The sequence below is a fragment of the Zingiber officinale genome, chromosome 4A (assembly GCF_018446385.1).
Source record: "Zingiber officinale cultivar Zhangliang chromosome 4A, Zo_v1.1, whole genome shotgun sequence".
NCBI lineage: Eukaryota > Viridiplantae > Streptophyta > Magnoliopsida > Zingiberales > Zingiberaceae > Zingiber > Zingiber officinale.
In genome coordinates this window covers 161,717,952-161,789,484 of record NC_055992.1, presented here as the reverse complement: position 1 = coordinate 161,789,484, position 71,533 = coordinate 161,717,952, and the positions used below count along the sequence as shown (strand labels likewise).

The 71,533-nt window shown below is 37.2% G+C and overlaps 5 protein-coding genes and 1 pseudogene across 7 annotated transcripts in view; 3 read left to right on the top strand and 3 right to left on the bottom strand.

The window, feature by feature from the left end:
- Positions 1–6,626, bottom strand: part of LOC121972072 (retinoblastoma-related protein-like) — a 7,368-nt gene extending 742 nt beyond the window's left edge. Inside the window, exons 1-16 of the mRNA XM_042523679.1 lie at positions 6,169–6,626; positions 5,955–6,059; positions 5,740–5,873; positions 5,561–5,657; positions 5,382–5,428; positions 3,854–4,055; positions 3,703–3,769; positions 3,417–3,596; positions 3,147–3,337; positions 2,200–3,073; positions 1,319–1,466; positions 1,161–1,233; positions 870–1,046; positions 665–784; positions 450–594; positions 257–369 (exon numbers count right to left, since the gene is read on the bottom strand). Of these exons, the coding sequence (XP_042379613.1) occupies positions 257–369; positions 450–594; positions 665–784; positions 870–1,046; positions 1,161–1,233; positions 1,319–1,466; positions 2,200–3,073; positions 3,147–3,337; positions 3,417–3,596; positions 3,703–3,769; positions 3,854–4,055; positions 5,382–5,428; positions 5,561–5,657; positions 5,740–5,873; positions 5,955–6,059; positions 6,169–6,249 (2,754 nt within the window). The 5' untranslated portion in view covers positions 6,250–6,626. The remainder of the gene's footprint in view (positions 1–256; positions 370–449; positions 595–664; positions 785–869; positions 1,047–1,160; positions 1,234–1,318; positions 1,467–2,199; positions 3,074–3,146; positions 3,338–3,416; positions 3,597–3,702; positions 3,770–3,853; positions 4,056–5,381; positions 5,429–5,560; positions 5,658–5,739; positions 5,874–5,954; positions 6,060–6,168) is intronic.
- Positions 6,627–15,561: 8,935 nt separating this feature from the next.
- Positions 15,562–22,765, top strand: LOC121972071 (protein RETICULATA-RELATED 4, chloroplastic-like). The gene is made up of 8 exons (XM_042523678.1): positions 15,562–16,177; positions 17,144–17,212; positions 19,746–19,877; positions 19,970–20,023; positions 20,146–20,190; positions 20,572–20,711; positions 21,859–21,984; positions 22,420–22,765. Exons 1-8 carry the CDS (start codon positions 15,650–15,652, stop codon positions 22,484–22,486), a joined length of 1,161 nt encoding a protein of 386 aa, XP_042379612.1. The 5' UTR covers positions 15,562–15,649; the 3' UTR covers positions 22,487–22,765.
- A 1,688-nt stretch (positions 22,766–24,453) lies between these two features.
- LOC121973009 lies at positions 24,454–28,647 on the top strand (annotated as a pseudogene).
- Positions 28,648–29,160: 513 nt separating this feature from the next.
- Positions 29,161–35,112, bottom strand: LOC121972070. 3 transcript variants are annotated; one of them, XM_042523674.1, is made up of 10 exons: positions 34,406–35,112; positions 34,239–34,295; positions 32,913–33,101; positions 32,750–32,815; positions 31,312–31,674; positions 31,174–31,242; positions 30,877–31,038; positions 30,289–30,499; positions 29,823–30,161; positions 29,161–29,739 (listed from the first exon to the last, which is right to left on the bottom strand). In XM_042523674.1, exons 1-10 carry the CDS (start codon positions 34,988–34,990, stop codon positions 29,627–29,629), a joined length of 2,154 nt encoding a protein of 717 aa, XP_042379608.1. In that variant the 5' UTR covers positions 34,991–35,112; the 3' UTR covers positions 29,161–29,626. The 3 variants fall into 3 exon arrangements, with proteins under 3 accessions (XP_042379608.1, XP_042379609.1, XP_042379610.1); XM_042523675.1 differs by lacking the exon at positions 32,750–32,815 and having other exon boundaries at positions 34,406–35,111; XM_042523676.1 differs by lacking the exons at positions 32,750–32,815; positions 32,913–33,101 and having other exon boundaries at positions 34,406–35,111.
- Positions 35,113–35,438: 326 nt separating this feature from the next.
- On the bottom strand, positions 35,439–44,452 carry LOC121972069. The gene is made up of 7 exons (XM_042523673.1): positions 44,118–44,452; positions 43,629–44,016; positions 43,352–43,508; positions 42,056–42,100; positions 41,491–41,656; positions 38,055–38,416; positions 35,439–36,266 (listed from the first exon to the last, which is right to left on the bottom strand). The coding sequence occupies exons 1-7, from the start codon at positions 44,358–44,360 to the stop codon at positions 35,948–35,950; spliced, it is 1,680 nt and encodes a 559-aa protein (XP_042379607.1). The 5' UTR covers positions 44,361–44,452; the 3' UTR covers positions 35,439–35,947.
- A 13,816-nt stretch (positions 44,453–58,268) lies between these two features.
- On the top strand, positions 58,269–61,234 carry LOC121972067 (protein SCARECROW-like). Its single transcript, XM_042523672.1, has 2 exons — positions 58,269–60,104; positions 60,396–61,234. The coding sequence occupies exons 1-2, from the start codon at positions 58,723–58,725 to the stop codon at positions 60,883–60,885; spliced, it is 1,872 nt and encodes a 623-aa protein (XP_042379606.1). The 5' UTR covers positions 58,269–58,722; the 3' UTR covers positions 60,886–61,234.
- The last annotated feature ends 10,299 nt before the right edge of the window (positions 61,235–71,533 follow it).

Sequence of the window (71,533 nt, the reverse complement as noted above, 5' to 3'; positions counted from 1 at the left end):
AAGGTTAGATTTTGGTCTAAACCTTCTTGAATCAAATAAGATCGTAAATGATTTCTTTTTTTTTTTCTACATGCACAAGCATTGAATCCATTTCTCTTAATTTTTATTCCAACTGTTGTGCTTTAGATTCAGAAATCAATTATCAGTTGAAAACATAATGGAGACCAATTCCTATTAAACATGCTTAGACACTAGATCTACATGGATAAACAAGAAACTGATGAAATTGACATGAAAATTGCAGAAAATTGCACACCTTAGATGATCGCAGAGGCGAAACATATACATTATGACCAGCGGAGACTTTCTTTGGAGACATGTCAGGAAGATGTGGAAACGAGGATATCCTAGGCGATCCTGGAATTTGGCCTGTTTTACATGTTCTTAGCAATGCTTCATAGCCCATGCAACATAGTGTAACATTTTGAAACAAAATAAAACAAACTTACCATCAGAACTAATTTTGTCTTCAATGGTTTTGTTGCTAGTGTTACTCACACCGGCGTGCCCTAGTTCAACCAACAGAGGCTTCACTGAAGGAACAAATACCTCATTGTAAAATGTAATGATATCAACATGCTCCTGCCCTGTTTTCTGTTCACATATATGTCAGAATGGATTCATAAATCTTCCATTTAAATGGAACAGAGTAAAGATGTATTACTCCATTTCGGCTGTTCGATGGCCAGTGAACAAAAACACTGCGAAAAACTTGAGGTTTACATTGTGATTGCTTTCTGTAGTTGTATATGATCTCCTTAAAGGTTAGGCTGAGTTGAGAAATCTGTGGAAAGAATGCAAGATTCACATGCCTTTCACAGCTTACAAGAAATGGAAAAGGAACTCACTCCTGGTCATCAGAGTTGTACCTTGGCAACCCCATAGAAGCTACAAAGAATTAATTGATCAATATGCCGATTAAAAAAAAGAAGAGTTCGGTGAACAAGAATCTGCTGAATGAGAGAATAGATGCGCTCTAGAATTTGCTGGGACAACTGAAGCCTTTCACTCAAGCTTTTGATTCTGATAGCTGCCAGCTTTGTAATCTATGAAGCACCAAAAGAAAGGGAATAATTGGAAGAACAAATAAGTCACCACAACTCTGTAGCAAGGGCAGCATTTATACGTGCATCTATATTAATTCAAGGTTCATATTTAACCTTACTAAAGAAGACATTGATCCCTGTTTCTGCACAAGTTTCCCCTCCTCCAGTTGGATTTGGTCGTGTTGGGCTGAATACAAATTTACTTTTTAGATTCAGAAACAGAAAGATTTGGGTAAATGGAATAAAACATATATCTAAGCAAAGTTATTAACCTTGCAAAAGCAGACTGAAGAGGTAGTTTAGATTTGGGACTACAGAAGGCACGATCCTTCACAGGTGATTTTAGGAAGTTTCGTTCTATTAACACATTTCTGTATTCATTGCATGCTTTCTTTGGAGATCTAGGGTCTTCATTTTGTTCTGTAACACCAGTCGGAGAATAACCATTTAGTTCAGTACTTCAGGAATGAATAAACATATAATGATATAATCTGAGTCAGGAAACATGTTAATATAAGATGGTGCACAAGATGCAACGTCTGTGTAACCGTTAATTACAAGGTCAGAAAAACTAGGTATTTGAACAGGAATGGTTTCAGTAGCTCAAAATGCTTGCTGCAATAGCATAGTCACTATGCAATCACCACAATAGTTACATGAAAACAGAGAGCAAACTTCAGCATTGAATCTTGTCAAAGGACAGATTTGTTAACAAGTACACAACTACCATCTCTTTTCTTGAATACAATAGGTGAACTATGGTTGGCTTTGGTTATTGGAAAAAAAAAAACCTAAATTAAGTTTCTTGCGACACTGACCATTAGAAACACAGATTGCAGAAATCAGATACTCCTGCAGGATTCACCAACTAAACTTTGTGAATCCTAAATGGGAAATGATCAAACCAAGAGACAGAAGCTAATTTAATGCGGCTTAGGTTGCTTAAAAACACTGTATAGTTTTACAAGAACTAGCTACACCATGTGCTTATCCTCCTAAGAATATGGTTTTTTGCATGTCTAAGATAAACTTGCATGATTAACAAGCAATCAACTTCCAAACAAACAAACACACACAATTATAGTTCCAAAAATAACTTCGTATGCCACTGAAAAGAGACAAATTGCAAGCTTCACAGAATGAAGCTACAAACCTGGGGAATGTTCAGATTTTGGGAAAGGTAGAATCAGGCCTCCAGAAGAAACATTATAATTCCCAGCGATTGTATCGAGAGATGGCATTGGTTCTGCTAATAATCCTAAACGATTTATTTCTGTAGAAAGAACTGGTCTGGCTACTATCAAAGAATTATACATCGAGGAACCTTTTTCCCATGCCATGCTTTCTAAGAGCCTCTCTTCCAGGGAATTTAAATGTCTTTTCAACTCACGTGGAAGACTTTCCTCATGCCTGACATAACTCTCTATGACCTTGCTCAAATCAAAGGCTGTAATGCCTGTTTTCTCCAAAACAGCAGGAAACATCAAAGTAACAGTCTTATGCGCAGTCAAAACTAGTTCAGATGAACAAGCGAGCATGCAGCGATGAAATCGTTCATTTGATAACAATGAAGTAAGATTGCTTCCATTTAATATATGTGATTCTGCTCTACACATTGCCTCCAAAACCCTGTAGTACAACTTAAGCGCCTCCAACTTTCTCTGCTCAGCCCATATACTATCCATCCGAGCAGAACTCTGCATGCTACCTGAAATATGCCTATCTCCAAAAGCAGAGGAAAGAAAAATAGCTCCAAGAATAATGTTGGCTCTTTGTGTTACTTCACTGGTTATATCCTTGTCACAAGTTGAAAGAAAACGGAGAAGCTCCGGCGAGGGCCTTGAAGGAAGAGGAGATATAATGTTTCGAAGCCACTTTGCCATAGTCATGGCGGAGCTCACTGGCGTAACAGGAGCCAACTTAGCACTCCCTATAAGACTTCCCTTCAAAGGAGAACCAGGAGAACATGGTGGAGACAATGGACTTGTGATAGACTTTCCTGGTGAAGCAATTAACTCATACCTTCTCTACGATTGAACAACATCAAACAATCAGACAGATTGCGATAAATTAAAAGAAGCATATGCTGCAGAACCATACCTTTGTTCCGCACATGTTAATAATGCCTCCAGATAAGCTTCCACTGCCAATTAGACTGTCGCTGTCGTTAACAAACATTCGCTCATCTAGCTCACCTTTAAGGATTGCATCTTCGTAATCTTTCTCTAAGATAAGTATACTTGACTGTAATGACTTTTCCTCCAAGAGGTCATCAAAATAGGTCAAGCCATCTATAACATAGAAATAACTATTATGACACAAATATAAGAAAGTGTATGAAGTAAAAGGGCAGTAAAGGTGGCTTAGGACCTGTGTCGATGTAAGCCAGACATTCATTCTTTGCATTTGAAGCTTCTTGTGGTTTTTTCTTCAATATGCCCACTATCAAGTCATTTGCCATTTCCATTACTCCCCGCAGTTCGTCCTCTGAGGCATCATATTTCTCACATAGAGAAGCTAAAAGGTTGACTCCCTTATCTGACCGTTTAGCTGAAAATGGAATGCCATATTAGCCATCACAACTAAGATGAGAAACAGTATACAAATGATTGACTCACAATCCTGGAAATGAAAAAAAGGTACAAGATGTAATTACCAAAAATTGGTGAGTCTTGAATACTAAATTTCCTGATATGTTTGGGCGCGTGGAGAATAAGTATAGCCTACATGGGAAAAAAACAGTAATAAGGAACTTTGGAAGTGTTACACTGGCATAGAAGTTTGAAATATATGTTCCACAGACTAACCAGTATGGAAACTAGTCCATTAGTACATGTCACAAGATCCTTGAAGCGTCCAAATGCATGTATGCGGAGAGCTAAAAATAATAGCCATCCAAATCGATGGTAGTCAGAAATATAACCCTTTTCACAAGTAGAAATTGTTGAATCATGACCGTTGCTTGTATCAGTTTGCACGAATAACTCTTGGTATGCTCGTTTATAGTACCTGATCCGTTTCATCATGATAAGCTTATTTGAGATTATATAGTTAACATACAATAATTACAACTATGACAATTTCAATCTAGAATTAGATTATATAAGAAACAAGCTGTATATTGGACATCAGAAATACATCCACTTCAACTGCAAATTGGAAACGGTATTTTAAAATCTGAACAGCTAGCAAATGCCAACCATTTTTAGAAATCTAAAGTTTTACAGCCATGCAGGTATATGTAAAAGGGAGTCAGTCACACTAATTCTAGGTTCAGAGGTTACCAACAAATGCATCATAGTGTCATTCAATGCACCATGAAATGCAAATCCATTTCTAATTTTTGATTTTGAAATTCATAAGACAAGTAGCTCCTCTAACTAGAAGTTGCAAAGGAAAAAATTCAACAAAAGGGAAATCAAATTCTGAAAACAATGTTAAAATCATTTCCAATGACAATAACAAAGGAATTGTCAGAATTATAATCCCTTCCAGCTCATCCAATTATACAATTTGTTGATGACCGCCACCTTGTAGCTAAATATGTGAAATGTCAATCCATTTCTACCATTTAATTTTAAAATTTGAAAGACAAGTAGGTCTCCAACTAAAAGTTGCAAAGGAAAAAATCCAACAAAAGGGAAAAAAATCAAATTCTGAAATAAAATCCTTTACAGTTCATCCAATTTTACCAACATCATCCAATAACAAAGGAAATACCAGAGTTATAATCCCTTCCAGATCATCCAATTTTGCCAACATCGCAGAGATATCATTACGACTTATTTATGCATACTCCATCACTCATAGTAAAATATGTGAAAATGCTAAAATTAATCTGGACTGGAATGCAAAAAGGAACATATGATGATCATAAAAATGAAACCATTAATTCTTTTGCTAGATACAAATACCACAAGAATTTGAGATATAATTATTTTCCAACCTCCCTTATAAAAGTAACCATTTATTTCCAACCAAAAACTATTAAAAAGTTATTGCACAGAAAATCAGGGCAAACAAGCCAAGCGATCTAGGTTATAATGATGGTAGAGGAAAGAACCAATCTCAACAAGCACAAAGAACTAAGTGATGATTCTTGACATGATGTGATACTTGGATTTTTTTTTCTCTTTTCTGATCCAATTGATGGTTGTTTAGAATTAATAAAAATAACTACGAAAAGCATTGCAAGTTTTATTGATAGGCAATATGTCACCGGTAATCAGACAAATAAGTTCAATAATCATTAGTTACAATGCAAATGTTGTGGTATACACATAAGCACTTGAAAGGTCAGCCAAAAGTACAAGTATCAGTAGATTGAAAGAATACCTGCTAAGAAGACATAAGTGGACAATGTTCGCCTGTAGCTCCTTCACCTAACCAACAAGAAAACATGAGCTCTAACTATCTGGGGTAGACAACATGGAACTATATGCGAGGGAAGAGAAGAATCTGAAATCAGTGAACAGTTGCTCAGTCAAGATAACAGAAAGGAATGCTTTTTATACCTCAAGCCTCTTCTCCCAGTCTGAACCATATAAACCACTTAATATGTAACCTGCCTTCAGACAAAATTGTGGCATCTCTTTGAAGAAATCCACAACACTACAAGTAGAAAACAAAGGTTCAGCCTCACAAACACAAAAACCCAACAGCGAAAAGGGATTAAACAAGAAAAGTAACTCACTTCAGCTTAAATATTCTCAGTATCTGACAGAGCGTGATGCCATTTTCTTCCTTGTCTTGCTTAAGTCTCCCCTTGCCAAGCTTTGTCACACAATACAAAGTAATTGCAGACCAAAACCTCTCGATCTCTTCAGGCTACAAAATGAGTAATTTTGATAACGAAACGACTAAACTTAACCCCCTTAACCCCCCAAACGACAGCCCAAATTCCCTTACCGATCCACTTCCGATAGCGGACATATTTGCCAAGAGGAAGTGTTTCGTTTCCTTGAATAAAAAGATAGCTTGTCTAAGCATGCCCTCGTCAAGAGTCAGCTTACTCTGCATAACAAATCAGCAAACCACCCAAAAGAGGAAAATAGTTAGATCGGATAGACCAGATCAAAAGAATCACATGTGATAATTAATTAGACGACAAATTCCAGCAAACCTTGCACACATCAATAAAACGAGCTTCCATGGCGCCTCCGTCACCCTCAAGCGATGCAATCGACGGTTTCACGTCCTCCATGTGACCAGCAGCACCTATCTGCTATCTACTAAAAATTTATCCTCAGAAACCCTAGCCGACCAACCTTCTTGGCTCCGAAACTCGCCGAAGGGTAGATCCAACCAAAGACGGCGCCGAGGAGCCAGCAACCTCCAAGGCAAAGTTGGTAACTTCTCTCTGCCCCGACCAAAAGCTGCTGGAGATCACCGGAATTGACGGATCCAGCAGGAAACGAAACCGGCGGCGGCGGCGGATCGAGGCCGAAATCGACGACTGTAGGGTTTGGGGATCGATGCCGCACAAAACCCTGCTCCCTCTCTCTCTCCTCCGCCTCCTTGTTTCCCTCCCTTTTCTCCCGCCGTCTTTTATACCGGCGATGGATCTCCCTCTGTTTTCGCGCGGGAAAACGCATATGCATGTTATGTGAAAGCGGCATACATGTCATGGCCGACCATACATACATGTGACAGCCAATCACCGAAAGACGCGTGTTCAGCCCTAGTAAATTTCATCTTATTGATTCTTTTTTGCCACGGAAAATTACGTGCTGTGGAGAACGACAGACAAGGGTGGGATCGCAATTGTGCAAGGAAATAGTCGGACCGACCCTTCTTGACAACCTTCACTTGCCTACTCTTTTGTTGATTGGGAGACTGGATGCGGGTCCCAAGTTGCTCTGTCAGCTTTAGACTGGTTGGACCTCAGGGGTCGCCTCGTCGAAGCAGGAGAGAAGGCTAATGGGTACCTGACAATAATCTACACAAATTCATACCTTTCGGTTGGTTGGATGAGACGCGCGGGGCCGCTAAGTACGATGATCCATCCATGCAATTTTAAAATTCTAGATATATTAAAATATGATTTTAAGGATTTTGTTATTAAATTAAAATTTTTCATTGCAAGATTTAAAAGGGCGTTAAAAAATCAATCCGATCCGATTTTTTTTTTAAAAAAAAGAATGTCATAAATGAATCCAATGAATTTGAAAAAAATAAAATCATGGTCAGATTAAGGATTTTTAAATTTGGGTCCGAGAATTTTTGAGTTAGGGATTTTCGAATCAAATTGGATAAAAAATTTAAATTTTAATTATTTTTTATATTAAATTAAATTTTATTTTAAAAATTAAGATGTTCATATATTTAATATTAATTTTGATATGATAATGATGATGTATTGAGATAAAAGTAAGGAATTATAAGAAAAATAGTAAAAAAGTTATTTTTAATCGGATTATTCACAGTGGTGCTCGAATTTTAGTTTGGGGATTTTGAATTGTATTCAGGTTTGGGCTTAGAAATTTTTATAATTTTTTTTAGTCCGATTAGAACCCAATCTAATCCACCCGAATTGGCACACCTATATTTCATTGTTTAATGCTCGACAACTATATAATGATTAGTCCTTTAAATGAATAATAAAGGATCTAATGTTCGAGTTTTAGTTGCAATACACTGTAAATGATTTATTCTTCCGTTGAAAAATGGTCGTAAAAGAATTGATCATTTGTATGAACTTTCATGAGCGTTTTTCGATGTGCTAGTGATCAATGAAAAATTTTCATAGGGACATATCGATCACTCAGAATTAGTTGATTAAAAAAATTAAATATTTAATATAAACTAAAAAATTATAAATAATAATAATAACAACAAATTTCTTTGTATAAGCCCTAGACTATAGTGTAGTAGGATGCCATACATTTTTCTAAGTATTCAGATATGATATATTGTAGAATATTTTTCTTATAATAAAATGATAAATCTGACATGTTAAATTATTGAGGCATTTGAACTCCTGAATTTACCAAGTGAAAAAAAACATTTATAGAACCAAATTGACTTTAAAATTAATCGGTCAGGAGGGAATACCTAGCGGTAGATAAAAAGAAAAAAAATTCCATCCTACAAAATATATAATATTTAAATTGTAGTTGACAAACTGTGATACCTAAATTAATATAATTATCTACTTATTTATAACGATAATTTATCAAAAACATACGTAGAATTACATATTTATTAAAAAATGTATCATAGTGTTGTTTATATCAAATGGTGCATAATAAAAACATAAAGTTCTCTTTTTATCTCTCCCGTCAATTTCCTCTTATCAATCATCATTTTCCAAGCTTTTAAATCACATTTTTAATTGAAAATCATTTTATAGTTTGGATATACGTCCTCACACCCCCTCTCTCCCTCCATCCCTCTTACTGGTCTTATAAACACGAAGCGATCATGAACCTCCTCCACTTGTTATACCTTCTCGCGATGTTTGGCGGCATTGTAAAATAAGAGTTTCAAGAGAAGAGTTAATAGAACAACAGTAGTTAAGAACCGCAACGTTGAAGTTCACCCCTACTCTCAATCTGAAATAGAAGTTGAGACATGAGTGTTTCATTCATTGTTGATTTAGAAATAAATTATTGTAACTGCGGGGAGTTTCAAATCTCAGGATTGTTGTGCTCACATGCTATTGTTGTCATCATTCATCGGAACATGAATATACTTCCATATTGTGAGCATTTTTTCATTCACAGAATTGGAATGCGACATACATGGATCGTATTTACCCATGTCGAAGTAAGGAATTTTGGCTTAGAGGCATAAACAACATTATAGTTCTATGTTCTCGTATCCTTGTGCAGTCGGGTAAGTGAAAGAAGACAAGGATCGAGTCGAAATATAATGGGAAAGTAAAAATCAAATGCAGCCGGTGCAAACAACTGGGTCATAATCGAAGGACTTGTAGAATGCCGCTAGCCTCTGGTTCTTGACTTACCTGTATATGTATACAGGAATATTATGCTTGATTTAAATATTTTGTAAGCATATATTTTGTATGTAGTGCATCTATAGTGTTGTAAAAAAAAAATAATTGTGCAAAAATTATTATTGTTATATCGTTGTTTGTAGTATTCAGTTTTTAATATAGTGATATATATGATATGAGAAGTATAAACAAATATCAGGAAGGTAGAATTAATACTTCACACTATATATCAATTTTGTAAAAAAAAAAACTCGCTAGCAGTTGTGAATATTTAGAAATATAATAGGCTCAGTTTAACTGTGCATTTAAAATCAATAGGTTGGGGTTGAAAATTTTAAAGTCTTATAAATCTGTTTTCAACTATAAATAAATTATGACCTAAACAAAATAAGTGTTGTTATGCTTGAAAATAATAGGACAGTGGTTACTGCTGATAGAATACAATTCAGGTGCACATGTTTTGTGCTAATTGGCGCAGAGCATGAGCTTTATTTGTAAAGGTTAAAACTAAGTTTTGACACTATATATAGATTCTACAAACTCAAATCTTGATGGGGAAGGTGATTTTAGAGAAATCCAAGTATCGTAGGGTTATCAGTAGGTTTTGACCAAAATCTATTGATGGACCTACACATCTCTGATCGCGCTCATTTCAAGTCTTATAAATTTATAGTATTCTAAGGACTACAACAGTGCTATCAATTATTAATTTAAAGATCCTTAAAGGCAATCGAACGTTACAGAATATCTCAGTCTTATTTTGGGCTTGATAGGTTGAGACCTTGGCCGCTTTGTTCAGCCGATCACTTCCAAATTCTTACTCCACAAATTTAAAACTTGAGATCATCTCTCCCTTCTATAAATTATAAACTCACTACGGATTGCAAAAAAATATAGAAATTCCAGTAGGTCATGCCCAACAATGGATTTTAAGGCTACAACGTGTGATTAGAAATTACTAATAGTAGCGCAATATTTCTTTAACCTCTAACTAAGTTGTCACTAAAAAATAAAATGGCGGTACTTGGTGTTGTTGTAAATTTAATGATGTTCATTTAAAGAAATCCAATAGGTGCACATGTTCCGTGCCAATTGGCATGGAGCAAGAGCTTCATTTTTATTGGTTAAAACTAAGTTTTGACATCATATATAGATTTTACAAACTCAAACTTTGATAGGGAAGATAATTTTAGAGAAATCTAAGTATCGTAGGGCCATTAATGAGTTTTGACCAAAATCCACTGATGAACCTATACATTTCTGATTGCACTCATTTCAAGTCTTGTGAGTTTCTAGTATTCTAAGGACTCCAACGCTGCTATCTATTACTAATTTAAAGATCCCTAGAGGTGATCGAACTTTACGAAACATCTCAGCCTTATTTTGGGCCTGATATACTAAAATATTAGACCCACGTTGGGCCTGATATGCTAACATATCAGGCCCAACGTTGGGCCTGATATGTTAGTTGGGCCTGATAGGTTGGGACCTTGCCCGCTTTGTTTAGCCGATCACTTCTAAATTCTTGCTCCATAAATCTAAAACTTGACACCATCTCTCCCTTCTATAAACTATAAACTCACTATGGATTGCGAAAAAGTATAGAAATTCCAGTAGGCCAGGTCCAACGGTGGGTTTTAAGGCTACAGTGTGTGATTGGAAATTGCTAATAGTAGTGCAATATCACTTTAACCTCTAACTAAGTTGTTAATAAAATGGTGGTGTTTGATGTTGTTGTAAATTTAATGATGTTTATTTAAAGAAATCCAATAGGTACACATGTTCTGTGCAACTGGCACTGAGCAAGAGTTTCATTTTTATTAGTTAAAACTAAGTTTTGACATCATATATAGATTTTATAAACTCAAACCATGATAGGGAAGGTGATTTTAGATAAATCCAAGTGCTGTAGGGTCATTAATGAGTTTTGACAAAAATCTACTGATGGACCTACACATCTCTAATCACGCCCATTTCAAGTCTTGTGAGTTTCTAGTATTCTAAGGACTCCAACGGTGCTATCCATATATTACTAATTTAAAGATCCCTAGAGGTGATCAAACGTTATGAAACATCTCAGCCTTATTTTGGGCCTGATATGCTAGAATATTAGGCTCACGTTGGACTTGATATGCTAGAATATCAGGTCCAACATGATCCTTGTAAGATTCGTTCTTGGTCACTTTGTTCATTAATCAAAACCAAAATTTGATCCTGAGATCTAAAATGTCACATCATATTTTACGTCTCTAAATAAAAAAAAAAAATTGCTAAGAGTTAAGATTTTTTTTTTTTTGAAAAATAGCCTAACACCAACAGTTAGTTCGTGTTATTATTCTAAAATAAACTTCAATATATAAAAAGAGTAATATATAGAATAAAAATTACAAATTAAATAGCAAATAAAAAATTTAAACATAAACAAAATATTAAAAATAAATTACTAATAAATATATTAATATTATAAATACATTTAAAGAAAACAAAATATAGTATATAGATTCAAATAAATACAATAAGCGTTGAATATGCATTAATTACTAATGTCATTTATGTATAGGTAACATTTTTTAAGGAGCTAAACTGGTCATCCTATCACATATGACATTGTGGTTTAACATCTATCTCCGGGAGAGAGTTTAAATATATTCAAGTAAATGGATCAACACAAAGCAAATTATAAATTTTTGTTTATGTTACATCATCTTTACTGCAAAAATAGACTCTTACAATTTTAATATTGTTTTCTTGTATGTTAGATTGTATTTTTTTATGATGCACTATGCAGAGAGTTTGATGTTTCAGCGATCAATGGACTTTATACAAACTGAAATTAGAGCTTATAGATTTAAGCTTGACCATAAAATAATGACTGTCAAAAACTTTAAATTGTAAATCGTATATTTGTAATTTCAAATAAGTGTAATATTCTGTTATTATAATGACTGACAACTTGTCATATTTTAATTTACAAAAATAGCTACCACCAATTTAAATTATCCCATATCTATTGTTCGACCTATCCTATTTGAAATTCTAGATGAATTCACAAATCACAATTCGTATCAAGTTTTTAGTTTATAGAATGGAGATATAGTCTCAGGTTTTAGATATCAGGATCAAAAAATTGGTTTGTTATCAGTTGAACAAAACGGGCGAGGGGCTAACCAATTAGGCCCACGTTGGGCCTAATATAAGAGAATATTAGGCCCATATTAGGCCTGATTATCCCATATCAGGTCCATAATCAGGCTAAACATTTTTGTAACGATCGATCACCTATAGAGAGCTTTAAATACGTAATACAAAACACCGTTGAAGTTCTTGCAAGACTAGAAACTCATACCACTTGAAATGGGTTCAATCTGAGAAGTCTAAGTCCATCAGCGGGTTTTAACCGAAACCCACTAATGGACCTACGACACCTGGATTTCTTTAATTTTACATTTTCTAGAAAGGTTTGAGAGGGGAGAAGCAAGATATGGTGCTTAATCTTGGTTCTAGCCACCATAAATGAAGTTCTTGCTCTGTGCCAATTGGCACGGAACATTTTAATTTTATGGATTTCTATTCAATGAACAACACATACCCTGTCAAATTTTGATATATGAGGATAACACCTACCACCAATTTATTTTTAAGTCAAAAATTAATTAGATATTTAAGCCAAATTATAATACAATTAGATATTTCCAATGTTCTTGTTGTAGACTTCAAATCAAGTGTTCAACCTAGCCTATTTGAAATTCTAAACTAATTCACAAATCATAATCCGTAAAAAGTTTTTAGTTTATAGAATGGAGATATAGTCTTAGGTTTTAGATATCTTGATCAAAAAATTGGATTGTGATCGATTGAACAAAGCGGGCGAGGTGTCAACCAATCAGCCCATGTTGGACCTAATATAATACCATATCAGGCCCAACGTGGGCCTGATATAAGAGAATATTAGACCCAACTTGGGTTTTATATCAGATAATATCAAGCCCACAATCAGGCTGAAAATTTTCGTAACGGTCGATCACCTATAGAAAGCTTTAAATAAGTAATGCATAGTACCGTTGGAGTCCTTGCTACAAGACTAGAAACTCATACCACTTGAAATGAGTTCAATCGGAGGAGTCTATGACCATCAATGAGTTTTGACCAAAATCCACTGATGGACCTGTGACACTTGGATTTCTTTAATTTCACGTTCCTTAGGAAGGTTTGAGAGGGGAGAAGCAAGATATGGTGCTAAATCTTGGTTCTAACTACCACAAATGAAGTTCTCGCTCGATGTCAGTTGGCACAGAACATGTGAATCTTATGGATTTCCATTCAATGAACAATGAATTTTAATATCCAGGGATAATAATAACCATTTGTTTTAACTCATAACTTAGTTACTTTGAAGTTTCCAAATTACATGCCTACTTTATATTTCCGAGCATACCTTGTAGACCAGTGTCTGACCTAGCCTATTTGGATTTTAGAAAAATCCCAATGGTTACCAAGTTTTTAGTTTTCATAAGAGATATATGGTGTGAAGTTATATCTCTTTTCACTGTTCTACACCATTATGGCAATTTGAATATATGATGTTTATTTCACTAAGCAATATTATTGTTATTTCAGTGACAATTTAGTTTAAATATCTTATATCATACATACCATTGTATTCAACAACAAATACTACATGCATAGATATAAAACTAACAATACTACATAATTGTACTTTTACATTTCCTACCCAACTTTTTTTCTCACAACACTATGGATAATTAATCCGATGTTTTACAAAACCTATCCCTCAAAAGTGATACGATTACCATGTCTCCTTATTTGAAGTCCATCTTCAAATCGTATAGAAGACATCGATGGAATATTTGTTTTGAATAATTCTCCTACATTAGCTCCATGTCCTATGCAAGAATTTATATCAAGTGTATTATTCCATATCTCAGAGATAATTTCTTCAGTAATATGATCGTCCTTGATAAAAATATTACAAACTAATTTAGCAAAGTTATAACTATATAATCAAGTGCTGTTGTACATACTAATTTAGCAAATACCAAGTAATGATGTATATGATGTATATACTAGATTTTCATAATTTATCAGTAGTTGTGGCACAATTCAATTGATATGAATCTAGGGTTTGTAATTTTTCATAATTTCAAACACTAGAAAGGGTTGAGCAAGGAAATGATATATGGTGCAAAAGTAAGTTTTAAGCAAAAATTACACAAGACTTTATATGATGATATGGAATAATATCAAACTCATGTTATACCTGATATGAGATAATATCAGGTCTAGTGTGGACTTGATATCATCCCATATCAGGCCCTCATTGAAGCATAAATTTTGGTAACGTTGGACTACCACTCAGAGCTCTAAATAAGCAATGGATAACACAATTTACCTCTTTACAACACCAGAAAGTAACAATACATTCATTGGGTGTAATCAAACAAGTTGAGGTCCTTAAGTGAGTTTTGGTCTAAACATATTTATGATCTTAGGATAATTGGATTTATGCAAACTCCCAATCACTACGAAAGGTTAAACGAGGAGAAGATACATATAGTATCAAACAAAAATTTTGATCAACGAATACAATGTACCTGATATGATTGCATATTAGGCCCAATGTCCTGATACCTGTCATATCAACCTAACATGCATGAGTAAGGTATAGCTAACAGCTAGCATCATAGTGGAGCACCTTGCAGGTATTGTTGAATATTTATTTCCCATACATCAAATGAAACCATAAACATGATTTTTTTCATCACCCTTTGCTATCAAACTGTAATATTTTTTTTACATGACAACCTTACAGTAGTAAATTTATACATACATCACTAAATATTCAACTGTCTTCTTTTACTAATTTCCCTCTTGCTATAAATTTATTCTTTAATACTACGGTTCTTAACCGTTGTTGTCCTATGAACTCTTTCTCTTGAAACTCTTGTTTTGCTATGTAGCCAAATATCACGAGAAGGTATAACAAGCGGGGGAGGTTCATGATCGCTGCGTGTTTATAAGACCAGTAAGAGAGATGGAGGGAGAGAGAGGGTGAGAGGACGTGCATCCGAACCACAAAATGATTTTCAGTTAAAAATATGGCTTGGATACTTGAAAAATAATGATTGACAAAAGGAGATTGGCGGAAGGGGTAAAAGGGGAACTTAATTTCTTTTGTGCGCCATTTGGTATAAATAAAACTATGATACACCTTTTGATAAATAATTTGGTAAATTGTCGTATTTACAATGAAAAGAAATTTGATATTTTATTATTTAGAAAAGTTAAAACTATTTTTTTTTCCTTAATCCGTCAAAACACACCAACTTCACTCACGATAAAGAGAGAGGTTTAAATTTGAAATTCTTTGTTGGCAGATGTCAAATCTGAATATTTATCGGGTTTAACTGCCATGGTCGGTGGGTCCGGTCCGGTCTGGTCTGAAAATCGGTTCACCGGTTGAGCCGTAGATAAATCAGAAATGCAACGCACTCTCTCACCAACCCTACTCTCACACCTGAAGCGTTGACTATAAATATTCCACCAAGGTTTTCTCCGGCTGCAACGAACCAAACCACATCGTTCCAACCACTCCTCTTCGTCCGTACCTGACTCCTCCGATCTGACCATGGCGGCCGCGGCTCCCGGCGGAGTGGCGTCCTCCTCCAACCTCCGCTTCCCATCCTCCAACTACCTCTCCCGCCGCGCTGTCGCACCACCTTCTGCCGTCCGCTTCCTCGCCCCCTCGTCCCCTCCCTGTCGCGGTCGCCTCCGGATCTCGTTATCTTCCACCGCCTGGCGACACGTCGTTGTGCGATCCGACCGAGGAGGAGGATACGGAGGCAGCGACGGCGGGCATGGTGGCGGCGGGGGCGACGGAGGGGAGGGTGGTGATTCGGGCGAGAACAATCGCGCCGAGGCGTTGCTCGTGCTGGCGAAGGCCGAGAGGACGCTCGAGAGCCTCCCCAAGGACTTGGCCGCCGCGATTGAGAACGGGAGGATCCCCGGGTTGATCGTGCGGCGGTTCTTTGAGCTCGAGAGGTCGCCGGTCTTCCGGTGGCTGCTCCAGTTTGGGGGATTCAAGGAGAGGCTCCTTGCTGACGACCTTTTCTTGGCTAAGGTAGCCATGGAGTGTGGCGTCGGCGTCTTCACTAAGGTGCTATGTTCAATCCCTTAAGAAAAGCATCGGAGCTCTCGATGTCTGTTCTTTCCCAAATTTTGGTTTCTGTTATTGTGGATCTATTGTCTTCACCAAGTATGAACGTGGTCACTTTTTTTTTTTTTTTTTCTATTAGACATTATGCTCTACCATTCATGCTTTGACTACTTTCTTGTAGTCATACTTTTACCTATTTCACAATTCTACTTTCTCCTGATGTAGGTATTATAGCCTGTTTAGTTGGATGAATGATTCTTGAATAGGAGGGAAGAGGATCCGGGAGGTAAAGTAACTCAAAAAGTTTAAGGAACAATATCTTAGCGAACTTTTCTTGTTCCTTTCCCTATTCCTCCCCTCCACCCTACCATTCGCAAAGGATTTTTTTTTTTTTAAAATTAATTTTTATAAACTTTTCTTATTAAATTAGCTGATAGTTTATATAGTTAATTTCTCTAAGTTGGTTTTTGGCTTTATTTCTCACAAGATTTTTTTATTGAAAATGCTTGAAATAGTTAGTCCAATGAAGGATTTTGTTTTAGAAGATACAGAATAATATTCCAGCGCCAGTCAGGAGTAATTATTTTTAATCATAAAAGATTGCTTTAGATACTGCAAGCACATGAGCCATTGGTTTGATGGTTTTTTCCTTGCCTAGTTTTTTGCTATACACACACGCATATAGTGACTGAAAATAGTTGAAGGATCAGTTTTCTGGTATGTCTTATATTTTAGCTGAGTTTTGGATGAATCATGTATTTTAGTCATGACATTGATGCCAGTTCTAGGTTGACTAAGAGCAAATTTCTGTCTTGTATTTACAACAAATGTTCATGCCTGTAATGACTTTTCGTTTTGTAGAATCTCCACCGTCTTATTTTGCATTCTTTTTATCATGTATGCATATCTTAATTTTTTAATGATCTTTGACTTCCTCTAATTCTAATACGAGCTTACCCATTTCAGACAGCCGCTGAGTGGGAGCGTCGCAGAGAGAACTTTATTAAGGAATTGGATTTTGTTATCTGTGATGTGGTATGATTTATGTCATGATATTTCCTTTTAGTTTGATTAAAGGCTCAGCTAATTAGTCTTTTTTACCCTTCATGTGAAGATGATTCACCTTTTGATTTATGATCTAAAGTTCTTATGTTCAATACTTGCTACTATATTGTTGAAGTAGGACGGAACCAAATCAGTTACAAATGACTCGGAAGGAAAACAACCCATCATATAAGCTCTCAAATGATATGTTACAAGCATAAGATTGAACACAAGCAATGGGACAGTTTGTGGACTGAGTAACAAGAGTAATCTTGCTGATGTCTAGCAATCTTTGGGTTGGTAAAATACCAACTTGTAGTGTTCATATGGACGGAAGGGCATCAATCTTTATATTGATAGGAGAATGAAATTAATGTTGAATATTTGAATTTGTAAACGGGTAAACTGGAATGTTCGTCCGTACCGGGTGGTTCAGCACAAGATTTTAATCACTGCTTTATATTACTTCCAATTCACACTGTTCTTCATATTCTTCATACATATGGATTATAGAGCATAACTAGATTGTAACCAACTACACAACTACAGAAATCAACTGCATAGCTACATCCAACTTGCTGTTTTAGCCACATTGTAAGTGCAAATTGGTAGCACTTGACTGTTATATAACATGCATGGAACAACCATATTTCATACTTTTGACCATATACTTGGAGGTAAAGAGCCTCCGTGGATGCAAGACTGGAACTAAAATAGTCCTCTTAGTCAGAAAAAATAGACCAGCTGTTATGTAGGTATGGGAGTTTGTTGATGATGATCACGGAGGCTAGATGAGCTATAAAGTCAGTGTTTGCTAGAAGAGGAAAAGGGAAGAAATGGAGGTCAAAGGATGAAGAGTAGGACAAGTTAGATTCATGAACTACAACATTTATATTGTTATGCAGATGCTTATAACAATATCTTTGCCCCATCTGGGGCTACTACAATTCTCGAAGTATTAGGGCTCTAAATTGGGAACTTAATATATGCCATTTAATTTGCTTAGATTGTGTTTCCTAGAGGGTAGAAAAGTTAAAGGGAGGGAAGTGAGGGTAGGGAAAAAGTTAATTTAAGTATAAAAAATTAATCCTTCAGAAGTATTTCCTTTGAGGGATAGAAATCAGAAGGATTCTTTACTTTGTACAGCCTAAAGCTTGAATTTTAGAATCATTTTGAGCAGTTTAAGATGGTTTTGTAGATCATCTACTAGATGAACTAATTCAATTTTATATTAGTAGATATGCGATTTATGCAAAATTAAAGAACCTAATTCTATAATTCATGTGTCTGAGTCAGTTGTCTAGAGTGGAACAATACTGAAAAAATGACAAATCTCTGACTAACTTTAGCCTAGTTCCTAAAAGGTAAAAAATAGTTGAAGCTTTGATGTAAATAACAGCTATAAAGAAAAACAAGATTTGTTAAAATTATATAGATAGATTAACTTGGAAAGCTATCAATTATACATCAATCAGTATATGTGGCATGCCCACATGTTCTATTTCAAAGTCAAATACTAAAGGATCTACATAATTCAATTAAATCGACAATTAGTTGCTAAAAGTAACCAAAAATTTATTTCTTCAAAAGGTGGCCCCACAACCATCCGTAGAGAGGTAAATAAGGAAATCGAGCAGACCACCATATGAGAGGGTATTTTTGTCCGTCTTCGCTGGGAATTGACCCTTGTCCATTTTTGTAAATCTACCATGTGGTAACCAACTCAGTCATGTCTTGGGGGCAAAAAAAAATTCTGTTTCTAAGAGACATGGTGACATCACATGGTGTCTAACTTTGAAACGGACTCACATGATATGCCATATGAATAAATTGACACTCATTTGAACTGTCAACAACCAGATTATAATTGTTAGAGGTTGATGTATTGTTACAAGTTTTAATTAACATTGTTGCAGGCCACAATTACCATTTTTAGCAATTGACCCTTTAACTTTTCATTCTAATTCATTATCATATGAAAGTGTTCAAGTGTTTATGGTTCTTCATTTTCATCTTTAGCCTTAATTTCTCTTGATTCAATATGTTTTTCCTCAGTTCCTGTATTTTGTTGTGGTATACAAAGGCTATAAGTCACCAGAATACTTGAGTTGACTGCCAGGAACATGGAGCAATCTGGAAGTTGTAAAGATTGTGATCATGGATCATGATATGTAAATGCTTTGTAGTACATTCAAACAACAGGTTGTAAGCTTGTTTAGGGCCTTATCTCTTATTAAGTATTGATATCTCCAAAATCTTCTTGCATATTTTCATCTTTTTATTATGTTCTACTTTTCTATTATCCATGTACATTAACAGCCTGATATCATGTGGTCATTAAATACCTCCATTACGATAATAACATTCTTGGTTGTGCTAGCATAAACAACTTTTTTCAACATGCTGTCTTGCTAACTTAAAAGTTGCAGAGATTCTTGCATTTTTTGCACATTTAATAGTGTGCTCAATACGGATAGGTTCATGTAAGTGAAACTGTGAATTTTAAATTGTTAATGTTGCTTAGGTAATGGCCATAGTTGCTGATTTCATGCTCGTGTGGCTTCCTGCTCCGACAGTATCACTACGAGCCCCTCTTCTGTTGAACACTGGACCAATTGCAAAGTTCTTCTATAGCTGTCCTGATAATGCTTTTCAAGTAAATACATGTTTATAAATGCTTTTGACTCTGAGTAAATATGAATTGTTTATAAATGCTTTTTGAGTAACTATGAATTATTTTCTTATCAGATTGCTTTAGCTGGAACATCATATTCATTCTTGCAGAGAGCCGGTGCAATTCTGGTATACTATTGAATTTCTTGATTAGTTGGTTATGGTTGACTTTGTCTTGACTAACCAATGCATCCTTCCTCTAAGCTTGGCCATTAAATTATTTTGTAAAATTCTTCCACTCCTTTTTGCAGAGAAACGGTTCAAAGCTTTTTGTTGTTGGGACTGGTGCTTCCCTGGTATGGTATAATTGCCCGCATTTTGAACATTTTCATAAAATATTCAATCTTCTTTTTTTTTTTTCCAAGTCTGATAGCAGCCTATTATGTCTTTGTTTGTTATAAAATTATTGAAAGTATGCATCTTTACCAATACTTCTAAGTTTGTAAATTATTTTATTTCATCTTCTCATATTTCCTTGTATAGTAGCACCATGAAGTAGGACTTTAATATTAGCAAGTATGCCGTAAGGGAAAAATATTGAGAAATTTCAGAAAAGATTTTGTTTCCTTTAACATTGGATTTACTTACATGGAGATATTTACATTGAGGAATTTCAGAAAAATTCCTTCAACATTGTGGTTAAAATCTGTTGGTGGGTGCTATTGGATGTTTTACAGATTGGGACCGGTGTAACCAATGCTTTAATCAAGGCCAGGCAGGCAATTGACAAAGATGTTGAAATAGAGGCAGAGGATGTGCCTATTGTATCTACTAGTGTCGCCTATGGTGTCTACATGGCCATTTCAAGCAATCTTCGGTATAAATCCCAAACTTTGACTCATGTTGCTTTGTTTTGACATGAAAACCTGCTCATTTACTACGACACACTTATCAATATAACTGTTTCTTGAATCATCTGAATGACTGAGGGGAAAAGGATTTTGGCAGTTTTAGCAACTTCAGTAGGTAGATAGCATCAGTGAGTTTATATAACTCCTCATGGTTGTATTTTTGTTGCTAGGTTTAAATTTTAATTTCAAATCTTTTACACAGAGCTTAATAATTGTGGTTTTCTTTTGAGGTTCACATCATTTTTTTACTCGTATTGATTCCTGCAATATGGAGGACAAGATTCTTCCAGATCATGTAACCTGAATTCTTTTTGTTTCATGAGACTTCTATATATCCTATGCAAGCAAATAATCTGTTATGTCTACTTGATTGTGAGAAAATAGAAGAGAAGTAAAATAGTTTAAGTGAAGAAAAGAGAAAAGAAATGAATTTATTATTTCATTTTCACTCTACTCCATTGACCTGTTAGATGGGATTTAAGGGAGTGGAATACTCGTCATTACTTATTTGTGTCTATGAGATGTGTAAATTTCATTTCTCTTCATAATCAACTGATTTGGGTGGAAATAAAATTAGAGAAAATGAATGGAATTCAATTCAATTCTCTTGTCTATTTCCTTGATTATAGGGATGCGCCTAATCTTTGGGATCTAAAATTCCTTCTTTTATGGGAAAATTGTTTTCACCTGTCAATCACACATTTTGAATAAATTTCTAATAGCCACATGTACAATGTGAGATTTGTATGTGAAAATCTTGTTATAGTATGAATGCTTGCTTATTGTCGTCCACGCCAACAACAGGGTTGCCAAAGAATTATGTTACCAAATATTATTTGAAATCAATATACACCTTGGATTTTGTTCTTTGCCATAGCACTATTTTACAAAATTACTCTTTCAAGCATTACAAATTTCTCTTGGTGGATAGAAGCAATATTTATAAGACTTATTTCCAAACATCTAGCAAACACTACCATTTTGATTCTGCTCTATCAATTTACTCAATTTTTAATCTCATAGTTGCTTGTAAGGATTGGCTGGTTAAATATTAAATCATCCAAGCTACTATATTGATTTGATTTGCTGACACCAAACTTGAACTCTCAACAGGTACCAAGTGTTGGCTGGTGTCATTGAACAACGTATCTTGGAGCCCCTGCTACACAACCAAAAATTAGCACTCAGTGCCTTGTGCTTTGCAGTTCGTACAGGCAACACATTTTTGGGATCCCTGCTGTAAGTCCCCTCTTAATTTTACATTTGGTAAATATTCTAAAACCAGATACCAAACTAAAAAATGAATTGCAGTTCCATCTGGATATCTTCTTGAACAAGCTAATATAGATAACAATCTACATATGAAAGATCATAATTATACATAAACTACTATAGAAAAATGTTTTCCTAGCACATTTGCAATAAGCATTCATATAGAAATTAAAATAATCAATTCGCTATTACATTTATCCAAGTAGAAGTCAAAAAAGAAGAGAATAGGCCAAGAGCTAAAAAGAGGTATCTGGTTGTTTTGAATGATCCATCCGATAGTTCTGTTGGTTTTTATAACTAAAATCAGCAACCAGTTTAATCCTGTTGAGTACCCTAGTCAGATTTTTCAACATTGCCTGGTTCTTTCGCCATGAGTTAAGGTTCAAATTCTATATTGAACAGGTGGGTTGATTATGCCCGCTGGGTGGGCGTCCAAAAGTCCAAAGAGCATGAATCATCTTCTGTCTGACAAAAGATCAGCTGGAAAAACTGATTGGAACATTTTATCAAAGCGTTACTAGATCAAGCATGTAAGTCAGAATCATCTTCTGTCTAACAAATGATCAGCTGGAAAAACTGATTGGAACATTTTATCAAAGCTTTACTAGATCAAGCATGAAGTCAACTTTGTTTGCCGAGTTTGATTTTTGAACTCGGTTTCAATTCATTATTTGTGATTGTTAAAGTGGAATTCTGGATTCACATTGAATTGCCTTAAGTGAATAACACATCTGTCTATTCATCACAACTTTGCTATGTTGTTCCTTGAGGGATACCATACGATCTTCATGCCTCTGCTCAACGTTTTTGATTTTTTTTTTTTAACTAATTTGACTATCTCAGTTCTCTGACCTCGTTGTTCCTCTTGAATTGTTTAATTCATATGTTTTGTCGAAACTCAATTCAATCTATAGCTTTCATAGCCCATTGCACTCCTTTGTCCTTTTGGACTGCCAAATCTGCTGTGATTCCGTCAATTTCAGTTGGTTTAGTTGTTGTTGTTATTATTATTATTTTATCTGATTAAATCTGATGATAGACGGCTATCTCTTCTAATTAATCTATTTGATAAATTGGAAGCTTAAAGGATGCATTTGTTTAAAGGGCATCATCATTATAGCCATGGTGTTCCATCATATTGGTAACCACTGCAGTGTCTTTCCACACATACTGGGAGGTCAGGAAGTCGGATTGTTGTTGGAAGGTCAGCGGATAATCCTAGTGCTTAGATCGGATACTAATAATATCTGCGTCAATTGAGTCCTGAACCTACCATATGATACTAAAAAGGTGATTATGTTTGTTTTAGTGTTTCTGTCAATCCGTCCTAGGATTAATAAGGAAAAAATAAATCAAGGATGATTATTAATTTTTGGAATAGTAACTAATGCATGGAATAATAACTACCGTACGAGGAAAATATTTATCTTGACTATATAAAATTCGAACTCTAGATTTTATAATGATAACGTGTTATACATTAACTACTAGATCATTTCAAGAGAACTCTAAACCTACCATATGACCCATACGGTAACAGGTCCTGCCACATGGCCTCTATCATCTCTACCGCATCATATACAAATCTCAAAGCCGTCCGTCAAAAACCCCTCCAAATAGTGAACCAAGAGCTATTGACATCTCTCATCCGTTATTGGTGTAAAATAAGTTATCTCAATAGAACATCTCCAAGGTGATAAGTAGGTTATATTACACACTTCTTTAAACTAAGTAATTCCCTTCTCCCTCCGTCTCATCGTAGTTGTTGGATTGGACACACACTATTACTCAGGGAGGTAAAAAATCATGCAGCTCAAGTCCATTTTCTTGAGGGTCATAATTTGATAAAAAAATTTTATTGGTGAAGTGGAGACGGTATAATGCCAAAAGGAACTTCACGAGATTTGGTCCATTTTTTATGGAATCAAACCGGTAAGATGCAGATTGATCCAGAGTTAATAATTAAGAATGGGAACACACTGTTTACCGATGTAGAAGACTTCTTCAAATATATTTACGGATTAATACAGTTGATATCTAATAAATCTTGAGATCAACTTTCAAGGAGTGTAAAATATTTCATTGAATATTTAATTTTTTCATATAAAAAATTGTTACGTTAGAATAAACTACTATTTGAGATAGTTGAGATGAGTAATATCTATAATGAAAGATCTTATTACCCTTCATATCAAATTTTCTATTTAAAATTTAAAATTTAAGATTGAATAACTACTTTCCAATTTTTACTATATAATACATCAACTTATTTTTTATTATTTTTTTCTCTTTTATTATTTTTTTATTTTTATTATCCAATTTATTATGTATTTCATTCCTTAATTTAAATAAATATTATTTATAGATCTAAATTTGTGGATAGGATAAATTTTTTTATATAAAAATTAAAATTTAAGATAAATTTTATATTTAAAAATGTTGCAGAGCGACGGAGGAGATTTGATAGAGCGGTGGGAATTGGTGCGGCGGCTCGGGAGGCGGGTGAAGCCCTTGGAGCGGGCGGGGGTGTTGGGTGTCTTCATCGCGAGCGCCGCCCTAATATTCGTCGCTCTTCTTTGTGCCGTTTGTTCCGATCACTACGAGGGATTGGTTCGAGGGGCAGAGCGTGGCGGCGGAGGAGGTGGGGAGTGTGATTGGTTCGAGGGGAAGTAGGTGTGGGATGAGTCGTACAATCTGTACGAGTCGGCCTCTCCTGCCCGTTCTTGGACGAGGGTTTCCGCTGCTCGGAGAACGGGAGGCCTGACCGGATGTACACCAAGTGGCGGTGGCTGTCCGCTCGCTGCCATCTTCCGAGGTCAGCCATGTCCTTTACAACCCTAAAAATGTCATCTTCTTCTTGAGCTTTGTGCATGTTCCATTTTTTCCCTAAGATAACCATAAAAAATTTACTATGTGCCTCTGTTAATTAGAGGATTCACAGACAATCTAACTTCTATCATGTCCTTGTTCTCATATCAGTTCTTCATCTTAGCTCTGTTTAAATGTTCTTAATTATCGGAAGCAATATCATCAAGTTGGGATGTCAAAGAAATGTTCCCATCTATCAGGATATAATATTGCTTTATTACATGGTTGTGAAACACTTGGTATTCATTTATACCAATCAAAAGTTGGAAAGCAATGGTTTGAAGAAGGTGAGTTTATACTTAGCCAGCAGTTGAGTAGACGTCCCTACATTTGGTTTCACTTATCATGCTAGTTTTCCTTTTTCATTCTAGTGACATCCTAGTTTAGCTCTACCTGTAGTGGTCGACACCTATAACTTGAAATCGATAAACCAAGAACCAATTCAAACTGAAAGATTCAGTTTAATAGTTTGAGTTTGTTTTCAATTTGCATCAAGGTATAATTCTCCCTATCAATTTGGTTTCAGTTTGAGCCTATACAATATATTAAAGTTTCTACAACAGTATATGTACGTGTGTGTGTGTGTGTGTGTATATATATATATATATAAATTAGTATGCTAATTTATATGATTCTTTATTCTTATTTATTTGTTATGTTCACTAGTTAATATGACTCTTAAATGACAATAAATTTTAGAGTTATTCTCTATAGATATATTGCTTTGAAATTGTTTTTAATTGGTTTTTGGTTCGTATTTATTTATTTTATGGCTTCAAATTGAACTAAACTGGAAATATTGATTTGGTTTTTATGGCTTTAAATTGAACTAAACCGAAAATATTGATTTGGTTTGAAGCCGAACCAAAATTGTTTCATTTTAGTTTCAGTTTGTACTTTTCAAATTGAAACACTTTGGTTTGGTTTCGAGTTTTCCCCAACAAACCAATAAACCGAGATGTTCCCACTCATATTCACAGGAAGAATTAAGGGCTAATAAAGAGGGTCTATAAGTTTAGATGGATGTGCTATTATTAACGTGGGCATATATATATTTCAGTAATTGGATCCATCATGTTTACTGTTAAGTTCTTACATTATTATAATTTGTGGTAATCTAGATAATGTCGTTTTTCTCATGTGTTAATGTTGCGGTTCAGATACATTAGGCCAGAATTGCATTCTCTATGTGATACTTTTGAACTTGGATTTAATTGCAATGACTTTTGTAATTATAGAAGTGATTATCTTCTAACTTCCCTCTATTTTACTCTTCATAAATGTTGTGTACATCGCCTCTGAAATTACAGACAACCTGTTTTTGACCTTCTTGTTGGAATAAAAATAAGTAAATGAGTAGATTAACTTCCTCATCCGAAATTCTGAGCAATCATGTAGTGCTTTAATGTTGTATGTTACTATGTTTCAAATCTGTATCGTTGAGACATCAATTCACAAACTAAAGTAGTTTTGGGTTTCATGAAGAAAGGATCTAGAGTTATAGAAACGACATTGTTACATATCTAAACATTTCTAAATTCCTTCTATCATACTTGTTTGTCCAGATTTGATTTCAGAAATATGCTAGACAAGCTAAGGAACAGAAGACTAGTATTTGTAGGTGATTCAATTGGAAGGAATCAGTGGGAGTCTCTCCTGTGCATGCTCTCTATGGCTGTTCTAAACAAGAGCTCAATCTATGAAGTAAATAGAAGTCCGATAACAAAGCATACGGGTTTTCTCGTGTTCAAATTTGAGGAGTATAACTGCACCGTGGAGTATTATAGATCACCTGGCACACCAAGAAAAGTGGAGACAACTCTGAGACTGGACAAGTTGGATCAGACATCAAATAGATGGAAAGATGCTTATATTCTCATTTTCAACACCGGGCACTGGTGGAACTACGAGAAGACCATAAGAGAGTAAGAATTTAACCAACTGCATCTTAACTAGAGTATAATTTGGTTTCTTGTTTCTACCATCATCCATATTTTTAAGCATTAGCAATAATGTCCCATTAACCCCTGTTCCTGCAGTATCGTTCATACATTGTGACTTTTTTTAGTAGGTGTGCGTAAAACATAAGTGTCTAGAATCTTTTCTGACCCAATTTTTTTTTTGATAAATTGGTATTATTTTGACTTGTTGAACTAGTAAATAATGGGTAATTGTTTGTACCAACTTGCAAATTGGACAGCCAATTCTTAATAGCATGAATTTGTTAATAAATAGCCTAAATTTTGAGACTTGTAAAAAATATTACCAAGATGGATGATTGTAAGGAATGTTTGCATTCACTTTTAGATTTGTATAATTATACTCACTCAGATGTCTTTTTGTCCAAATGTTAATTTCTACACATAGCAAATGTGTGCAACTCTATTTCGTACTAAAATGCCATCTAGGTAACTTCTAAAAAAATTCAAGATGCTAAATTTTGTAATAATTAGACTAGTTTTAGCTATTAATTTTTAGTCCTACACGACATCTGAAAGATAAAATCATTTGGATTAGTCATATGTGCAAATTAACAATTGCTTGGTTGATAAGATAACAAATGAATAGAATTGATGATTACAAAAGTTCTTTCACATAATTTTGATCATACTTTGTTGCAAATCTCAAATTTTAGTTCATTTTAAACAATTACTCCTTTCTTTCAATGCCTCGAAGGGTACTTATTCTTGTCAATTTGCTGTGAGAAGTCTTGACAAATACACAAGCTTGTGTATATTTTTGTCCAATTAAGGAATGATTTTCTGAGGATTATGCTAATTTTTGTACTATCAGCTTCATTATGGCATAATCAAAAGCATCCCAAATTCTAATCTTATCAGGGGTTGCTATTTTCGAGAAGGGAAACATGCGAAGATGGAGATGACCGTGGGTGATGCATACCAATGATCAATTCTTGCCTTGTTCCAGTGGGTTCACAAAAAAGTCGTGAGTAGTAAAACACAAGTCATCTTCCGATCTTATGCTCCTGTACATTTCAGGTACTCAACTAACTACTTAGTGTCGTTAACTCATGTTTCTTTTCTTAAGCAGCAGCAGCACATGCCATATAACTGTTTTTACCGTACATAAGTTCGAAGGCAAATTATTGTCGATCGATTCTTATCGTTCGTAAAATGCTACACGACTTTGTGTAGAGGCGGCGACTGGAGAACAGGAGGGACTTGTCACGTAGTGACCCTATCTGATTTTAGACCCCAGCAATCCCTGAAACAATAGTCACATTTCCTGAATCCATTCTGGAATATTACACTGGAGAATTCTACTGCAACTGATGGACTAGAAATCGATCTGCTAAATGTGACACGGATGACGACGGCCTCCAGGAAAGATGAACATTGATGGATATACTACCTTGGTTCCTCGTGCCTATCTCTTCAGAGTCAGGACTGCAACCATTGGTGCTTACCAGGTGTTCCAGATGCATGGAATGAACTGCTCTATGCCCTCTTCATGGACCGGGAATCATTGCGGCATCACAATGCAACCTTTGTTGGTAACACGAGAGTAAAGCTAAGGCAGTAAGGTTTCAGGTAATCGTTTGGGGACTCGATGAAGACGGAGCTGCGATCGATGGAACTCACTGATTATATCAATCTTGGGCTATCAATCAAAGGTAAATATCAAAAATGGGCAATCAATACTTTTCATTTATAGGAAAAAGGCTGTTGTTTCCATTTTCTCAGGAAATTATACAACAAGATTAGCTCTTGCTGCTGAGCTTATTGAAGTCTTTAAACAAAATATCTAAGCTGACAAAAAAGAAAATTACTAATTTTTAATTTATTTTTAAATTTTCTTTAGATTAGATTCTTTGTAAGAGATTTTTAATCTTTCCATGTTAATCATCTTCTATTTAATATAATTTTCTCTTTCTTGATATGTGATTGCTTAACCTCCATGATACATAAAGTGCCGTGTCGTATGATATTAGTTTATTTTTTATTTTTGATAATCGAGGTGCCTGACTAATCTATAGAATGTGTTCATGATTTAGATCGGGCTCATGTGGAAAATATTTCTTTTTTAATTTGCTCCTTGCGCTTATTTTTTTTTTTAAATTTTAAATGAGTTCAGTTGAGTCAAACATGATTTATTTAAGTTTATTTGTTAGGAAAAAAAAAAATCAGAAGGGCTTATTCACGTTTGATGTTAGTTGAGCAAGAAGTTCTATGTTCAAGCTAATTTATTATAAAAAAAATGTTAATAAGTGTTTATTTTCATAATATTAATTTCATAAGCTAAGGCATTGTCACGTTGGTAAACCAATAAAAATTTCATAAAGAGGGGAATGAAATTGATTTCTTTCAAAATGGCGTATCCCGGGAAAAAAACATGGCAAATTCTAATGAGCCATTCATGCCTCTATTTGCCCAATACTATACTAGCTTTGTGCCACTGCATCGTTCTTCTCATTTATCTAAAAGAATGAAAAAGAAAGAAAAAGATCGAGATTGCAATCGCGCCAGACATTTCTACAGATTATAGATCACAAAACAGAGAGGAAGAGCTGAGGGTAAGGATATAAACGGATAAACTCGAGGTTGCATTAACCATTACTCTTCCTCGTCCAGGAATGTTGATGCTGCGAAATGGTCATTGAGTTGAATGCCAAGTGAATATCCTCCAGCGCTCCGAGAATTCTTTCGAGATCATTCTTGGCAGCAGCTATCGCCTTCGACAGTCAAGAAACTCCTGTCCAATCCCATTCTATATTCTCCGCCTAGCTGACATGTAAGTATGGCAACTGAGGAGGTTCATAACATACCCTATTAGCCCAGAGATTGGCAAGCTTCACAAAATAGCATTTCTCATGCCATTGCTCCATTTTCAGGTCTGTCGCATTGAAAAAGAAGATGAGTCAAGAGAAAGTAAATCGGACAAACAGCAAAATGAGTTGAGAATCATCTGCAAAGCACCTTTTAGTTCTTCTGTGGACAATAAGGATATTCTGCAAATCTTTTTGCCTTCAGAAAATGAATGGCGTGAGAGATCAAGCTCATGAATGATCTTAATGGATGCAAGGAGTGTTTTGGCTAGACGAGCATGTTCGACATTGTGGGACTCAGAAATGGTTTTAACAGCTTCTTCGAGTCCGTACAGAGTCCATGCCTCAGCACACTTGTCCAAGCTAGCTAATAACTTGCTCGAGTAGTTGCCTTGGTTTAATAGTAACCAAGGCTTATAGACTTTCAATGAAGCTCCTAGTACTTCCGCAACTCTATGAATCTCTCCTAGGGCGATGAAATAGTTCGATTCTGCAGGGTAGAAGTTTTTATCATGGGAAAGTTATTAGTGAGAGCAAACCTGCAAATTATGTTGATCTATATACAGCTAAAAGTTCCATCTGTACCATATTTAATTTCAGGAAGCAAGGAATCATACCTTGACTTAATATTTGCGCAAAGGCTTGTGATTGAACCGACTCTTGCCATATTGTGGCACCATGCAACAACTCTTCAACACAAGCCGCAGCCATGTCAGACCATGCATGAATATAAGCTTTTTGTTCCTCCAAGGATGCTAACAGCAGACTATGGAGAACCGAGGAGGTATGTTCAAGAAATTTGATTGCTGCACTTAAGTTTTTCCCTGCCTGCTTGACGAAAAATAGTTATGAAATAGTGTTCTTAGTCTTTAAGCATCATGGGTAAAATATATATGTAATCTAACTTCCCAAACTATTAGTATGAGAATGGTTTTTTCTTTCGAGTTTCCATTATCATTCTTGAAAAGTTCATTTCATAGAGAAAAGGAAACTAAATTGAATCTGCAAATCCCATTAAGGGACAAGATAGACTTCCCGAGCAAATGATCATCAGTAATAAAGGCCATAACAATTAGATTCTATCAATGTTTGGCTAATTGTGAAATGAAAAAATATATATCATGTAATCCAACTCCAAAACAGAAACAAATCAATGGATATATTTTCTACTTTTGTATGCATAATGCGGTTACAGGTGTGCTTACTGAAATTATTCTTTCTGACAGGTGATATTCTTGCTCAAAAGCTTGCAAGTTCAGTTCTTCTAAAGCTTTAAGCAGTTGACTAACACATTGTTCCATTGATCGTTGCTTTCCCACACTAGCATTTCCAGAACCCTTGGCTTCCTCTAGTTTCTTATAAACTTCCTGAAGAAACGAGGAAACAAAAATCAAAACTCAAATTTGTCGAAAGTATAATAAATTGCTCAAGGATGGAAATGCATAATACTCGTGGAGTTTTTTAAAAAAGAAAAAACACTCTCACATAATTATTTAATTCACCTTGATTTCCTCATTTATTTCTGCTGCTTTTACTCGATCACCAGAAAGAGAAGCAACATCATAGGATTTCTGAAATGATTAGCATTACAGTTAATGAGCATACTAAAAAAGCATAGAAGGAGATATGCTAGCATTTACCTTCATATCATCAAGATGGCAATTCAATAAGGATATTGATTCGTCTTTCAATCTGCAGTAAAAATCTACGACAGAATTGAAGGTAAACTCATCTGGATTTCTTTGATATATCTCACTTTCATTCTCTGTGGCTTCAGTTGCGAAAACTGTTTTGTCATTGCCAACATCAATGAACATATCATGAGTGTTTTTGTTCACTTCATGAATTGGAACAGAAATTGTATCCTTGGTTGTGTTCGCTACAATATCGAGCTCAAAAGAAAATTCATCTTGATGACTCAAAGGCCTTTCATAGGTTTCTTTTTTGAAGTTAGTATAGGATTGAATTGGCTGGTCAACAGCTTCCCAGATGCTACCATTAGCCTGAAAATTACAAAACAAAGAAGGTAGGTCTTGCCAAATGTTGGCGCTTAAGTAATTATACTAAACTATACTTCCATATGCAAACGTGAGCAATGATGGTGTTTAAGCATTAATATGTGCAATTATTATGCACCAGTTTTTATTATCTTTGTTAGGATCATAAATTTAAGCATAGGGTTGGGCAATGGATGTTAAAAATTCATTTTAAGCTGGAAAAGGAAGGGTCATCTAAGACACACAAAAAAGTAGTAAAAGAAACCAGTGAGGTAGGTAACTAAATGAAGGTTAGATCTAGCAAGTTAAAGAGTCAGACCAATGGCAAAATCCTATAGGAGAAGCATTCTTCTAATAAAAAATTACAAAGTTACTTTATACATCAACGGGCATCACCGCAATGTTTAATGCATTCTGATTATGCCATTATGGAACTAATTAAATAAACTATATCAAGGACAATTTTGCAAAAGGTGAAATCCGCCAACTTGGCGGCCTCCCACGACTGCCCCACACCAATGGGAGGAAGTAAATCAGGTACCGCGTAGGCCCCCATGTGGGAGGGTATTTTCACGGTTTTTGCCGAGATTCGACCTTGCTCAATATTGCAAGTCTACCACATGGTTATCGGTTGGGCTACACCCTAGGGGCAACTATATCAAGGAAAAGGAATGAATGGAGGTGGTCAGATACGTATGTGCACACAAACATAGTTGTCTTATACTAATATTGGGTTTTTGATATGCAAAGTAGAAAGCGTATCCCACTCTAGCCCTCTCAAGATGGGTTTGCAGCTGTTATGGGTAACAATGAGTATTCATATCCCAACGTGCATGTTTTACAAATTCAAGCAGTGATAAGAGGTTTTTTATTTTTTCCCAAGGTAAAAATGGCTGAAGCCACTCTTTTCCTGAGGTAACAAAATCAAATATCATTACATTAGAGGCAGAGAGAAGGTTCTTTATCAACTATAAAGTCTACATACAAACAATGAAAGATTGAGAAGATAAGGATGCTCGAGCAAAACCACTACAAACAAGGTTTTAGAATAGGTGATGATACAAAGATTAGTGGTATGAACCTTAATCGCATTGGTGGATTCTAGGACCTTTAATTGAGCATTTTTAATCTGCAGTTTTTCACCATTCTGAACAAGGAAATCACAGTAAATATACTATACTACCAAAAACCATAATTATCTTGAACACCGATGTGGCAGGTAGATAGAGGGATAGCCGAATAACCTGTTGTTCTGAAGTTATTGTGGCTGTACTCTCAGGAAAACCGTTATTGAATTCCCAGGCTTCATTGCTAAAAAACCAATGAACTCCATTTTTTGAATTGCTTATTTTATGTTGAACATTCACATTCTTGTCACTGAATTTGGTACTCTCTCCCCCATTACTGTCGACACCAGTCTGACCATTTGCTTCCTGATAATCACCCAATTCTTAGCTTCATAGCATAATTGTAACATCACAATTAAATATAAAAAAGAACGGGGAAAAAAGTTAAACCCTTCAAATCTCAGACAACTGTGCCCCCATTCAGATCTCAAAAATATCAAATGTCTCAATTTAGCCCCAGAAGTTTCAAATTTCTCAAATTGACTCCTAAAGTTTTAAATGGTGTCCCAATCAACCTCAACACATAACATCCAATATTATCTAAAATCTAGATAGAAATTCTCACTGGATTATTGAGGATGAGAATTTTCATTGGTAAAATATTTGTCTTTTTCTCTTTCTAACTTAGCTAGAATTTTTTTTAAGAGATCATAAATATAACACCTTAGTTAATGTTCCCGACTGAGAAACCCTAAACTTCTGAGGAACCTAATTGACCAATAAGGTGGCCGCGACAAGACAAGAGATGCAAATCATAAGGAACGATCAACCCGATCATGTTAATTCATGTTCTCTAATCTGATTTCTTGTTAAGTTGCACCACCTCGTCAACGATATGGTGATATGGAATTCATCTCATATCTAAAGACAACAAAAATTATTTTATCCTTACAATTTTCACCCACTAGAGGGGTAGATGGTTATCTGGCCAAGAATTTAGATGGTACTTGCTGTTGTTGCGTGATTCATGTAATTTGAGCTAAACTGTTATATATTTCATACATTCCCACACGTCAAATTAAGACATTGAAATTTTTACAGATTTGATAGTAAGCCAACTTGAAACAATTGAAACTTCAGGGTTCAAAGTTTTGAACTTCAGTTGCCAAACTAAAAAGTTCTTGTAAAAAAATGTCAGAATGGATGAAGCAGTCACTTTTTTTGGTCATACATGGGATGATATTCGTTGGGATGCTGAACTGCTTCTGAAAACGAGCAGCAGCACGCAGGCACTTATTTCTTCAAAAGATAGAGGGAGAGACCAAATTTGACATATATTCTTAGCAAAGATTTCAAATTTATAGTGATTAGAGCTGAACAATCAAGATAGCAGACGTTACTGACCTTTAAGCTCTCTAGATATTTCCGTGGTGGCTAAACAGAGGAAACTAAACAAGATAGAGAGGTGAAAGGCAGAGGAGGGGCTTCATAGTTATTAATTACCTCGACATTGCCAAAATCCAAAGCTGCAGTTGTGTCGAACCCAAACTTCTCATCTTCCTGAGAAACATAGAGGCGACAAAGACATTCAGATCGAATGAAAGAACAATCGTATGTCACCGTATACCTCAAACCTCCGCGATCCACCCTATAATCAATAGAACCATCACCTTGAGCGTGGAATTGGGAGAGGAAGAGGCCTCCTTGAATTCCCAGGAGCTCTCGTCTGAATCTTCCTCCTTCGCCTCCCCCAAAGAAGAGCCGGTCTTCTGACCGCCCTCCGGTTGCGGAGCCTGTCCATAGAGACTGGTGATCAGATCCTTCAGCTCTCCACCAACGACGACTCCCTTCCGATCCTTGGCCGGACCCGAAGAAGAGAAAGAAGGCGAGAAGATAACGGGCGGCTCGATAGTCTGAGGCTCGTCCGCCTCCTCCTCCCCGAAGATCGAGAGCGGCAGCGCCCCTCTGGGTTTCTCCCACAGCTTAGCCCCCTTAGATGGCATCTTGTCGCCGGGCGCGGGGTCGGAAGGGAATGCATCGAAGATGGACGGCGGAGGGGAGGGGGATCCGACCGGGCCATTGGATCCCATCGGGCTAACCATGAAATCGCCCCAATCGTCATCATCATCATCCTGCTGCGGTCGGGATGGAAAAGGGTGATTCACGGAGGCGACCTTGAAGTCGCCGAAGCCGCCGTCGTCGTCGTCGAAAGAGAGGAAGTGGCCAGGGCTGGTGGTTCCTTGGATCCCCGGCATGGCGACGACGGCGGCGGGAGGCGGAGGAAGGGGATCGATGAGCTGTTGTTATGCCTCTTTTGGGGGAGGAGGAGGAGCAGCAAACCAAGAAATTGGTGGCGTCCGGTTCGATTTGTGGAGCGGCCATAATTGACGGGAAACAAGAATGAGCTGGCCGTCGTCGACGGGCCCACGCCATTGTGGACGACAACGAAAGCCCACCGCCACCCACGCCGACACTTTTCTAATATTGTCAAACCCGGTCCAATTGGAGCCGGTCGGGCGATTCGGCTTGTGACTGAACCAGCTCAAAATCCGGTTCACAGCACCACCTATTACGGGTTCGAAAACCTATTGACCCGATCCTATAAACAAGAGCCACAGATCATAAAGCATACATTATTAGATACTACTTATAACAAGTTAATGTTGAAAGAAATAAATACGATATTTGCAGGAAATGATCAAATTGAAAATAAAAAAATAAATATATATATATAAGGAGATTATAATTCAATGAACATGTTTCTAGATTACCTAACAACCCATAGCTCTAGTGATTTTGCTCTCCATACAACAAACAATCTCAATTCCTTTGCGATTGATACAAAATTCACAAAAATGATAGAGAGCTCAAATTAACCTTTGTGCGGTGCTTGACCAACCATTTTGTGCTAAAAAATTGTTAGCTGCTCGATTAGCGGCAATTCCTAAGCTAGCCGCATTTTAGCAGTCCACAGCTTATCCTCCTCATCTCCATCGAGGAGGTAAATAAAATTTACAAAAGTCGATAATGGCTAACAAAAAAGTGACCATCTCGCCACAGCTCTTACTCCTCGTAAATTACTTTTTTGCCGCTCTCTTAGGTTACAATGCTGAGAAGTTTGAAGTTTCCTCAAGTGCTTTGCTCTTGTCACCGGCCAGGTCGAGACCAGAGCTCCTTTGATTCCAATTGCGATATAGGTCATTTGAAAATGCTTAATATGTCCTGTGCAATCCGATATTGAGATCAGATGATATGGATGTGAGAAGGGGAAGAGATTGGTGCCACACGGCTTTGAAAACTCGCTTTTGATGTGCTTTGACTGACTGGGAAGGTCTGCTTGCATTGTATCTGATATCGAAGATGTGTATTACAGGATCTGCGGAACCAGAGGATAGATAGAGACCATCAGGAGACCATGCCTGGTTGATCAGAGCAGATTGGGATTCACTGGTTTCCTGCTTCCACCCAAATGTATGAAGTTCTGTCTGCCTCAATCGCATATCAAACAAAGTAAGTTGTTTCCCAGGTTCCCTGGAAGGTAGTATTATGGTGTCAACTGTTATAAACAAATACCACTGGTAGAAGACCCCTAATAAAAACAGATTAAACATAATTTCTACACGAAAAGCTATGTATCAAGCAACATTTCAGATATAGAAAAATCAAGGAAAAGCTCAAAAGTTCTCATAAAATGTGGGAGATTTATCAGTGAAAACATAATTTCTATAAACATAAATTTCTTGCCCAGTTGACTGTCACCAGTTCCAATAAACATGAAACATACACCAGAATTTGCACCTACATTAACATCATAGAGCTTTAAAAAAGGCTTGAAAGATTGATCTAGCCATATCTCATAATAGATAATGTTGGCCTGGCCAGACAAATTTGTGAGGATTAGCAATTGTAATGAAAGGATAAGGAGAGATCAATTTGGATGAGCCATAAATAAATAAAATATGGTCATATAATTTGATTTTTGCCCAAAAGCAATATTGTTGGCTTAGCCTGCTCACTGATCAACTTATCTTGATCCTGTTCCATATTTGACTAAATAATAATAGTTAATTCTGTTCCTGATCACAAGGAAACCGGTTTATTAGCAAGTGTGTGAAGAAGGTACTCCTAGCAAGGACAAAATGGCAATTGAATTTTAGCACAAGATCCTAGCGAGTCAAGTCAAGTATGCCAGTTGTTTTCATCAGTATTAGCAATTAGCTGATGGATTGAACATAATTTAATAAAATTACACAGGCAGAGAAGATTCAACACCCATGAAAAGCTTAAATTACCACAACAAATACTTGGACGGTGAGAAGTCCTTCCCTAGCAGCCCTCAACTTTAAACCAGTTACATTATTACAGATATGATTACTCAGTATGTACAACCAATGAGAAGCATAGGAAGGGATGAGGATAGAAAAGGCAGGGGATGACTTACGGGTAGCAACTTGGGCCAATTAGACTGTGACATCCTGACACCTATTGTTACTTGTAGCAACTTCTGCTGCCCAATAGGAGTTTGTCACTGACAACTGGAAAAGTAATAGCCAGTAACAGCTCCGAAGGTAACTACATATATCCCTGAAGATGATAAATAGACATTTGACATCTCACTCACCGCTCTCGTCTGACTTAGATTCAAAAGTCTTGCAGGTTCCTATGTTGGTAAAGGGCACTTTTTGAAGGAACTTGATTTGTCCAAGTCAGCAAGAAGTAGTTCAGCTGAAGTGGAAGGAAGAACATCAACCAAACAAAGATTAAGGCACCAAAAGAATTTTGGGCAATACAAGATCACTGTCTGAAGCACTTTGATAATATTGCAAAATTGACCCTTAGTAGTGATGGAACTCAAGAGGTGGCAAAATATGCTCATGAGGAAGTTAGCCTTAGTTTCAAAGCCAACAATCTAGAAGACAATGCCCCAGATTATTACTAGCCTTGGTTAAAGAACAGACAGTCTAGTAGAAATCCCCAGATCTAATGCCTTTTTGAGAGGTAAAAGAGCATACTAAAATTAAGGAGCATTACAAAGTTTGAATCATTAAGATACAAGATCAGGCCTTTGAATTAAAATGCTAATGGATTCAAGGGAATAAACTGCAATGATGTTGAGATCAATAACATTAAAGATAACTCTTTTTGAAATGCACAAGCAACATGCTGTATTGCTAAACTATCATATGATATGTTGAGATCAATAACATTAAAGATAACTCTTTTTGAAAAGCACAAGCAACATGCTGTATTGCTGAACTATCATAAGATATTTGAAAGTATTTCTTTAGTATCAACCTTACCATAAGCTTATTTACTTACCCTGACTGCACCATGTACAAATTTAAGTCTGATGGGTTTGGAAGCACACTCATACATTTGCTTTCTATTTGATTTCTGAACTCAGACCTTCCTGTTGACAGATCGAAAGCAATGATCCTTTTGTCAGCACCAACAGATAGTATAGTCTTCTTCTGGTATAATCCAGCAACTCCTGTGACAGCAGAAGAATGCATGTGTGCATGCACTGTCTTGTGTTTCCATGAACTATCTACTTCTTGCCAAAGTATCACAGCATGGTCACTCCCACCAGTTATGAAACACGTATCAGCCCATGGCATAAATGTTATGCTATTTATGATGCCTTTGCGATGAGGTTTTTGATCCAAGAAGGTAACTTTTCTCTGTTCAAACATAATCAATGCAATCTATTGAGTATCAAGATTATATGTGCTTAATCCCTGTATCTAACATAAACAATTACAGAATTCTAAAGTAATTATTACATAATTCCACAAGAACATACTGAGCGTAAGCAATGATCAAACAATACAAAGAGAATTCAATAATAAAATTTCAGCAAGTAAAAAAATGCAACTTAATGAAGGTTCATGTACCAAGTGCCAAGCAGACAACCTACTACTAACAACCCATGCCATCTATTTCTGTGATACATCAAATAAATCAATTGAATATATCATGAAGATTATTAAAAAAGAGTCTTTTGCAGTTGATGCCATAATTTTCTCATGAGAAAAGGAACAATGTATACATAAAGACCTCATCGAAACAACACCATAAAATAAAGTCAGAAGTAAAATGCTCATCAGAAGCAGAAACAGCTCACACGGCAGTGAAATATTACTATTGGAGAAATTTACTCTAAATCATGCAACTGAACTAGGGGCAATCAACACTATCAGGTCTGAATAGTTTTTTTCCAAATTTCACTAAAATATAGTCAAAGTGAGTCTGGTTTCTGCCACTCTTCTCTTCTTCATAACTAGTATGATGATGAGTAACCGTCACATGCATCATAAAGTGGGTGAAATCTAAAGCTGGTCCACAAGTGGAATTTCCAATAAAACATGTGCAGCAGCACCTTATGAACTGATGCTTCTTTCCTGAAGCTTCGTAACAAAAGCTTTGGTGCTGCAAATGATCTGGCTAGTAAGAAACAGGAGATTGAAGTATTCACCAAAAAAAAAGGGAATTTTCAGATGTATATCTTCAAATTTACAATTTACTTATATTCCCTTCCTGATTAAGGTTCTTGTGTCCAGAGAGCAATAAAAGCAATTTACTTTCAGACATCATCATCAATTAAATCTTAAGTTCTATCCGGGGTTGTCTAAACTGATCTTATCCCTCCCTCGAACCCTATGCAGGCTTATATCACTAATAATATTAAAACTAATTAGAACACTTGCTATTACATCACCTAGAATTTTATTTGATCTTCCTCTTCATTTAGGAGGGGAGGTTTGGCGTAACGGTAAAGTTGCTATCGTGTAACCTAGAGATCACATGTTCGAGTCTCGGAAACGGTCTATTGCAAAGTAGGGTAAGGCTGTGTAGTGTGTACAATAGACCTCCTCGGGACCTCGTATTAACAGGAGTTTCATGCACCGGACTGCTCCCTTTCCTCTACTCCATACACCTTCCACCTAAATCAATTCAGCTCATCTAACTAGAGGATCCAGACTAACTTTTTTTAATAGCATTGGACCAAAACAACACGAGAAGCTTTGCCTATTTTGCATCATTTTGGATGGCGATGAGATGGGGCTTTCTTGGGGACCTCCTAGCCTACCCTTTGCACTTGGATAGATCCATATCTTAGAGTGGGTGAAGTCCTCCTGCAACAATTACCCGTGCAATATAGCCTAACCAAAGTATAATTAAAATCCAAAACAAAATATCACCATGCAAATTGTGAAAAAGAAAATTTATTATTGGATTATATAGCAAATATATCATTCTCATGATTGTGCAAATATCGCCATGTAAATTTAATCAACAAATTCAAAAGAAAATCTACACACACACCCGGAAGTGATCTCCGAGAGTGAGTCTTAGTCGGGGTGCCCAAATCACTTCCGGGCGCCATGACTTACTCGCGCAGCAGCGTCACAAAAGCGAGGTGCGCAGGGTATCATCTCTCTCTCTCTCTCTCTCGATATATATATATAACAAAATGACACAAAAATGGTACAAAACACTGCTTTTAGCACCTAGACAATAAGCAAAATTTGTAGTAGGACTAACCTACATAAAATATACACAAGGTGCTTCATGTTTTCATACGCTATGTAGCTTTGATAAGTGTTTTTAAAAACCTCATAAAAATATATTTATTCCTTAGATCAGTGAAAAAGGACAAAAGCCTACCTGAAAGAATTCGTTTTACTTCTCTTACCTATGATTTGGTTTATAACACTTCATCTATTTTCTTTTAATAAATTAATCACATTTTCAACATCAATAATCACTTGTGATTTGGGGTGATTTTTATATAGGGAAATACCAAGGTGAAATATAAGACATTACTGAGAGGAAACAAGATCTACTGGCTACCATTCTAAAATACCCACTCCTCTCTATTTAAGGTAGAGATGAACAATTAAGATCATGACATTGGCAACAAACGTGAATGCAATGAGCTGAAATGTCTAACAAAAGGCTGCCACTAGGTTTGAAGCATCATGTACACAGCCTTCTTTTTCTAACTTCATGAAACTGAGTTTGAAGTGTTTGGTTAAGAAGGGTTCAATGGTGGAGAAAGATTCATGAAACTGAGTTTTAAGTGTTTGACTGTTTGTAGAATTGGCTCTACACTGCAAAGAGATGCATAGAGCGAAAAGGCAAGATTTGGGGAGATCGTTGGTAATTTGCCATTTCAAGTGGCCTCTACCATGCTATAGTAGACGAGATTCATGTAGCCACCACAAATATTTGGAGATACTAGTGTTTAACTGTTTGTTGTATTGGCTCTACATTGCGAAAAGATGCACAAAACAAAAGGCAAGATTTAGGGATATTGCTTGTAATTTTCATTTAAAGTGGCTTCCCATGCTACAATAGCTAAGAATTCTCAAGAACAAAGGCATATAGGAAAAGCAATCCATAGCCCTCAGCTGCTAAAAACATCAGACCAAAAACTCGCTAAAATAAAATGTATTTGAAAAGCAAGGCTTTCGCTCTAGACTGCCATAAATATTATTGTGGCTGCTTTCTAGAACATGTGCCAATGACTGTTATGTCTTTCAGGGAATTGTGCAAGAAAGCTGACACATGCATGATTATTATATACAAATATTAATAAGTGCAACTCACTGAATGTTGGGTTCACTCATTACTCTAGAGTGTAAAAGAAACCTCTTGTGAAAAATTAAAACTTTTTAAGAATAAAACAAAACCAGGGACATTGAGCGCCAAGAAAACTTGCGCCAAGAAAACTTGCGCCAAGAAAACTTACTTCTCGTGATGCATTCAAGTTTAAAATTGAGATCTGTGAGTCAGCACCATCAGCAGTGTAGGCAGCAAAGATACTATCTCCATTGGGATGCCATGCCATATCTTCAGGCCATCTCCGTTGCTTTGGTGATAAACAATCCACAGTGCTTAGCAATGAGGCACTGGATCTGAAATAAAGAATTGAGCAGTTAATCCACAAACTTTGAGAGAGAGGGTCAGATTTTGTTTAGATAGGACTTCAACTCTTCAAGGAACAGTGAGGTTACAAATATACGTTTCATTTTGGCTTGCACAACAGAGATTCAATTTTGGAGTTAGGAAAATTCAACAGGCTCAATAATTCATCCATAAAAAAAAAAAAAGGGAAGCCCGGTGCACGAAGCTCTCGCCATGCGGGGTCCAGGGAAGGATCCGCAGCCTTACCCTGCTTTTTGCAAGAGGCTGTTTCCATGATTCGAACCCGTGACCTTTTGGTCACATGACAACAACTTTACCGTTGCACCAAGACTCCCCTTCAATAATTCATCCATAAGTGTGGGGAAAATATTGAGAAGGTGGAACTTTACCCTTTTCCTTGCAACTGCCATAAATTTACAATTCCATCCAATGCACTGCACAGCACCATCAAAGTGAATTAGCAGCAGTTAAGAAACTAAATTAGAATTGATAGCCTTTGAGTTCAGAAGTAGACACATGCATCTTTAACAGAAACGAAACAAGAGAATAAAAGATGAATAGGATCTATAGAGCGTGGAGAAAATATACAGAGGATTGCTGAATAATTTGTAGTACTCTGTTAAGAGAATACCACCATCCATCTCAACAGATCATTGGGGAAGGTGGAACTCTTGAACAGTTTGCATTATGCTCTAGCAAAGTTTGTTCAACTTACCAGACCTATCCTAATTTTGTTGGCTGATCTTAAACTTGTACGGATTGATTGAAAGGCTAAATGAAATCGAAGTCATTTTGCATGAAGAAAAATTATTTTAAAAGAAAATTTGGATTTATCCCTCCATAATTTGGACAGTAAAAGTGGAAGTCCAAAACAAAGAGAGATTTCAATAGTTTGTAGGTGACTGTTTTTCTGCTTGAAGAAATTCTCGAGACACTGGCAATTAAGGAAAAACTACACAGCAGTGTGCAGGCAACAAATCCTGATGCCCTTGTAGTGTTGGTTATTTAAAGAACTAGTGAACATTGCAAGAATAACTAGATTCTTAAGAGTCTGATTACTACACTAACTTTAATGCTAAACCACTAAACATTAATTTTTATTTTTAATAATTTATCACAAGAAATTGAAGAATTTGATTGAACGATTTTTATCCTTGATTTCCCAATTGTCATGGGAAAAGTTGGTCAACGTATAACTAAAATTTAAATTTGAAATACACCATATATGACTAGGATGAGAATCAACATGAAGGTTATACCCGAATAAAATTTTCTAAAGTGCTATGCGGTATTACTGATACAGTAATATAAAGATTTATGCCAGTGGCAAATTCATATTAAATGTTATAGCATAAAAATAATACAATAACAACCAAGCCTTATCCCACTAGGTGGGGTCGGCTACAATACTTATAGAAAATGTAATGTTGTATAAGTGTCAACTACAATAAAAAGAAATAAGGGTATTAACATAGAGAATAGCAGTCTCTAGTCATTAAATTTTTTAAAATGGTAAATCAAACAAGGAAAGATAAATCACTGTGGAAATATATCATATGCAAGGTGGTGGTTTAGAACCTTGACACAACTGTTAATTTGTCATGCATTGCAAACACTGAAAGCACAAGCCGCAGTTGCTTATTATAAAAGTTTAATCAGCAAACATCTGCATGCTTCTCTACTACCTGGTGATAAAGAGGTGATCATTCACAGGGCACACCTCAAGGCATCTCAGTTTCCTCTTATGATGACTGGAAATGATGGTGCCAGCTTGGAATCTAATTGTGCAAGGAGAAGAAGAAGATCGTATGATTGGGATCAAATCCTTGTGATCTTTCTGCTCTGCCAAGTTTAAACGGAGGAATTTTGAGAGAAGGAATAAAGAAGAGTGTTGCTACTACGAGTAAAAAACTAACCACGATGGAACAAATGAAAGAGGTACAGAGATCATTTTATGGTTACCAAATTTCCTCTTCGTGGTCTTTTCTTGAGATCTCACAGGTGAGCCACCGTTTGACTGAGCAGAAGACGAGGGATTCGTCCGGCTACCAGCAGCAGCGGGTGTCTTCAATTCCGTCTTCCCACTCCGTCCGCCTCTGGAATCTGCAGCTATGGAAGCTGTAGGTTTGGGGTTATGAGGAGGGATTATAAGCTGAGGCCGCAGCGGCTGCTGCGCAGGCACGGGACGGTTCCGAATACCATCCAGGATGTTGTTTCTCGGGCTCGACTGTATCAGTCTATCTTCCTCTTTAACTGAGATGGCCGAGGCAGGGGAAGGAGCTTTAACCCTAAGGCGAATACGTGACAACTTGGCCTGGGAGTCGCCCAATCGCTTCTCTGCCTCCACGAGCTGCAGAACAACATCACCAAACGAACTTGAAGATCCGAATAAGAAAAATATAGGAAAGAAACAAAAATACTGAAATCAATCAATCGATTAGCGCGGAAAACCTGGGACTGGTAATGGTCGATCTTCTTCTTAATAATTTGGCATTCTTTGGTACGGTGCTCGATCAGGGCAACTAAAGCTTCCTCCTGCTCCTTCAACGAATCACCATCGTTGCCGCCGACTCCTCTCGACTCGTCGCCACTATTACCATTAACATCATCTCGCTTCGCTGCAAGAGTCTCTCCATTGAGCTCGATCGCCTCTTCTTCCAGCTTCGGCTTCTTGAGCAAGCGCGAGGAATCCATCGGAAGAGGACAGAAAGGGCAGAGGAAACGGAGGCGAGGCCGCTTTCAACCTTAACCTCTATCGCCGCACCTTCTCACGCCCTCGCTGCTCTCTCGTTTGAACCGGGCCGGGCGGTTTATATAGGGAGGGTAGAAGAGGAATGCAGAAAAATTATAAAATTACGTTTATTTTTTTAGAAAACTATAAATTTATTTAGGTTTTTTTAATGTTCATGACTGTAATTGTGTTAAATGTTTAAAAATATAAATTGTTTTTTAATAAATTTATACTTATATTTATATATTATTAAATAGTTGTAATGTAACTATATAATTTTATAAATGTGGGTTCAAAGATTTATTGTGCAAATTAAATTTATGTCTCTTGCTTTTATTATCATAAAAATACCTCATTTAAGAAAATATTCTCTTAATTTTTATAGATTTTTTTTTCATTTGGACAGTAATGTAGTAATTATGGTCAAAATTAATATAAGGTAAATTAAAATTACTTAATTTATGCACAATCTACGCTATGAAGTTAACCAATAGAATATTTATCTTATATGAAATTTAAATTTGATCTCTTATTTATTTTAAGTTAATTTTAAAATGACGAAGCAAATTGTAATATTTTGAACCATACGTAGAAAACTAAACATCTGTAAAGTATGGGGGGTCGGAACGAAATTTTCACCGTTTTTTTAAGGAAAAAGAGGCTTAACAAACCGCGATTCAACCGATGCCGGCCCTTGAAATAGGAGAAGGCGACGATTCCTCTTGGCGGACGAAGGACACGGCGTTCGCAGATCATCTCCGGGGGCGGCGTTCCGAGGCGGATCTCTTCCCTTTTCGGCGGCGCACTTATCAATAGGTTCGTTCGTCTTCTACCTCCAGCATTATTTTAAACAGTTTTTCTCGGCAAAAACATAGTTGGGATTTCGGTTAATTAGCTTTGAAAATGTACTTTTGAGAGATCCAGAATGAATAAGCCTGCAATATTTTAAACAGTTTGTCTCAGGAAACATAGTTCAGATCTTGGTTAATCAACTTTGAAAATCTACTTTTGAGAGGTTTAGAACGAATAAGATTCATGGAAGAAGGCTCTTTTACCATCTGTTCTAACTTTACCGTCCAGAATTCGATGTGGTTTTATCATACTGTTAGGGCTTGTTTGGATGTAAGAATAGAAAGTAAAACGGATAGAAATTGAGGATGGAACAAGATGGTTGAGACTTTATCATTCGTTTGGTTTTTGAGAAGTTAACATGGACACTGCTACTGTTGAGATGTTGAAGGCATGGGTGGTGTGGTTGTAGTTTTAATGTAGCCGGAGACAGATGCTGTTAGAGAATAGCGAGAAGTGTGATCGTTGTTTTTTTTTTTTTTTTTTTTTTTTATAATCAAGGCATGGGCCAGATCCTCTGATCATTTTTTGCGGTCTAGGGGATGGTCCCTTTGCATGTATGAATGATCCTCACCTATTTTATAAGTGGGGGTCATCTATCCCACTAATGCATGCAAAGGGATCATCTCTTGGACCGCAAAAAGCGGTCCAGAGGATCTGCTCTCTTCATAGACTTCTAGGTAGATAGTGAGCAGGGATCTTTTGGTCCACTTTTAGCGTACTAGTGTTGGGTTTTTCGGGCCGCGAAAATCGCTTTTTCGCGTCGCAGAAACCCCGAAACCCCCTAGCCATTGGATCCGTGCGAAGAAAACTTTCGAAAATACGAGTACGAGTTTCAAACTATGATCTACAGTAGATCTTTACCCTTGTTGCGTGCCCTTTTGCGTATCCCGCTCGTCCTCGGTACGCCGGATCTCGAAGTTGTCAATGTAGACAACTCTCTACACGTATCCACACGAACACACTAGGTGGAGGTGACCAAAAACCAAGGTGTGCTAGCACCTATGTGGTTCGGCCAAGGAAGGAGGAGAGGGAGAGCTTGAGAGGAAGAAGATGTAAAATTCCACACTTGAATGAATAATGAAAATCAATTCACACCCTATTCAAAATGTGGCCGGCCACTTTTCTCATGTGTAACTCCCCTCATTAATGCATTAAGTTGTCATCAAGGAGAGAATGTAACCTCCATGAGGTGGCACTCACTAGTAACTCCCATGAGGTGGCAACCATGATGATGATGTGGAGTAACATCATTAGTCCACATCAATGCCAACTCACCAATGAGGTGGCATAAAGTCAAGTCAAACTTGACTTTTAATCTTCCTCTCAAGTCAAGTCAAACTTGACCAAACCTCTTCCATGGTTGATCTAATCTAACCATTTGATTCAAGCCAATTTAATATATAATGAATCTAATTCATTAAATTAAATTGATTCAATGAGTCATAATCTAAATTAGACTCATTGAACACATGAATCAACTTGAGTCCAACTCAAGTTAGCCCAATTAGGATTACTCTTAATCCAATTTGATTCATCAAATGAATCTAATCCTCTTGGTTCATCATATGAACCTAATCTCCATCTAATTGTCCTTAGTGTGTGACCCTATAGGTTCTTGTAACGTTGGCAATGCCCTAAACCCATTTAGGAGCATAAGTAATGAGCGGTATCTAGCAACACATCATTACTACCCAAGTTACAAGAATGTCGAGATCCGACATCACCTTGTGACTACTAATTGTGACTCCTCACAAAATATGACAAGTGTCCTTCTATCCTAGACATCTAGATTGATCAATGTGAGGCATAGACCGTGTCATCCTCTGACCAATCTAAATCTTGAACTCCAAGTAGACTCACTAAATCAAATGAGCTCAATATCCTATATTGACTCATTTGGGCATGGCCATGCACTTCGTGGTCTCACTCTATCAAGAATACCGATGTCTCTCCCGTCATATAGGAGGATAGATCCCATCTACATCACTCACATCCCTCTGCATAATTTGTTATATACCCAGAATCGCCTTTATAGTCCACCCGATTACGGGTGACGTTTGATGAAACAAAGTACATAACTCCTTATGTAGGGATCTGGTGACTTCAGGTCTAAGGACTAGTAGTCATACTAATAGCCACATGAGAAAATATATGACACTCATATAACGATCCATGATACTTTCTCATGGCGGGTCATTCAGTATACATTCTCTAATGTATACCCATGTGTCAACTTGATATCTCTATATCCATGACTTGTGAGATCAAGTCATCGAGTTGACCTACATGCTAGTCTTATTGCATTAACATTGTCCCTGAATGTTAATACTCGACTAGGAATGATTAAGAGTAGTATTCCCTATATCATCTCACTATCGGTTCAACTAACCGATTGATATAGGTGAGAACCGTCTACTCAAGGACATTATTATACTTAATTTATTTGGCACCATTACAAGTAAGTATAATAACCAAAATCCAAATGTCTTTATTTATATAGAATATGATACAATAAGTCCAAAATACAATCATCAAATGATTGGCTCTAGGGCTCTAGCTAACAACCCGGTCATGATCCATTACAGTAATTGGAGGGATTAAATGGTCCCCACTTGTTTAGCAGACCAGGGAGACGAGACCAGATGATCCCGTCTAGTAGATAGTATTCTCCGATTTACTTACACGGAGCTTATGCACACTATCAACCTCTATAAAATATTTGTCATTATTAGAGCATCTTCAATGCAAGTTTTGTAAAAGATTTATAAAATTTAAAACCCTTACTAAAAAAGCTTTTATGACTATGTAGGTGAGGTTTGGGGTTTTTAATTCAAGAGTATGTTTGAGTTTCCAAACCTGCTTTTTCCTTTTAAAGTGGAGTCAGTAATTAATGTGCATGATTGACCCTTTCCAAATAATTAAAAATAAATTATTTGATAAACATTTAATTATAATATTTTATTTCATAAATAGTTAATAATAATTAAAATGATATTTTTTTGAAAATAAATATATTTGAGATAAGTTTAAAAAATATAGAAATGACTATAATTAAATTAAAATCATTAATTAATTAATTAATTAAAAATTATAAATAAATTAAAATCATTAATTAATTAAAATATTAAATGAAAATTATATAGATATATTAAATGACAAAATAATAAATAAAAATATATGATTTATAATGTAGGACACACAAAAAAAATTGTATGGAGGTTTTTTCATTATGGAGATAATAATAAGTGTTTATACTTGTGATATGACATGATGTGACATATTGAAAATTACAAAAAAACTCATTGAGAGGTTTAAGGAGATGCCTTAAAAGGTTTTCATACTTGTGATGTGACATATTGGGAACTATAAAAAAGTTTAACCATTAGAGATGCCCTTAGGATTGAGATTTGAACTCTAGTCGTTTTTATTATTCCCCTAAGTGCTTTACCACTACACCACATCCTTGAGTAGTGTGATCATTGATATGGTAGATGCTTGTGGTGGCCGGTGACGAGAATGGAGAGGAAGATTTGTAAGAAGAAGTTTTTTGGTGCAATTTCTTCAAAGGAAGCAATCTATCTAGCCTTTCGTCACCTAGAGAACTTTCTATCCCTCCATTCCCACCGATATTTGGGTGTATCAAAACTAACAAAAAGTTAGACACTTTTCCATTTGTTTCTTTCTGTCCTTAAATATTTCCATCTAAGCTACAATTGGAAAAGTATTTCCCAAGTAAAAAAAAAAATCACTAAATCCTATTGGAAACTTAGCTGGGAGTTTGTTGTAGATAGAGAATAATTGCTTAAGGCTGTCAATCTTCAATTTTTCATTATATTCTTGTTTTTCAGCATCAGAGTAAGACGTGAGGATAGAGTAGATGTTCTTTTATGATAGTAAAAGATGATTATTTTTATCCAGGTGTCCTTCATAGTTCGTTCCCAGGATATGTGAAGGGAGATAGGTAAATCACGGGATCAAATTATAACCGACTGCCAAATGATTAGGGGGTGAGAGGAGATTTTTTTTTCCGAGAGCATGCGGCCGTCAAGAATTGATCTGCCCCATTATAATAAATCTGCCACCCTCTGATCAACTGGACACCCCTATGAGGACATGGAGTAGATGTTCTTGTAGCATAACATGATGGTTCCAATAATAAATACAGTGATAGTTAACTTCTCAATGCAGCAAGCCTAGAGTTTGTCCATGCTTCATCAATCCTCGAATGCAGTATTTTGGATTGAACAAGGGTCGAATCCCAGGAATTTTATCACTGCCAGACATTCTGCCATGTACTTACCATCTGTGCTCTTATTGAACCTCTCTCTATATGACGTGGGTTTGTTGTAAAGGCCGCTAATGTGACGTTTCCACATTTTTGAATGTTGCCGTTTTCATAAGAATTATACATATTCTGCAATTTGTGAAAACCAAACATATGAAGTAATTCAATGTGTAAACCTTAATAGATTCAACCAATACAGACTCACTTTTTCCACTACTATTATATAATTAGAGAGCTTAGGAAAGCTAAATTTCAGTATGGAGGGGAAAAAAAGGACTGGAGCTTCATGACATGTTCCAAAATTCAGCATTAGAAGTTCTGATTTAGGTATCATTTTTGCAGTAACCTTGATAATTTATCCAGCTAAAGCATTAATGTTAACAAGGTTTTGACAGTATGATCAAGTGCTTCCTTAGTCTCCTCTTCCAGATATCTCTGTATTGCATATCGGTTTCACTTCTCATGTATCTATTTTAGATGCTATTATATTGCATAAGTAAATATGTGTAGCAATACAAACTTAATTCCAAGCAGTACTATGGGGTGAGTCTCAATGTATGAAAACAAAGATATTGGTGATATTCTGTAGGCCTATATATGAAATTCTTCCTTATCATGTAAGAGTCATGTTTCGAATCCTTGAGGCATTCTTCGTGCTATAAAGGCTTGGGGAATCATGTCCATTAACAGCCCATATTATTTTGTTCACAATTGTAAAATTTAAATTTTAAAATATTAATTAGTTTTTGCATTTAAAGCATTAATGTTATAAAAACCATACGAATCATCTATTTTTAAAACTCTCCAAATATGTAAGTTTTAAATATCTTACTTAAAAAGCTCTTTTAATTTAAACCCATTAATTAGGATTCATAAAATTTTAAGATAAAATGTTTCAACCAAATTATAAAGATACAAATGGTTCTAGTTAAATGGTAAGGTAAAATCTAAATAAGATTTTTAATAAATAAACTCAAGGAACAAGTTCAAGGTTAAACATAGTCTAATTTGGCCATTGTCCTTGAGATTATGTATTACACAGTACTTCATTTTGTTACTAATAATTTGTATTTTTTAGATACCATCAAATGGTCCAAACATATCATTGTTGTATGGGCGATAACAAATTTGCGTTGCTGAGTAGAGAATTATTCAACTTCTTCTACTGTGTATCGCTGTTTAGATCAGATCAGTTCTCCGAAAAAATTTATATTCGTCTCTTGTCCATTGTCTCGCATCTGCCATTACATACATGAAGTCTGACGTCTATATTTTCACCTAGTACTTGTGATCCCCATCCTGTTCTACCTGTTATTTAGCAGTATTAACTTTTGAGCCTCTTCATGGAATTTTCTTGCGGTCGTACTGCTTGTTGATTCAACCGGGGGCCACAGCCTGATCTTTCCAAAGGTATGGATGGATTCAGATATCACCCCGTGCTGTTATTTTTACAAGTTCTTACACATGATCAATTAGGGGATACAAGTATTCACTATCTGACACAAGTATGAATACTTATTAACCGAACTAATGTTTAGAGTCACGTGGCCATGGTACTCATCCCCCAAAAGCTCAATTATGATTCAAGTGCCAAGTAAATTATTTTAGAACTTTTTAGATGGTATTCAATATGCTTTCGCATGGTGAGGACTAAGACTTGGAATTTCTGATCGTTAGCTCTATGTGGTTAAAAGCTGCAGGAATATTGGACGTAAGGGAGGCAAAATTCTGGCTACATAAGTTGCAGTGGAGGTTATTGGGTACTCTAGAGAAGCTCTAGTTAAAAGTTATAGGTGTGCGGACATACTTGTGATCTCTACGTTAATCTCACAGTAAAGCAGGTAACACGAAGAGACAGAGAGAAAGGAAACCGTATGCTGATGTCTCATGCAGAAATCTTTGGAAAGGTAGAGAAGAAGAGGTCAAAATTCCATTTCTATGCTCTGCTTCTCTCGTTCTGCAATAATGCAGTCATCACAAGCAGTAAACAGGAGACAAGTCCTTTATGTTCGATCGACATCATCAAGACATGATGGTGAGTCGAACTAGCTCGTAGAAACTATTCCATGTACAGCCACGGTGGAGATCTAGCTGGTGCAAGGACATACTCGATGTTGTTCCTTCTCACCAGTCTCTTTGTTTGCCTGTTGGATTCTCTCGGTGAAGAAGAAGAGTCGCATTGGGAAAGTACTGGTTTAATGATTTTACCTTCTCCTCCCTCGGATTTGACTCCTTACCAGTCTCATTGAGCAGAAGTCTGAAAAAGGTGAGATGTCAAAAAGTGTAGACATTCAATGCATGCCTGAAGCTTGGACTCTGATTAGAGAATCAGGGACAGCAGGACCTGTGAGCCTTTTCATTTTCTTACCAAGTGATAGAATTAGATAAATAGAAAATAGGAGGGTGGAAAACACCCAGCCCTTATATACTTGTCATTATCTCCTGATAAATTAGAAATTCGAAAGTGTGAGTCTCTTGAGTCCAAGGCTGCTGCTTAACCCACTCCCACCATCAGTTTGACGCAATGCCTTGGATTCTTAGAAGATGCTGCTGCTGCACCTGCACTGCCTCGCCTTTCAGCTGATTAGATTGAAGCGCAGTGTCAAGTCGGAAGTGATTGAGAAGCGTGTCAAAGAGCTGTGCACTGCAGGTTAATTCGATCCTACCTGTACAGGCACTGTCCCAATCTCTCACAATGAGATGATGGGGCCCACACTTAAGTAGTGGGTCCCACCATCTCATTGTGAGAGGTTGGGGTAGTGCCTGTACAGGTAGGGTGAAATTTACCCTGCACTGCAGCAGCGAAGTGCTACGAGACAACACGTTGAGTTCTGGGAATGTTGGGATTGGGAATGTACTCCCTTCTCTCATCTTCCTCGGTGCCTCCAAAGCAGCCCAAGAGTCTGCTCGATCCATGGTTCATCTCACTGTAGATAAGAGGCCATGCATTGATTGCTATAATTAAGATGAGTTGGATGAGTTGATTGATTTTGGAAGTAGGTTGCTGGTAGGGCCTGCATTGCAAGTAATAAATTGAAGTTGCATAGTTCGATGAGATGAGTTAATGGAGTGATAAATAGATTCGAGGGACAAATATGAACAAACAAGGCGAAGGAGACGTATGAGCTCATCTAAATTAATACAAAGGCAAGGGCACAGTAATTTGTCACTCACATTCTTATCTACCTTCCTTTTTTTATCATTTTATTATTTAAGAGTTCAATAGTTCCACAGGTTATTATAATAATATTGCAGTTTTATGGGTTAGAATTATGAGCTAAACATTTACGTTTATAAATTTAATTGAATATAGAACTAGGCTACGAAGCATGCGTGAGGGGGACATGATGTGGCTCATGCAATGTCTAAAAAAGACAATCTACTTTCTCCCACATGACACGACACGATGCATTCAGCATTCGTTGCCCACCGTAAAGCTGCACGCCTGCACCCCCTGCGCCGCTGCTCCTCACTGCCTACACTGCACTGCACTGCTGCACACTCAATATCAACTATTAATAATAATGTGTAATATATATATATATATTAACTAATAATAATATATCTGAAGAAAGAGACAAAAAGCTCAGAGACTTTAAATAAATCACTTTAAACAATTAAATAAATATAAATTTGTGTATATATATAAGATAATTTGGTATGCAGTCTCTATTGACAAATAAATTTTTACATGCAGTCTTTATCCATGAAAATCTTTGAAACATCTTTACCTAATTGTCCATGATATTTTTAGGTACAAAAAGTCTAAAAATCAGTATAAATCCTCTTAAATTGAGTATATTAACTTAGAATCTAGTATATTTTCTATCAAATTGAGTATGATTTTTTTTTCATCTCAAAATATATTCGATTTTAGTTTAATGTGTTGAATTTAATAGGAATTATATTCTTTTTTAGATTATTTATATCGAAAAATATAAGGGTTAATTTCAATAGAAAATATACTCGATCCTAGTATAGAGTACTGGATTTTAGTGTAAAGTGCTGAATTTAACAAGAATTATACTTGTTTTTAGACTTTTTATATCTAAAAAATAAGAGGGGCAATTTTAATAGAAAGTATACTCAATTTTAATATAAAGTGCTGACTTTAAGAAGAATTATACTCGTTTTTGGACTTTTTGTATTCAATTTTAGACTTTTTGTACCTAAAAAAATCTGAGGGACAATTTATGGAACAATATTTGCATGAGGGAGTTGAAATAAATAATACTTTGCATGTAGGGAGTGGAAACAAAGTTTTTTTTGGATATGGGGAATGTATGCAAAGTTGACATTATGATTGGAGATTTTTCTCTAATTTACCGATATATATATATATATATATATATATATATATATATATATATATATATATATATATATATATATATATATATATATATATATATATATATATACGACGATTTTAGCTTGGACGACGCCCCTGATTGCCGCGCACACAGTGAATTTTTTAATATTTTTAATATTTTTAAATTTTTATTTTTAAAATTTAGAAATTAAATTATAATATTAAACACAAAAGCTATTCAAATGGAAAAAAAAATTAGGTATACATGATATGTACATAACATGTGCATGATATCTAAATCCTTATATGAGTAAGCATGGATGACATTCGACATGGGATCATGATACAGTTAAAATTTAATTTTTTTAATCTCTTTCTCATCTAGAGATAGCAATAGGGTGGGACGGGGACATTTTTGTCATCTCCATTCCTGCTTCCATCTAATCAAAAAATCCCTATCCTATCCCTACGGGAATTAAATTTCTATCCCCGCTCTTCATACCGAGAACAAAGATATTGGGGAATCTCATTTCCTATTTGCATCCTCATTCCTATCTCATTCTCTGTCCCCGTCCTCATAGCATCGGGACAAGTTTGGAGATGGGGATAGCATCCCCATACTTGTCCCAACCCAAATCTGAATCTAAAAAAAAATTCCCGAACTTGAACCCTAATCCAAAAAATTTCCTGAACCCAAATCTGAGTTTGAAAAAATTCCCCGAACTTGAACCCTAATCCAAAAAAATTTCCTGAACCCGAATTCTAACCTGATTTTTTTTTTTTTTTTCAAATTTGGCCCCATTTTGGGTTTCTCCATGGGGCTCAGAACTCGTGAAAAAAATTCATCTCTACCTTCATCTGTATGCAATAATTTACTTTATGCATGTAATAATTTAAATGATGTTCAATTTAGGAGGAATTATATTTTATTTTGGACATTTTATATTTTAAAAAAGAGGGATTTTGGCCTTCAAGGTCGACTAAATTTGATGGCGTGATTATCGACTAAATTTGATGGTGTGGTTATCGATAGTTTAGGGTAGAAGTCGACGTTGAGAATTGTGAGAGAAAAAAATAGTTTAGTGGGGTTTAATTAAAACTGATGACAATGGGTAAATTGATATTCATTTGGGAGCTGATGCAAACAAATATGTTAGGGCAAAGTTTCAATGGTGGTTGGGAATTTTTAGACAATTTATCGAATCCTTAACCCTAAACACCCTAAATATTATATACCTCGTAAGTATATAATTTTTTTTTAATTTGAATACTATAATTCAACTCTTAACCTAAAGATAAAATTTAATTAGCTTAACTCCGGAGCTAAAAAAACAAAATAAAAAACTGTATATTTCAATTGGGACGCTTGGATCAATTTTAGACGTCCTAACAAAACAATCGTGGCTGTAGATTAAGGAAATAATTATGTACTACATACTAATAGACGACTGAGTATAAATTCAGATTTTAAAAGTCCGTCTGAAGGTCCAAATTTACACTAAGTAGTCTATAAATGTGCAGGTGTTGATATAATAAACACTAATAGTTTGAATCAGTCTACAATATTTTAATTGTCATTTACAAATATCAACTACTAAAGAAAAAACAAATAATAATTTTTCAAAAAAATAAATCACTCACGCATTTATTTTATCCCTCGAGCGCAACAATCCCATTAACTCGTGTTGTAATTTTTTTTATATCCCCTCGTTAAAGTCAACCCACCAACTCGTAAATCGTCAAACCTAAAGAATCAACATTCAATATAAACAAATCGTAGCTCTTCGCTTTGTTTATGTAATGATTTGACTACATATTTGTACCTTTTTGGTCACTGTTTTGTATTTTTTTTTTTACTTTCAATGAACTTTTTGATACCAAGTCAACGCCTATCCCTCGTAGTGATTTTATCTAATGGATTCAACAGACAATCAGGAGACATGAATGAATAGGTGGCACCAATTCATTTTTTTCATTGATGGATTATTAATATTGATTCCGTGATAAGAGTGGGGTCGTCTTGTAGGTGATCATTGTCACGTGGAGAGTCAAGTGATCAACATCCTGGACACTCGTTCGATCGGGTGAATCATCATCTCGATCGACATGAAAAGTAACCGATCCGATATTTCGACAGCGCAACCAAATATCGAGTTTTCGACGCTCAAAAAGCTCAATGAAAGGACGAGGGTCGAGCGACAGTTTCGCTCGATTAAATGGTGGATGCATCCCCGACCAAGTAGGCAGGGTTCCCTCGCTCGACAGGACGGAGCCGGACAGCAGACCATTGGCTGAGCGGACGCTCGGCCCGACCACGTTATCACTTGGACAACTAGGGGTAGGCATCGGTCGGTTTGGTCCGATTTTACCCTACTACGGTTTTATTTTTTCGGTTTCGGTTTTAAAGATTTTTGATCCAAAATCAAATCATTTTATTACGGTTCAGTTCGATTTTTATTGTAATATGGTCCGGTTTATACGGTCGATTATATACGGTTTATACAATAAATTAAATTGATTTTGTGCTACTACAAATATTAGTTTAGAGAAAGAAAAAAAATCAATTTATTAAAATAATTATGAATTTAAAGTAATACTAAAATTTTGTTATCCGGTAACAATAAGTAAATATAAATATATAATTTGATTATGTTATTATATTATAAATAATTAGAAATTAATCCACCTGTATAATCAAATGCCTATAAAAATAATGTTTTAAGTATAATATGGTTGATTCGGCTTTTTGGGAGTCAAAATTGGAAACCGAACCGAATAACCGAATTTTAAAAAACTTAAACCGGAATCGGCCAAAACATCAAAAAAACTGAGCAAAAAAAATTGAAAATTTTCGATTCGGGCAGTTTTTCCGGTTTAAACCGAATTATGCCCACCCCTATGGACAACGGACTGGCCGAGCAACTCTCTCGCTTGGCTGAGTAACAGACAAAAGGAGCACTTGGGAATATCTTCCTAGGGACCAGTGTCGCCGACAGACGACATACAGACAGAGAATCGTACGATGGAAGCTTCCACTGTCATGGCAGGGATATGCTTGGGCTGTTAAAGTATGATGTCAGATACGGTTTTCTGACACATCATTTCCAGGTATGTTCTGAGAAGCGTGCATGCCTTGGGAAGCGTGCACACACCTCTCGGGAGAAGGACCCTCAGACTTCGACGGAGGTATGCTCATTCCCACTGTAGTTATAGTTACGTTGCTGCTCTGTTCTCTACTCCACTTCATTCGCTTGCCACCGGTAACTGACTTGAGCATCGAAGAGCCATCGCTGGGAAACCTCTTCCCGGCTCGGTACCAACGATTTGTGGTTATAGGCTTAGTTCGTCGGAGGCCTACGTCATCTTCAGTCTATATCCAGTCAACGTGAACGTCATCTCCTCAGCGTCCATCGACTCAACTCTAACTCTGTTTTTATTTCTCCTCTCCTTTCATGTAACACAAACAAAAAAATCAAGCAACATAAAAGACGATGGTCTTCCCTCTTGATTTACCTACCCCGTAAATTCGATACATAACTTACACACATTTAGATGTCGATCTTCAAAATCATCTCTACGGGATACGAATGTTCTTATTTATCCGCCGAGTGGTTTACCGTTCGTTCGAGCTTGTGAGTGGAGGTGTGTTTCTTTGTGGCTATAGTGTGAGAGGATACTAAAGACGCAAAAGCTGGTATGCCATATATCGTATGAAAGCAAGCATTCGATCTATTTCATGTGAAAAGCTTTGATGAGCCCAAAGAACCCTCCCTAGCATAAAAAGGTTTGAAAAAGAAGCCCTAAAGTGCAACCCAATAGGTGAAAAACATTGCAATAGGAAGCATTCATAGTTCCCTTCCCTAAACTCCTATGTTTCTGAAAAGAGGCCACGCCACGACTCCATTCAGAACATACCCCTTTCTTTCTAATGATAACACACTTAATCTCCCAAAGAGCATCAATTAACTATTGTCCCAATCAAGTCATGTTCCATGGCTGTGTTAATTGAGGACAGATAGGCATCCCTCACCACACGATCTAGCATGAGCTACTCATCTCAACTACTTGATGGAAGACACTTTGGCTTTACCATCCTAGACTCAAGCAAGATCATGCATTCCAACAACTTATTCTCATATCCTATTAGTTGATGAATCAGGTTCGGATCGAATTTTATTTTCTCCGTCCTAATTCTAATATTAAAAAAATAATTAATAAATTTAATAAAAAGAGAATAGATACTAATACCATTATTATACTTATCATTTTATAGTAGATAAAATAGAAATAGAAATTTCTCTTCCAAGTCAAAAAAGCAAAAAGGCCCCCTCCCCTAAATCTACTCCACTAATCCGATGACCTAATCACTTCCCCAAATCCATCAAAAAGTCCCCCATTTTCCTCGAAATCTCTACTCACAATCCATGTCTCGTAGCGTCCTGTTGCTGCATCGCGCTGCCTGCCTCCTGCTGCTGCTGACGACCTGCCTCGCTGTGGAGGAGAGAGAAAGAGGGTGTTGGAGTTGAGAGAGGGGAGGAGAGAGAAAGAGGGTATAGAAATCAAATCCGACACGGCAGCCGTGTCCAAACCCCACTCCGCCGTTATCTTCTTGTAGCAATTCGCCCATGAACGCATTCCCCTCGCCCTCGAGCTTTGCGGGTCGTGTTAATGTTCTTCGTGCTCTTCTCCTTGTTCCTTTCTCCCCGCGCCTGCCGCTGCGCCTCTCCTTGTCGCCTCCTCCGCCCCCACGCTTCTCCTTGTTCCTTGCTGCTTCTGCATGGGCATGGCCTCCTCCTTCCTTGTTATTAATAACGCCCGCTGCTCTTTCTTCCTCCCCAATTCCCTTCCGCGCTTTCTGCTGCCGTTGTAAGGGGCCATGGTGAGGAAGCGCCTCGCCTCCGAGCTCAACTTCCCGACCCACTCCTCCTCCTCGTCCTCCTCCCGCCGCGCCGCCCCCAGCCCGCCGCCTTCGCTTTTGTTCCATCCCCCTGTCGATTTGTCGGCGGGGAGTGGTGGCGGTGCGCCGCTTTTGCCGGCTCCGTCCGCTTCTTCTCTTCCTCTTTGTGTCTTCTCAGGCCTGCCTCTGTTCGAGCCGGAAGCTGCAGCCGGCGCCTCCGAGGATGCTCCTTTCGTCGTCGTTGATGACGCCGCCGCCGCGGTGGCGGGCGCCGATTGGGTCGATGGCATTGTTCGTGAGATAATTAGTAGCTCCGCTGCTGGCGGCGAGGTCTCCATTCCGCAGATCGTGAGCAGCGTACGTGAGATTGTCCGCCCGTGTAACCCTGCTTTGGCCGCGCTCCTTGAGTTCCGGCTCCGCTCGCTCGCCTCTGAGCCGACGACGGCGCTTCACGCTGGAGGACCCCCGCCTGAACGCTCCGACAAGCGGCGGAGAGAGAACAGGGGGTCAGTCATTCCGGAAGTACCGCCGCCGCCGCCGACGAAACGGCCACAGCTACCTCCTCCACGGCCGCTGCTGCAGTCTCAGCCTCAGCGGAGTTCGGCCTCTGCCTCCTCCGACGAGGCAGCCGCCGGCAAAGAGCAGAGGAAGGAGCTGCTGCAGCAGAGGAATCCGGACGCGGAGGGGCTCCACCTGTTGACGCTGCTCCTCCAGTGCGCCGAGGCGGTAGCCGGTGACAACCTCGACGACGCCCACCACCTCCTGCTGGAAATATCCGAACTCTCCACGCCCTACGGCACGTCGGCGCAGCGCGTGGCCGCCTACTTCTCCGAAGCCATGTCCGCCCGCCTCGTCAGCTCGTGCCTCGGCCTCTACGCGCCGCTCCCGGCGTCGGCTGCGCCGCCGCACCGTCACCGCCTCCTCGCCTCCGCCTTCCAGGTTTTCAACGGTATCAGCCCCTTCGTCAAGTTTTCCCACTTCACCGCCAACCAAGCCATCCAAGAGGCGTTCGAGCGCGAGGACCGCGTCCACATCATCGACTTCGACATTATGCAGGGCCTGCAGTGGCCGGGCCTCTTCCACATCCTCGCCTCCCGCCCCGGCGGCCCGCCGCAGGTGCGCCTTACCGGCGTTGGCGCCTCCCTCGACGCCCTCGAGGCCACCGGCAAGCGCCTCTCCGACTTCGCCGACACCCTCGGCCTCCCCTTCGAGTTCGTCCCCGTAGCCGAGAAGATCGGCAACCTCGACCCCGCCCGCCTCGGCGTGTCATCCCACCGCGAGGCCGTCGCAGTCCACTGGCTCCGCCACTCCCTCTACGACGTCTCCGGCTCCGACAACAACACGCTCTGGCTTCTCCAGCGGTAATTCCTCACTCTTTCCTTCAATGCATCGATCTCAAGAACAGGGTAGTTTTTTTAAAATTATTCTCTAATATTTTGCTAATTCTACAACTCTCCTTAATATTTTTTATTTTACTACTGCTAAGAAAAATTATAATTTTCTTTAAAGAAGATATTGGAGGGTAGTTTTGATATTAATAAAACTTTTGGGGCGTTTGGGAATCGATTTAAACTCTGGGGGGTGTCTTTTGATAGAACAGCTTCTTCTCCCAAGCAACGCCGTTTACCGCATAGCGGATTTCACCGTTGCAGGTTGTCGCCGAAGGTGGTGACGATGGTGGAGCAGGACCTGAGCCAGGCGGGTTCGTTCCTGGCGCGGTTCGTGGAGGCGATCCACTACTACTCCGCCCTGTTCGACTCCCTCGGCGCCAGCTACGGCGAGGACAGCCCGGAGCGGCACGTGGTGGAGCAACAGCTGCTGTCGCGGGAGATCCGCAACGTGCTGGCCGTCGGCGGCCCGGCGCGCTCCGGCGAGGTCAGGTTCGGGAACTGGCGGGAGAAGCTGCGGCAGTCGGGGTTCCACGGGGTCTCCCTCGCCGGCAGCGCCGCGGCGCAGGCCACCCTCCTCCTCGGCATGTTCCCCTCCGACGGGTACACCCTGGTGGAGGAGAACGGCACGCTGAAGCTGGGCTGGAAGGACCTCTGCTTGCTCACCGCCTCCGCCTGGAGGCCGCTCGCCCCCCACCACCGCCATTACCCGCTTCCGCCAGCCACCGCCGCCGGCCTCGTAGGAACTAGTTAATCACCAGAAACGGCCATCGTGTAGTCTGAGAGAACACACTATCAACGTCATTTTCTTCTTCTCCTTTAAAATTCTCCCCCAAAAATTTCAACGGAAGCGCCGCCGCCGGCACGAGCGCGTGGACCGAGCTGGGCCTGGGCCAGGAGTAGCGACCGGCAGCGCTTTATTCATTTCTTCCGAATGAGACGTCGTTTTCTTGTGGCTGACCAAGATGGGAAAAGGGTAGCAGCCTCTGAGCCTGCCATGTGTCTAGTTCTTATTGGAATGCGTGCTCTCATTCCTCTTCATCTTCTTCCCATGTACCATGTGGATCATGAATGAGATTTTGATATTTTAGGGTTAGTCTTAATGGGAACGAGTCGCTCCCTACTTGCATCCGATCCGTTATCGTGCAACACGTAGATGGTGTGACGACGAAGATGAAAGGGACTGATACGGCGTGTCTTGAGTGGTTCTCAAGTTATTGTGAGGGCGAATGCGATATACGACCGTTAAAATAAAGATTAAAGATGAGATGATCATAAAAGTTAAAAATTCAGGTGTGCACGGTTGAATGTAGGGGGTGTAACTGTGTAAGCGAGTCAAGTTGTTCATGAGTGGTTCGGTCGAAGTTTGATCGTTGAGCTTAAGTGACTCATTTAATATTCAAATCGATCTTAAGTTCATTTAATACTAGTTCGAAGGTTTCTCGAGTTTGTTCGAGTTCGGTTAATTTAATATTTTAATAATTAAAATAATTAATATTTTAAAGTTAAGTAATGAGTTGAGGAGGTATTTGTGGCTAGAGTGTTTCATAAGATTATTGTGCACACTAATTTTTAATTTAAATTCACTGCTTTTGAGTCGAGTTCGAGCCCATGATTAAATGGTCGAGTCGAGCTCGAGCTCAAATTTAGAAACTTGTTCAAGCTCAAGCTGAGCCTTTTTAATTTTCTTGAGCTCGAGCTGACCAAAGTTTGAGTTCGGTTCATTTAGCACTTTTTGAACCTAGTTTATAGTTTATATTTATTATAAAGCGATTATATATATATATATATATATATATATATATATATATATATATATATATATATAGATAGAGAGAGAGAGAGAGAGAGAGAGAGAGAGAGAGAGAGAGAGAGAGAGAGCACTATTATACTGCGGGACTTAAAAATTGCGTCTGTGTGTGATTGCATTGCTGGCACGTGGGACGTGATTTCTTTTAGCTTTTGCATTTTATCACATAACATGTTTAATTTGCTTTCCTCTTGTCACAGAAACCCTATTTCGCTGAGGCACCCTTTAGTCGCTGTGATGTCGTCCTCGCCCCTCCGGTGTTCCTTGCTCCTTGTGTGGCTGCAAAGCTTCCAGATCCTCATTGTCCTTTCCCGTTCGGCGCAGATCCTCGCGGGGCCGAGAAGGGTTGAAGATCCTCGCACCCCTCACCGTATCTCTCGTCAAACCTCCGAAGAGAAGCTAGGGCAATCCTATTTCGCCATCGTGACGCCGTACTCGCCCCTCCAGTGCTCCTCGTTCTCACATCCTCGCGTGGCCACGAAGCTTTCAAATCGCACCCCTCGCCGCCCCATTATTCTCATTGCCGACCTCTAGTCACCGCAATTCCCTTCTCTATGAGACTCCTTGCCTTTGTTGGACCTCTCTTCTACTTCCCATTGTTCATAAGTTTTCTCTTGTTTCTATAAGGCTAAATAATTTTATCTCTATTTTCTTGAATGCTTGACTTGTTTTAAAAAAAAATGTTTTTTAAATATAATTTATTGTGCCAAATTTGTGTTTTTCCTATGTATTTATGAAAACCTTATAACCAACTATTGAAGCATGTCTGAAAAGCTGATTATCTTTCTTAATTCTAACAATGCAAAGCACAAGGATATTTGGTAGCTTGATCCCTAATCTCATCGTTGATAATTTTATTCCTAAGGGGGCAATGTCAAAGCACATATAGATTTAAGCTAATGTGTTATTAATCCATATAGGGAGACTCATCTTTACTGGGTCTCTCTTCCACTTTTCATTTTTCATAGTTTTTCTCTTTTTTCACATCCGGGCTTAAAGTATTCTATAAAAATCATGTTAGTTATAGTCATTCTCATTTCTATTTCTATGAGCACTAGTCTTTTTTATTGTGTATAATTTAACCATTAATAAATTGGTCACAATATAGTTCTTTAATTTGATTAGCTAAAACATATTAGAGTTGCAATATTTATAATTTATAAGCTATTTATTTATTTATTTTTATCTTTCAAAAATGAAGTGTTATAAATGAAATTTAGTTAATAATAGAGAAATGTTAAATTGAAACTAACACCATGCAACTATTCCAATTATAGGAATTGAGATGTTGGAAATTCAATTGTATAATGTGGGAAAGATTATGGTTTTGTCTATTGGTTGTATCAATATTATGTCAATTAGTTATTTATGAAATTCCTCTAAAGTTGATATGTCTCATATGCACATAATAAATTTATTTGTTTAATGGGTAATATATGCACTCAGTTGATGAGTTTTGTGATGGACTATATTTTCTATAAAATGGGCACAAACATTTGGATTTCAATGTCCTTTTCTTTGATAACTTATATTCTTTTGGTTTTACAATTTAAAGGAAACTTGCAAAACTTTGACTCTTTATATACAATCCATGGTAAATCATTCCATTTAAGTTTTAATATTTTTTTATATAAGATTCTAAATGTTGTTTTAAATGTAGGGGAAAACATATATTGTATTTATTGGAGGTGAACCAAGAATTTATGAAACGTGGGTAGAAGCAATTCTGATAATGTAATTGGCTTTAAGGGCGTTATATACAAATCTTTCAAAAGTAGAGAGGAGGCAGAAAAAACTTTTGAGGCATACTCAGATAAAAAATCTGCACCAACTTCAAGTCGAAATGAAATATCATGTGTAACTTCAAGTTCAAGATCAAGTTCAAATTTAGAGAAAACTTTCAAAAATTGAAAAAATTATTAAGTTGAAAGATACATTGAAAGAGATAAAGCATCAGTTAGATTCTCTTATGATCAGTGATGATAATGATTAAATATGTTTTTCAAGTTGTTATATAAGTTGAATTTCAAATACTGATTTTATTTTGAATGGTTGAAAGTGTTGTATCGAAATTAAAATGATGATTTAATCTAAATTGTTGTATCTATGTTATTACAAATAATGTGATTAAGTTGTGGATTTTGCAAAATGCAAGAAGGTATTACAAGTGCACTAACACAGCGAAGCCCAGTTCTCAATATCAATTTCACGTTATGAACAAACAATCATTTAAAAGCTCACCAACCTTGCTAAACTCACCCATTAGATTATTACCTCAGCTAAACAAGAAATAAAACTAAATATGATCAAACTCCTCATGAACCATATCCATCCAACTCATGTCTTTAGATTAAAATTGTATTGCAGCTTTCAGGCTTTTCAGTTGGAATCTCATAGGGTTCATCAGCTATGTTCTCGGATTCTGGAATAGCATTGCAACTCTCCTTTATGACCAATATGCTACGAGGGTCATATACTTGAGACACAGACCTGATATCACCAAAAAGAACCTCTCGGATTAAATTTTGGAACTCGAGTTGAGAAGCATACAATGAGCATTTTTCATGGATCAAAAAGTATTGAACAAAATCACATGCATGCAGTTTGAGGAGAACAAGATAAAATGATTAACCTTACTTCTCTTTCATTGTTTGCTATTAACTTACCTGATTGAATGAAAGCTGAATATTGAAAATTAAACTTCGAAACAATCTTATATATTCGAAATAAAACAGAGAAAAATAATAGTCCAAATACACACCCATCATGTTCAATAGTTAACCTATATATCACTCGTTGAGTTACAACAGATACAGAAATGAGAGTTCATAATAGATACAAAAATGAGAGTTCACAACAACCTGCTTAAATGTAAAATGTTTGGAACTTGTTTAAATCGATACAAAAATGCTTAAAGACTTCACAATAGCCTACTCAAATGTGAAATGTATGAAGCTTGTTTAAACATATACAGAAATAATTAAAGAGTTCACAATAGCCTGCTCAAATGTGGAAACGTATGAAACTGGTTCAAATGTCTCTCCAAGTTCTAGGTCTGGGACGTCATCATCTTCTCCACCTTTAGGTGTTGCAGCTTCAAATTTAGGTACTACACCTCAATCAATCAACCACTAATTTCTGTTTCTGCATCACCAACTCAAGCAAGATGAAAAACATAAGCTAAATAATGTCAAATATTTAATCCTTGTAAAAAAAAATCATTGACTAACCAACTGTAGAATGATGTCTACCTGCCTTTGATCAAATAATGCTGCTAGATTCAACCCCTCTAAGAGAATTATCAGATCAAATGCATTGAGATTTAGAGGACCCAACTCCTCATTCCTAGATTGCTCATTCACCTGCTTGCAACCCCAAGGAAGAGCTTAACAATATTTTCATGGACTACTTTAACCAATTTATTTCTACCATCGAAAAATGATACTAAATCAAGGCCACTGAATAGACATAATTAATAAGAGTGAAAAAAAAAACCATCAACAAAGATTTTCTTGTATTGACCAAGCTTTAGACTTTATTTAATATTACCCCATTGAATTATTTGTTAATGCATATTGATATAACCTACAATAATAAAGATAATTATTATTTTAAATATCTTAATCAATCAACCACTAATTTTAAATTAAACTTTGATAGTCCTCGCCTACTATTGATGCCAATTCTTCCTCATATGTGTCGTCATCGCTATTAAGATGATTATCCAAAGTTGATCTAACAATCAACATATCGTCATATTTACATAATTTAATAAAAGTAATTGATTTAAAAAAATTATCATGCAAATGGAGAACTAATTGACACATACCCTTGCTGTAAAATTGGGCAATTGCGCTTGTCATGTAACACACCTCAATGCCCACATCTACGACATAACTAGGACTTTGAGATTAACATCTACTTTGATGATTTCAATCTCTTCCCCCATCCCTTTGATCTTACTAAAGAAGGATCAATAATATTAGGAGACTCATCCATAGATTTCTTCCTTTGACCTCTATTGTCACACGTTCTACTAATATTCATCTCTTGAGTTTTACTGTAAATACAATCCAATTGTTCATCCAAAAAGTTTGTCCTCTCATCAGTTAAAGATGCATTATCAATTAATACTGAAGCTTTATAGGATAACCTTGAGTGCCTTGACATCAAAACTCTATCTGGATCATCAATGAAATTTTGCACCCCCAAAGCATATATTGCTCCAACCTTTGCATCTTGTGTCTATCGTTTGTGTATATACTTATCAGGTAAATGAAACACTTGGTTGATACGAAAAAAAACTAACATATACCTGCATGGAATGCCATCGAACTCAAATTTCCTATAGCTACAGGATATGTTATCCATTTGTTTGTCATGCGTGAACACCCTTGGTTTGGAGGAAGAACAACTTTGAAAATTCATCGCATGATAAACTACTGAGTCAACTCCCATAGATACTTGTTGCACATAATAACTATGACTCTCACTCATTTCACTTTAAAACTCCATCCATTTCTTTTTCGTATACAACTTATCAATTCGAGTTTCTATTGGCCAGTTTGTCTTAATCCTGGGATGCTCATTCATATCAATATGATCTGCAACTAATTCATTGTGTCTTTAGTGTCTCAGTACCCTATTGAAACGGGTGATAAAGTCCATCAATGAATTTTTATTTGAGACATATCTCTTGAAAAATACATGTGAGCCTTTAGATCTCTGACTACTTGACATTCCAGTACAAAATACATGGCTAAAATAAGATGACATCCACTTATGTCGTAGTTTATACATGAAAGACAACCAATCATTTTTCTCTAAATTAGCATACTTGATAACCTCTTCCCATGATTTCTCAAATTCATTAGATATTGTTGAATTTCTAATGACATTATTTATACTTTGATAGTAGTCACGAAAAGTCAAAGGATTCAATTTTTCTGAAAATGTGTTCAATATGTGCCACAAACAATATCGATGCATTGTCTGAGGGAAAACTTGGGCAATAACTTTTGTCATAGTAGGATACTGATCAGTGATAATTGTTGGGATTGCAAGGTTGCAAACATAGTCCCACATTGAAAACACATGGGAAAGATCATGGGTTTATAAGAGAAAAGATATTTCCATTGGCATGAGGCCTTTTAGGTAGAGCCCAAGAGCAAAACCATGAGGGCTTAGACCCAAAGTGGACAATATCATGTAATTATAGAGATATCTAAATTCTTTTTGATCCTACAATTGGTATCAGAGCCCAAACTGCAGAAGGTTTAACCACCGACTGTGCACAAGAGCTATGGTTTGATTGAGTTATGTGAGTATAATATTGACCTCGAACAAAGAAAGTGGAGGCTCCTATGTTCTGATCAAGAGGACCAGACACTAGGCAGGAAGTCCTAGTTACGACTAGGCAAGGAAGTCCTAGTAGGTCGGGTGGACCGAGGGGCAGGAAGACCTGGTGGGTCGAGGATCGGACGTGGGAAGCATGTGGTCCTTTGTTTGAGGGGGGAATTGTTGGGATTGCAAAGTTGCAAATATAGTCCCACATTGAAAACACATGGGAAATATAATGTGTTTATAAGAGAAAAGATATCTCCATTGACATGAGGTCTTTTGAGTAGAGTCCAAGAGCAAAACCATGAGGATTTAGGCCCAAAGTGGATAATATCATGCAATTACAGAGATATCTAAATTCTTTTCGATCCTACAATAATCACATTTGGTGTGCATCTTTAGGCATGCCTTCTGTGAATTTGTTAAGCAGCCAAATAAAAGATTCAGTTTTCTCATTACTTATAAAGTCACAACCAAAAATAATTGTCTGGTGATGATAATTAACTCCTACAAATGGTGCAAAAAATCAATATGTTATATGTTGTATCAAATATAACAACATCACCAAATACATTGTATGCTGTTCAAAAATACCTACTAAATCTGTTATTTGAATCAGTCTCGTATTCAAAGAAAAAGGCTGAATTTTTCTCTTTCTCAGATGCAAATAGCTCGATTAATGTTTCAGCATCAATACCCTTTCATTCATCCCTTAGCTTTTTCTTAAAGTTTCTAATATCTCTTTCTGTGCAACGTGTTAGGACCAAAATGTAGCTAAAGGGGGGGGGGGTGAATAGCTCGATGCGATCTTCGTGCTTGACGTTGCTTGTTTCTTCAAAGATGTGCAGCGGAAATACAAGAAACACTACAACAATGCTAACAAATGGATTTTACTTGGTATCCACCTCACAAGAGGTGACTAATCCAAGGATCAACACACTCACGCACCCTCCACTATGAAAACACTCCTTCTCGGTAACTACCGAAGGTGGAGAAGCCTTACAACCTCACAATACAACAATGAGAAAGAAAGAAACAAAATACAAATGAATCTTACAAGATTACAATGAAAAACCCTAGCTTCTTCTTCTTCTTGTTGCAAATCGCCTCTTGACTTGGATGCGCCTCCAAGAACCTTCAAGAACTGGTTGTGAGGAAGTAAAGATCGATGTGGAGAAGTTCTGTTTCATCTGTGGAGAAGAGAGGAAGTCGTGTTGAAGAAAACGCTCGCCAACGTCTATATTTGCGTCAATGGTCGAATCCCAATCGATTGGATTGCTCCCAATCGATTGGGGAGGCTTTGGATCGATCGACCGATCGATCCAGAGTGCCTCTGTGCTCTCTGGAATCGCCTTGAATCGATTGCCCGATCGATTCAAGGCTTCTCGAGCGATTTCCAGCGCTCCAATCGATCCATCGATCGATTGGAGGCTTCAATCGATCAATTGATCGATTCAGAAGCTTACTATTCACTCAGAAACTCTCCCAATCGATTGACCGATCGATTGGAGAAGTTTCAATCGATTACCCAATCGATTCAGCCCATTTCTGCATGAATTCGCGTCAACCAATCAATCCACTGATCGATTCAACCCCCCAATCGATCAGCCAATCGATTGGGAAGCATAAATCTGTGCAGAGCTTGAAATTAACTTCATTTCACATCCGAGATCACCTCATTCCGATATCCGAGTCAAAAGTTATGGTCTTCGGAAGTTTACTACGTCCGAACTTCCTAGTTCCATGCCAACTCCCTATTGGACTTACGACCGTTAAGACTTCGGTCAACTTTTGACTCATCTGGACTTTCTCTTTGTGCCAAGTGTCCAGTCCTCCATTACTCACTTGGACTTCCCCACACCAGATGTCCGATCAACCTTGATCCATATGGATTTCCTCGTGCCTAGTTTCACTCACCAGGACTTCCCTTCTGCCTAGCTTCACTCACTAGGTCTTTCACCTGGCTTCACTCATTCCTTCTGCCTAGCTTCACTCACTAGGTCTTTCACCTGGCTTCACTCACCAGGATTTCCTTCTGCCTAGCTTCACTCACCAGGACTTCCACTCAAGTATCTAGTCAACCTTGACCTACTTGACTCTCCTTTACATCTCAACTGGTCAACCTTGACCAAACAGGAATTGCATCAACAATCTCCCCAAATGAACAATTGCACCTGCATTGTCCATATCATCTAAACTCAATATATTGTCAAACATCAAAACCCAAACCAAGACTCAAGCTTGGTTAACCAGGTCAACCTTGACCTAAGGGATATTGCACCAACAATCTCCCCCTTTTTGATGTTTAACAATACCACATGTAAGTTAGGCTAATCCCATAGCCTCAACTCCCTTCATGCCAATATCTGAATTATGGTTTCCTTTATTCTTCTCCTTTTCTAGAGGGCAAACTCCCCCTTTAGGTACTGAAGGCCTAACTTAACCATACATTCTTCCCCTATTGGCACACATCACAGACACGCCCCCATATTTGGGCACACATCAAAAACAACACCTCCCCCTGAAGAGTTACTTATCGTTGTTCACAACTTCACTCGTTGTGATCACCATGATAATGAAGATCTCATACCCTTCATTATCATCAACTCTCACCCTTGAGCATTAACCACTTGAATAACCCAAATGAATGTCCCATACCCTTCATTTTTATCACATGCTCATCCATGAGCAAACTCCACTTAAACAATGAGGATACCCACTCCTCATTAATTTGAATGCCCAACCTTGAGCATTTTCTGAAAAGAAGGTTAACCACCTTCCAAGGTTTATGAAAAATAGTTTTCATGTCTTTAAAGAGTCCCTCCCCTTAAAGACATGGTGGTAACTTTTGTCATTGCACCAACAATGACATGGAATCCCTAAACCTTTAGGAAACCCAAATTTAGAAGTTTTGAGGTTCAAATATTCAATATTTGAAGCAAACCTCACCTAAACTTCAACTTAGTCTCCCTTAACCGATCCATCCTTGTTTTCAACATGAAAACACCCTTTTTTATGTATACAAATGGATTTTGAGGGTTTGGAAAGGTTCCCTAGACTAAACATGGTTCAAAAATGCTGAAATCAGGATTTCCCAGCCAAAATCAGCAACTTGGATCGATTGGAGTTGGGTTCCAATCGATCGGACCATGCTGAATCGATCCACTGATCGATTCAGGAAGTGTAGATCGATCGATTGATCGATCCAGCAAGCTTCTGCTCGCGAGAATTACCTTTTGAATCGATCCATTGATCGATTCAGGCACTCCAATCGATCCATGGATCGATCGGAGCTCTGATAGTCGCTGAATTTCAAATTCAGCCAACTTCAGAAACCCCTAGAAAATTTTACAAAAATCCAAAAATCATGAAATTTCGTGTAGACATTATTTAGGACATACTTTATCATGGAAAAATTGTTTTATATGAAAATACATCATATTTTCAAAGATTGACACAAGCTTGAAAACTTGCTAAAACTCTAGCGTTTTCTTCAAGTTTGTGTCTAACTATTCAATGGTGATTACTATTAAAAGATAGTCTTCACCAAGGTTTTCCAAAAGCATTTTACAATAATTTTCAAAACCAATATCCCATCACATTCCTTGGGCTTAATGCACATGACTTGTACATTAGCTTTCCCAATGATGGGAAAACACATAACTATGTGTTTTGATGAACTTAAAACTCAAAAGAATGCACTAAATCAATATCTTGAGTTTTGTTCATCATCCTAACATCTCACTTGTATCTAATGTGTGCTAAAACACATACAAGTCACCTTATAGGTCTTTGTGAGATGTGAGATTTTGGTTTTTGCCCTATTCTAGGGATCATGCATATCTATCTAGGTATTTTAGAGATATTAGACATCCACCTAGGATGTCACTTGTTAATAAGTGTTGTTAAATACCGTTTGTCCTTAATTACAAGGAATTAAACTTAATGCATGATTATGTTATGACATACATCAAAAGGAAATAATTTTCAAAAGAAAATATCCTATAACTACATGATGTATGAATGTCATGACATGGTATTTTTAGATTTTTCATAATAAAACATGAATGCAAAAATAGACATGATGTCATGGCATATGATGGGCAAATAATCATGGCAAGGTTTAGCATAAATAAAATATACCTAGATTTCCTATCTAAGTATCCTTAACCACTTAGCTAACTCAAAGTGTACAACTTGTTTTAACTTAAAACGTTAAACCTAGATTGCCCTAAATGCTTCAACGAAATGC

What these genes read in the sequence shown, in the direction of transcription:
- LOC121972071 (XM_042523678.1), top strand. Translation starts at nt 15,650, where the DNA reads ATGGCGGCCGCGGCTCCCGGCGGAGTGGCGTCCTCCTCCAACCTCCGC. An exon ending in AGAGAGCCGGTGCAATTCTG is followed by an intron (nt 20,024 to 20,145) that starts GTATACTATTGA and finishes TCCTTTTTGCAG; the next exon opens with AGAAACGGTTCAAAGCTTTT. An exon ending in GCCATTTCAAGCAATCTTCG is followed by an intron (nt 20,712 to 21,858) that starts GTATAAATCCCA and finishes AACTCTCAACAG; the next exon opens with GTACCAAGTGTTGGCTGGTG.
- LOC121972070 (XM_042523674.1), bottom strand. Translation starts at nt 34,990, where the DNA reads ATGCCGGGGATCCAAGGAACCACCAGCCCTGGCCACTTCCTCTCTTTC. An exon ending in AATCCACCAATGCGATTAAG is followed by an intron (nt 31,675 to 32,749) that starts GTTCATACCACT and finishes TGTAATTTTCAG; the next exon opens with GCTAATGGTAGCATCTGGGA. An exon ending in AAATAAATGAGGAAATCAAG is followed by an intron (nt 31,039 to 31,173) that starts GTGAATTAAATA and finishes TCGTTTCTTCAG; the next exon opens with GAAGTTTATAAGAAACTAGA.
- LOC121972069 (XM_042523673.1), bottom strand. Translation starts at nt 44,360, where the DNA reads ATGGATTCCTCGCGCTTGCTCAAGAAGCCGAAGCTGGAAGAAGAGGCG. An exon ending in TGGCAGTTGCAAGGAAAAGG is followed by an intron (nt 41,657 to 42,055) that starts GTAAAGTTCCAC and finishes TCTTTATTTCAG; the next exon opens with ATCCAGTGCCTCATTGCTAA. An exon ending in ACTTGAATGCATCACGAGAA is followed by an intron (nt 38,417 to 41,490) that starts GTAAGTTTTCTT and finishes ATGTTTGAACAG; the next exon opens with AGAAAAGTTACCTTCTTGGA.
- LOC121972067 (XM_042523672.1), top strand. Translation starts at nt 58,723, where the DNA reads ATGGTGAGGAAGCGCCTCGCCTCCGAGCTCAACTTCCCGACCCACTCC. An exon ending in ACGCTCTGGCTTCTCCAGCG is followed by an intron (nt 60,105 to 60,395) that starts GTAATTCCTCAC and finishes TCACCGTTGCAG; the next exon opens with GTTGTCGCCGAAGGTGGTGA.